This window comes from Pyxicephalus adspersus, chromosome 1 (genome assembly GCF_032062135.1).
Source record: "Pyxicephalus adspersus chromosome 1, UCB_Pads_2.0, whole genome shotgun sequence".
NCBI lineage: Eukaryota > Metazoa > Chordata > Amphibia > Anura > Pyxicephalidae > Pyxicephalus > Pyxicephalus adspersus.
Window position 1 is genome coordinate 34,283,980 of NC_092858.1, and position 52,900 is coordinate 34,336,879.

Below are 52,900 nucleotides of genomic sequence, written 5' to 3' on the forward strand. Positions count from 1 at the left end.
ATTGTGTGTCTTTTATCAAAATCCTAATGCAAACTAAATGTTTCAGTGTCATTTGTGCAGCAAACTGTACACTCAATCATCAACAAAAAATATTTATAAACATTATAGCTGACATGGAGGAGCAGCATCCTAATTGAAAAAAATCCCTGAAAAAGCATGGTGTTTGGGGGGGGATTTACAATACTGCAATCTTACCTTGACATGCAATCAAAAAAGTTAGGGAGGGCCGCATTAAACTCCACAGAAGAAGTGGCAAAATACTCGCCATTGCTCTGCTTGGTATAAAATATAGTTTGTTCGGTATAAATGCCCAATATTGGGATGATTTTCTAAAGGCATTTAGGCTGTTAATTAACCAAGATGAATTATCACCTTGCAAGGGATAATTCACTTAGCTAAGTGAATGTGGTCATAGTTTACTTTGCAATTAATTCCCAATTACATGCAAGGAAATCTAGAAAAAAATATCTCTTGCACATGATTGTTATCGGAGCTGAAATATCAAATTAGGGTGATAATTCACTTTGCTATGTGAACAACCTATATTCTTTTAATTAATCAACCCCATCATTAGCTGGATAGCATGGTAATCTTTGTATTAATTGAAATATAATGAATCACACTTTATTGATTGCTTCTGTGACTCTGAGCTGGCTGTAAAGTATTTTTTGCTTAGGTTGGTTGGTTTATGTTCTCAATGTCCCTTTGCCTATAGGCCCAGGATTTATTCTTACTATATGCAAAAGTAGCATCAGTGGCAAGGCAAGGGTTTTTCAAATGTAAACATTTATAATCCTAATTTACTAAAATCTGAAGTTACAATATCTAATCACATGAGGGGAATTTAAAACAGAGCTTCTGTTGTCCATATTTGAATATTTGAAGTGAATATTGCTATTTCACAGCACTTAACACCAGAACAAATCAGTAAACTGTAAAATACATCCTAAGGAAATTTGGGAAATGGTTGTGAAAAGGGAAGTGAATGTTAGGAACAGAACAGTTGTCATTGCTGCTGGTTAGGAAACAGGAAATATGTGAAGAAGATTTTTTTATGATATTTCCTCTAGTAATACTACTTATGATACTTGTGAATGTGGGTCAGCCAATGGTGATGATGTTGTGGTGGACGGCATGTGCAAGATTTAGGGTGATGAGGATAGGACATCTGTTAATGGAAATGATGATAGTCTGGCAAGCACCGGCAAACTGATTATTTCTATCTACATCTAGAGATCTACACTTCTGCAGCATTAATGAATCTCTGTGAGATTCTTTCTTTCCAGGGCTTGAAGTCTTATGATGAAGATGAAGGGGGGCCTTGCTTCTCCAATATAGCTCTACATAGAGTTCTTTAATACTGCGGGGATCCATTGTGAGAGGACTCACAACTACAGCCCTTTAATTGAACAATGAAGCCGGAGAAGCATGATAATGAGGTCATTTTAGTGCTATTTTTTATTATTTTTTCCTGTAAGCATGATTGCAGACTAGGATATGTACACATGTTACATTTTACCTGATCATTTCCAGCAACACTTGAAAGAACGAGCATGTACACACAGAACTGTTCTGTTCTATAGAGAATGGAGGAATGAGGACAAACAAATGGCACCCCACTACATCCTCCACCATGGAAAATGACATCGGTTGTCTCAGGCCATTTGTTCATTGATCCACAAGGACAGATTGTTGAAGGATATAGTAGGACCACTGTACACATTCTAGATTTTTGCCCAAACCGAACACAGTTGCTTGTCTTGAGTGAAAATCTTCTAGTCTTTGATAGACAGTATTGTACAAAGCAGGAGAAATCTAAACAATTGCCCATGCTGCCCTCCCTTATCATTGTTTGAAGGCTGCTAAACAGGAGACAAATATAAAGAAAGATTCTGATATTGCTGTAAATATTTCAGTTTTTTTTCTGTGGTTTAAATGTGAGATTTATTTTAACTAGTGGCTTTTTTTTACAAACATTTTTCATATTGTAAACAGGTAAGTGAGACAAGGCATATTTTTACCAGCATATGTACATGCGATAAATCTTTATTTGAAAATGTGAATACCTAACTTTTAATAATTGGAGGCTTTTACTAACATCTATTGAACTCTGTGTTGTCACTTATATTTCCTTAATGCATCTTTTTTGGCATTATAGGTGTACAAATTGATTCAGTATCCTGATACTTTTATTTGAAATTCGTGTTCACCCAACAGAAAATATCATGTGGCCCCTGACCTTATATTATGAACTAATATGGTTCTTATGGTGTTTGGATTTGAACACTAGCAGACTTATAATGCAAAGAGTAAAGATGATGTGTAAAGGGCAGTAAGCCATATCATCCATCCAGATTTCCACTGACTGTAGTATTAGCCAAGGATTGCTGCTTTTCAAAACTATAAGCAATTTTAATTTTTCACTTGACAAAAAAAATCTCTAAATATATGTTTTTACACTGAAAAATAAATGTTGTCTTGATAAAGAATTGAATTTCTATATCCCTCTATACCAACACAACCATGTGTTATGTCCTTTTCATATACAGATAACTAGACCTGAATTTGGCAGGCTTACACTGACAACAATCATGAAAGGTAGTCTTTTATCCTTTCTGGATTTATTTTTAATACAAAAATGTAATTTAATTGAGCAAAAAGGATTCGTAAATTAATTCCTTGGGACAAGCAGATTTTTTTGGCTGCTGTTTGGCTAAAATTTTCTTTTTATATCCTGGTCAGTTTACCAGATCCATTGTAGCCATTTTATTCTACTGTTCCTACATTACCAGTTGATTAAAAAATTTAAAACCCTGCTATTGTTGTCAGCACAGCATATTAGCATGTAAACCCCATTACCCATTCAGCAAAATAAGGGCACCAATTTGGCTTCTCCCATCAGTAGGCAGACAAATTCCATCCCAGGATTGTACACATCTAGAAACAGATCGATTCTGGATAATTCACTCATCTCTAGTATCGAAACATTCAAAAAAGCCTAAAATGTTATACTTTTGAACATTAATATTTTAAAATTAAAATTTAATTATTACATTCTAATTAGGGTGCAAATTTAGTAATAATGCATTATCTAGCCATTTACATTTTATGACTGCTTTGTGAGTCTGCAAAACTTTCCCCTACAAACTAAGCAAAGATTGATAGTCCAGAAATGAAACTTTTTCGAAAAGTAGATCCTACGTATCCCAACATTTCTTCAATTTTTACTGCATACCGAGAAAGTGGAACAGATAAATAGATAGTGCCCCTCCTCCAATTAATTTTTCTATATGATGACTATCACTGCTGTCTTTTGGTAGTTTTCTAGTTCACATTTTTAAAATAGAATTTGGTGTGTGAACTATTAAAGTGTTTTTGTAAACATAGTCTAATCAGCATCCATTTAATATGTGTTATCAATATTATAAAATGTATGGCATTTTCCCACTTCTGATCCTGTGTCGTTCTTTGTGGGCTTCTACACTATCTGTTGCAATAGTGCATAGGCATTACCATATTTTCTTGCATTGAGTCATGTTGCATTAAGTAAGACCACTTGTACCAAATGGACTGTCCATGTACCTTGGCACATATAAAAGCATTCCTGCACTATTTGGTTAATGCCTCTCACCACTATACACAGACAGTGCAAATGAATGGATTGTGGTGAAATTAAACACAAGTGTATGTAAGTAGAGTATGTGCATTGGGGTGCCATTCTAAGCATTCCTTCACTTCCAGGCCTAATGATTGAAAAGTGGAAAATAAGAGCAATATTAAAGGCATAATAAACATGTACTAACATCTCCTTACTGTACCCATAGCTAAAAAGTATCTATCTTCTTAACCCAGCCCTGTACTAGATATATAATCCACTCATGCAAACTGGCCTTCTAATCACGTGACACTGGAGGAATAACCTCATACATTTCCATCTGTTAATATTATTAACAATGTGATTTAACTAGAGCAGAGCTGGTTAATTGTCAGGATAGTTTCATAAAAAATTCCAAACCACACACTCTCAAGTAGGCTGTAAAGAATACACAGAACCTGGTGTAAATATGGGGAAGATATATGAACCTAGTGCAGTCTTTTTAAGTGGTAGTCTGCCTGTGTTCTGAGTTGTAACGTTGCAACCCTCCCTATATGTGTTCTATAGATTATACATTTTACACACAATTCCTTATTAGAAACCATAAGGTAATGCTATGTAGACACAGGCTTATGGAAAATACTTATCCGTTACTTCCAGTGCGAACCAGGAAAATTAAACAATAAATATTATTCTATCTGCTTCTGTAATGCACTTAGAAATCAATTTATAAAGAACTTCAGTCATATCAATGCTTCCTATCTACAGAAGCCTTTCTCAACCTTTATGTTCAGGTCTTGGGGAACCCCTGCTAAAACCAACTTTTTGGGGTTCAGTGGGAAAAAAGCCTCCTATATCAGTGGGAAGTGAAAAGAATGTCCCATTTACAGTATTGGCTGGAATACCACCTTCATAGACAACTTGAAAGACCAATTGGGTCATGGAGCTGGCCCTTCCTAATGGCTCACCCCCAGAACCATTCAGACATCATCAATAATTATTATCACACAGTATTTATATAGAGCGTCAACATATTACACAGCGCTTTACAAAATCCATAGTCATGTCACTAGCTGTCCCTCAAAGGGGCTCACAATCTAATGTCCGTACCATAGTCATTTGTCATTGATACAGTCCAAGGTCAGTTTTTTGTGGAAAGTACCCTGGGGAAACCTACACAGGCATGGAGAGATCCTGCAAACTCCATGCAGATAGTGTCCTGAGCCACCTTGCCGCCCAGACAGAATTCAAGGAACCCCTAAAAACCTTTAGAGGAATATTGAGGTTTCATGCAACCCTGGTTGAGAACAGAAACACCAGCAACACTAGTACATTTATTAGGCACTGCTGTCACCAGAAACAGATCATGTTACAGTATTCTCCCCTTATTCATTTTTCTATGCAGGATAGCAGGGGCTTTATAAAAGATTTCCAATATTGTGAAGGATAGACTATTATGGGAAAACCTGGGTAATACAGCAATCCTTTGATAGATTTATTTAAAATCACTTTGCAAATGTTTTCAATCCTGAACCAGATTCATTCTAGGTTTGCTGGATCACCCAGGTTCTCCCATGATAATCTATCTTTCCCAGTCTTGAAGAGCTTTGATAAATCAGACCCACCGTGTCCTGTTTTTTAAAAATAAATCATAAAATGCAGGCACAGTTTGGAGTTCTTGTAGTGATGTCCTGAACCCTTATTTTATGACTTTAAAATGCAGTCTGTGATTTGTGGTGTCCTTCAGCAAGAATTTAAGGAGAAGATTTGCCTTCTATGACCTTTAACAGGGTTGGATTTGGCCCCTTGCCACTTGTATGTATGTACAACTTTGGTTGCCAGATTGTGTAACAACACAAGGCTAGCTTGTATCGTGCTGGAACACAATGTAGTGTATGGTGTGGAAAATTCTAATATATGTGAACACTTTTATATTGTATTCATTATAATAGTATCAATGACTTTTTTGCAAGTCTTTATTTTATTCTCTGTGATATCAAAAGAACAATCAGCCGAACAGAGACACAGACAGCACGAACTCCACAACAGGGGTTCACACTCCTCAGTACTTTATCCAAATATTAAAAAAAGTTTTGAAAAAATAGACAAACAGAAAAAATAGTGCTTATAGGCATAAAAACAATATATTTTCTCAAACTACAGGTTCACAGAGTGAACTAAATGTTTACTTACATATAAAAGTAACAACAAGTATTACATGTGAAGCTTACAGCAGCCTAACAGATGCCTCCAGGCTTCTCTCGTTCTGATCGTTCTGCTTCAGCTCCAGCTCTTTCCTGGTTTGTCTTTACATAACTTTTGGCAATTTGAACTTCATACTTTTATCTCAGACTTTGGACCTTTTCTAACTCAATGGAGCCCCAGAAGCTACATTAATATACTAGGTCCGATTGACCAGACATCTATCAAATCACATGTCATATCTACCACAGAAGAAGCCTATTAAAGGCGAAACGTGTAAGTGACTGCGATTATTGCGTCTCATATTCTGTGACTGTCTGCTGCGAATGTAAGAATGATGATCTCACTGGTTAGCACTAACACTACCAGTTAACACTATTCTATTGTACAGGTAGTTCCCGTGGACATCTGACTTACGGATGACTCTTAGATACAAATGGGGCACCACCGCTGGTTTGTGTGCAGGATGGAGGCTTGAGGGGGGGAAAGGGCGGTTTGCATGACTTGCACAAGAAATCTTTTGCTGTTCTGCAAGCTGTTGTAACTCTTTAATGACCAAGACTAACTCTGCAGTTTTTTTTTCCATATCAAAGCACAGTTGCTCCAGTTAAGTTAATGTCTGGGAATCATAAAGTTTTTTTTTTTTTTTTTTGCTTTGTTTGTGATTAACTCACAGTGAGGATTTTATACAGTAACTGACACCACGCTGCCTAATAATATGTTGAGACAAACATCTCTGCTAATTGTTTTTATTAAAATAATGTACCTGTTCCGACATACATACAAGTTCAGCCTAAGAACAAACCTAACCCGGAAACTACCTGTAATGAGTGTATAGTATCTATTATCAGGCCAAAATTTTGGTTTACATGTAATACTTGTTTTACCTGTGTGAACCTATAGGGTGAACCTGTAGTACAGAGGTAGGCAAACTCCAGCCTTTAGGCCAGATATGGCCTAGCCAGTAGTCTGTTCTGGCCTAATGTCCCGCTGGTCGATCCGGCCTAATCCCGGCTGGCAGGGGTCAGCAACCTGCGGCTCCAGGGCTGCATGAGGCTTTTGAGCCTCCTTGTTATGCCTCCCTTCCCTTTTTACCGGGGTCAGCGTTAACACTTCCGCCACCAGGGTAACGGGACATTCCCTCTACTCTGTATGCATTGCGGAGGAGAGGGATTTACCTTCAGGGGTGTTCCTGGTGGTGGGCGGAGACATCAGCACGAGACTCGAGAGAGAGTCCGACCCAGTGTGCCTTCTTGACCTCCTAAAATGGCCAAGCTACCTAGATAGACCCCTGCTGTAGTATGACAAAATATATTGTTTGTATCACTATTGAAAGGGCTGACAGATTAACTTTACTTTGAACTACTATACTTATTAACCTTCATTATGAGAAGTAGGATAGAAGTTACCACCATTTGGTTTTTTTTAATATTTTACCTAAGCTAAGCATGGATAAGCATGGATTCCTATCCACAGACAGGAAATTAACATTAGGCTAAAGATTCTGGAAAGCACTTATGAAAAGGAATAGTTTATTGCCAATTCCTATACATAGGTCAACCTATGTATAGCAAGCAGTGACCACAAATTCGACAAGACACATTTCTTTATATATATTGTATATAGCGTCCACATATTATGTATCACTGTACATTAAACAGGGGTTGCAAATGACAAACAGATACAGAGAGTGACACAGGAGGAGGAGAGGACCCTGCCCCAAAGAGCTTACAATCTAAGAGGAGGGGGAAGTAGCATTCAATAGGAGGGGGGATATAGATTGGTGAGTGAGTAGAGAGGGTTTAAGACACAGAGGAAGATGGGTAGGCAAGTTTGAATTCTTTAAATTAACAGAAAGTAGGAGAAAGCCTAATAAGACGTGGAAGACTATTCCAGAGAGTTGGGGCAGCTCTAGAAAAGTCTTGGAACCCTGTGTGTGATGAGGTTATGAGTGAGGAAGTCATTAGTAAGTCATTGGAGGAGCGAAGAGAGCGGCTGGGGGTGTATTGTTTTACCAGGTCAAAATGGTAAGTGGGACAAGAACTGTGGATTTGAAGGCAAAGCACAGGAGCTTGGATTTGATTCTAAGGTGAAATGGAAGCCAATGAAGAGAACTACAGAGAGATGCAGCAGAAGAGGAGCCGTGGGAAGGATGGATGAGTCTTGCTGCAGAATTCACTGCACTGGGGTGAACGCATTTTTTGAGCTAGATCTTACACTTGTTTATTACTAAATTTGGGTGGTGAATCCAGAAATGACCCCAGTTTTTTGCTATCACATCCAGTTTGTACGATACAGGGTATCCTCCATTTTTGTCAAAAAACATACAAATTTTACATACAATGAAAAAATATTGACATAATAACTTGAATATACTGTTTATATAAATTTCCTTTGTTCATACAAAAGATTTATTGTTACTCTAAGACATTTGTTTTACAGTAAAACATTTGAAAATGAATCAGGTGCTAGGACAATCCCGCCGGATGCTCCAACAATAGTCAGCCATCATATGTACATCCATCTACGCTGTTACCGTCCTTCCATGACCTTCAGATCTTGGTGGAATCGTTCACCTTGCTCATCACTGACTGCACCAAGGTTTTCCGGGAAGTTAGAAAGATAGCTATGCAGAAAATGCACCTTGATGCTCATATTGCAACCAAGCATTTTGTAGCTCTCTAAGAGTTTCCAGACAATTTCTGTGTAATTATTTGCTTGTGTGTTTCCAAGAAAGTTCTTGACAATGGCTTTGAATGATAACCATGCATTCTTTTCGACTTCTGACATTGTCCTGATGAAATGTTCATCTTTGATGAGCTGCCGAATCTGTGGACCATCAAACACACTGGCCTTTATTTTTTCAAATGACAGACAAGGAAATGCCAAAATGAGGTACTTGAAACAGTCTCCTATAGTTGGCAAAGCTTTAATGAACTGCTTCATCAGACCCAGTTTCATGTGCAGAGGCGGGAATATAATATTCATTCTATCAACAAGTGGCTCATGTAGAATGTTTGGATCAGCTGGTTTTAGGGCAGACCATGGAGGCCAATTCCTTTCCACCCAATGCCTCTCACAAGCTCTGCTGTCCCACATGCACAGATAACAGGGATACTTGGTGTGTCCGCGTTGCTGACCAAGAAGGAAGCATACCATTTTAAGGTCAACACAGATGACCCAATTGTGTTGGTGATATTGCAACATATCAATGAATCTCTTTATGTCTGCATATTCTTCACAAAGAGAAACTGAATGGCCAATTGGGACTGACCCAAATATATTGCCATTGTGAAGGAGGACACAGTTTAAGCTCTGCTTTGAGCTATCAATGAATAGTCGCCATTCAGTTGAGTTATAGATTGGAATTCCCAATTCCTCCATTACACCAGGTATGGTATGGCAATACACAAGCCACTGTCAGTTCTAAAGTACTGCAGAAATGCAATTTCTCTGGTTCAAAAATATGATACCTTCATTCCTTTTTCATTTTTCAAGTAAGTTTTTCTCACACAGTCTTGATGCTGCGAGTTCTGAAGCCTTCTTGCTGATCAAATTCCTTACAAACAGAGTCAATTTCAAACTCTTCATCATTGTTGTCACCTAGTTCATCACCATAATCATGTTCTTCAAGAGAGGGTAGTGTAACCAAAACACACTATACACCTTATGAGGGACCCAAGACTTATCTTGATCACCAAGTTTAACTTTGAAATATGCCAAATAGGCTTGCTCTACAAATGTGCTGATGTTCACCCTTTGACTGGAAATGGTGAAACTGCCACAGATATAACAAAATGAATCAGGGTTGTTTAGGCACGTACGACGAAAAAACAGCAGAGCCAGACATGATCTGAAATAAAAGAAATACGTGTGTAAGTAGAAAAATAGATTTTCCTTTTCACTACGTAGGAGCAGTGCACAACCTCTGACCACACTGTCTTACGTGTAAATGAATATTCTATACAAATCCACACTACAGTAATCGAATTTATTATAATAAATAAGGAGAAAACCTGACGTGATAGAAGAAAATAGCATAACTATTTTAGTGTAAATAAGCTTGAAAATTTAAGTCAACAAAAAATTTGTTCAAAATTGTTCCCCAGTGTAATAGATTGTAGAGGAGAGAGTCGGGTTAGTGGAATACCAGAGAGGAGGAGGTTACAGTAGTCCAGATGAGAGATGATAAGAGCGTGTACATGGAGCTTGGTGGTCTCTGTGGACAGGTCGGGGACAAATAAGGACAACCTCTGTCATTTCCTATAGAAGAGAAAACAGCAGGGAGCCTCCCACCCATCCTTCTCCATGAAACTGAACAGCGCTGTCTTTATATTGCCACTGCAAATAAATGATCAGAGACCATTTCCAGCAACATTTTTTTAAATTTCTGTATTCTTTTTTCATTAAAGGATTCCAATCTGTGGATTATGTTAGTGTTATGCACACAGAATGCACTAAATGCAAATTACCACTGGAGGGAGCATGCATAAATATCTGATACATTAAATATGAAACAGCAAAAGAATTAAAATATCAAAGTCATGTTAAAATTACTTTTAGGTTAAACTCTGTACCTGTAGGATGCTAACTACAGTTTCCCTTTTAAAGACAGACATTTTTTGTTGTAGGATAGTAAAACTACGATTTGTTTTAGGTGATTAGGATGATGGCTAGCCCATAGTCATATCACTAACTGTCCCTCAAAGGAGCTCACAATCTAATGTCCCTACCATAGTTATATGTCGTTATCTCAGTCTGAGGCCAATCTAAGGCCGATCTGAGGAGGCGGGGGGTCTAATTATTCTACCAGTATGATTTTGGGAGGTGGGAGTACCCAGGGAAAACCCACCCACAGTAAATATTCTCCATGCATATTGTGTTTTATAACAGTCCAAATGTAACAATACAAAGCAAATTGTTTAACCCTATTCCCCAAATGCTAACCAGTGACCAGGAGATCGACCAGCATCTAATACCCACCTACAATGGAAAATGTGCAAAGGATGCTGAGAGCTAAGTGCAGGATCCAGGGACAAAGGCCTAGCAGAAACATTATTAGGAGTTACAAGAATATTTCAATGGCAGTAAATGATTCCCACCAGGGAATGTTTAAGGGAATGTCTGATAATAAACTTTTATAAACAGAGCTCACACATCACTAATTTCTTCTTATTTCTTTGTGGAATCAGGAAATCAGAAATCTTTGAAATGTATTTTTTCCTAAGTTGTCCATAGCTGTTCTATGTTCATTCCAAATATTTGATCTAATTCACTATTCTTCTTTAATAACAGAAATCTTACTTAAAACTCCCTGCCCCACCTTTTTTGTATATCTTATTCTGTTTTTTGACTACCCAGGTATTTACTTATATACATGAGATGTATACTATATATACAAGAGATGTGATAATAGAGAGAGCTAGATCTATAATAAGGTGCAACAGATTGATGTTTATTATTATTATTATTATTATTATTAATAATATTATTATTGTTAAACAGGTTTTTTATAGCACCAACATTACGTAGCACTGTACATTAAATAGGGGTTGCAAACCACAGACAGACACAGACAGTGATACAGGAGGAGGAGAGGACCCTGCCCAGAAGAGCTTACAATCTAGGAGGTGGGGGAAGTATCACACAATAGGAGGGGAGACTATAGACAGAAAAGGTAAATAAAGTAAGGGTTTCTCTCTACAGTTATTACATTTTTCTTTTATCATTAATAAAAACACAGTAATTTCAGCTTATTTATACAAAGTCACAATATTCCCAGCCAGGATAGTTTTCTGTGTGTAAAAGTTGATCCTAGCAGAGGGGCTCCAAAGCCTTAAATGTACAGGTTCTAATGATGGCATCCCAGCTCTGTAAATGTAAATCAGTTTGTAGTGAAAAGAACATTAATCTCATAGCAGTGTTTTACAAATAACATTTCCCCCCAGCAGCTGCTTTTGTTATTGCCTCTGAAATGTCATTGCCTTTGGATCTGGGGCTCACCTTTATATCAACTAATTTGTAAAATTAACCATTGTTTGTTTATTAGAGGTATTATGACTATCCACTGGTTTCATGTGAGTTTTGGGGTTAGGGTACTTTTATCTTTTTCTGTGGATGTCTGGTTGTGCTGCACTGTTAGCTCCTCTACATTATTAGTTAATTCAGTGATCCACTAGTTTTTTTCTGTTGGACTGGTGTATTATTATTATACGATATTTATATAGCACCAACATATTACCCAGTGCTGTACAAAGTCCATAGCCATGTGAGTAGCTGTCCCTCAAAGAAGCTCACAATCTAATGTCCTTACCATAGTCATATGTCTTTATTACAGTCTAAGGACAATTTTGAGGGGAATTAACCTAACTTCATGTTTTTGGGATGTGGGAGGAAATAGTAGCAAACCCACGCAAACATGGGGTCAACCTGCAAACACCATGAAGATAATGTCCTTGCTGAGATTCAAACCTGGGAAGTAGCGCTGCAAAGGCTAAATGCTAACCTCTGGGCCACCGGGCAGTGATCTGAGTGATATAGGGGAATTTTCTTTGTGGTGCCTCTCCTGCTGTTGGTCATGAGAAGCTTTAGGTAGCTTTACACTAAAACTTTTTGTCCATTCAGACATGTGTCAGATACTTCTCCCATTGTTTGGTCATGATTTAGCTTAGTTTCCAACACTAGCATCAGGAATCTGGAATGAGGTTGGTCCCAATGTTAGTTCTGGACACTAAAATCAATGGATATATGGGACAATTTTTTTTTTTTTACATTTTTCTATTTGTTTTTTTATTTCCATTGTCATAATCATTTATATAATCATAATCATCTCCCAAATTCTCAATATCATTAGCATAGCCTTTGCTTTATGTTTTCCTATTTATTATGATGCCTGTAGGGCAATCTTTTACCTTTCTCCAGAAGCAGGTTGAACAGAATGGAAGTAATATTATCTTCTTGTGTTTATCTCTCTACAGACAGTAAATTCTAATAGAATGCCCTGATATTTTCCCTGTAATGTCTTTGCAACTTATTTTAACCAATTTTACAAATATTATTAATAACATGTTCATATTTTATTTAAGATTTTGACAATATTTTCACTGTTAACATATTCATATGTCTTTGTATGGGGTTCTACCTGATATTCATAAATTGATCTGTAAAAAAATAAGATTAACTGGCCGCCACTTGATTTCACATTTAAAATCACCTACTTCTTCCTCTTTGTAAGGAATAAATCTCTTAGGTATTTGTTTTGTAAAAATCTTCTACAGCTGTGGTCAAATTTTTTGGTACATTTACAGTTCATTGAAAAATGGCTTCAAAACATAATTCAAGAAAAGCAATAGTCCAATGTAAGTAAGCTTTCATGCATTTGTAATGCCAAAGCAAGTGTGAAAAGAGATGAAGTATTACTAATTCTAAAAAGAATTTCTAAAATTCTCAAAACATTTATTGTAATTCCTTTAAAAATCATCAAAATTGTATTTAAGGGTTTTTTCATCAATTAGTATCACATATTTCCCAAATTATGCAATCATTCAACTTATTTTAATGGAAAAAAGTAATCACTCTGCTTTATCAGTATGTGTTCCACAGTGAACATGGACCAGAGACAGCAAATTAAAAAAAATGATCTGCGGAGAAGAGAAAGACGTAGACAGGCATGTTAAAAGCAAAGGCTATTGGACCATCTCCAAGCCATCAGATATTTGTGTGACAACAGTAACAAATAATATTTCGATGTCCAAGGTCTATGGGACTGTAGACAAGCTCACTAGACACAAGAAGTGCAAGAAGAAAAATGACCCCAGAATGGACAGAAACCATGAACCACTTCCAAAGAGATTGCTGATTGAGCTGTCATCAAACCCTTCTTCTTTATTCACCACCAAGTTTGTAGTAATGGTAATCTTAAATCGTTATTTATATTCTACTTCCTTATCCTTCCCACAGTATGGTTTCTACATTTAAAACTTCTGTTATACTTTTTATTTGCATTTCTGTTGCATCACTTAATTTTCTCTGACTATCTTTTAAGACTCAGTTTGAAATATGTTAAAGTTCAGTTTTGGTTAAATAGCCATCCCTAATTTTCTATATACACTACACTATACAATTTCTTTGCATGCTATTCCTCTGATACAGTCAATAGCTTTTTTTTTTTTCTTATCCTACCTTTTCGTTTCTTTTTTCATCCAGTTCAGTATCTAATGTAAAACTTTCGAATGTTTTATGAAATTTGGGATGTGGCACTATTACAAAATATGAGGTGTTTTGGGCAAAATTAATATAATCCGTTTAGTACTTGGTGAACCTTTATTAAAGGCGTAGCTTGTGTGTGGGGGAAAAAATAAAAAATAAAAAATAAAAAGTGTAGTAACTATCCCCTCACTGAATGGATCCCCATTATGTTAACCCTACCTGATGCTCCAATACATTAATCCCTCATTTTTCTCATTTTTTCAGGACTTGATGACAAGGGATGATAGACCTGTGGACTACAAATAACAGACTTAGGTATAAGATTTGTAAACTTTCTATAGGGATATGACTGATAAATTCTGTAGCAAATACATTTTCAGGGGCAGTTTGTTGTTTGGGGAACAACCTAACTGCATTGCAAGCTGTTATAATTGATCATTTGCAGAAAGAAAATAAAGACTTTAGTAATAGCTGGTCTTGGTAAGTATAGAGGGACATAAGTGCCATACAAACTTGATTCCATCATGCCTCCAATCTGTAAAAGAGGAGGAAAGTTCCATTTTGAAACCATCACTACTTCTCACCACTACATATCTCCCATCCTATTGTGTGTAAATTGCCCCACCTACTAGATTGTAAGCTCTTCAGGAGAGGGTCCTCTCCTCCTGTATCACTGTCTGTATTAGTCTGTCATTTGCAACCCCTGTTTAGGTACAGCGCTGCGTAATATGTTGTCTCTATATTAATCCTGTTTATTATTATTATTATTATTATTATTATTAATAATAATAATAATAATAATATAAATGTCAAAGACAGGTGTAGTAATGTACAGCCTATTAGATAATGTTACATTACCATGGTATAGATAAAATACTCAACTGGGCTACAACAATTGTAATCATCCGAACAAGGAAGACAGTATTTGTACCAACTATGAATTCATCATCAATAAAGCATTTTTAAGAGCACCCATATTAAATACCTCTTGTTGATCAAAATTTGGCAACATTAACTAAAGAAAAGTCTTTGTTAAGCTTGTTTTTTCAACATATATATTGGTAACTATCTGATGATAGATGATATTGCTGCAGATGCATATAAATTAATTATGCAAAGAAGATGCTTACTTGCAATTTGGTATCTGCATTGCACCAGGACTGTTCCAAAAATTCAAGGATGCTTATTTTCATGGATTTCAGGTGTATATTATATCATCAAGCAGACACCAGTCACACAGAAATAGCTGAAGTAAATGTTAAACAATTAAAATGTGTTTTGAGGTACCTAGTGTGAAAAGAATACTTGTGCTGTAGATGGAAATGTGAAAATAATTTATATAAATGAGTAAAGATTAATGGCAAAGGTTTAAAAGACAGTTCTTTTTCATCGGACAACATCTTAAATCATTGTGATTCAGAGCAGTGTTTCTAGTCCTTTTTATTACAAGGGAACCCTAGAAATAACTTTTAGGTCTTCAGGGAACTCCCTATTATAATTACTATATCCACAGCTCACAGTACATTAGTGTGGTGGTCAGTTGGTAGAATGTCTCATATTACTGGGCTGTCACCCTTACAGATGGCCAAAAAAAAATAATTGGAATCTCGTAAACTCCTTGAGAGATCTGCCTATTGCCTAAGGATCCCCTAGCCGCCTCTGGATGAAAACTAGGGTTCCACAGAACCCTAGTTGAAAACACTGATTTAGAGAAACCCCTCAATCTTACTTGTAAAGCTTCCTCTTTGTCAGATTGTAAGGGTGATCCCCCATGTATTACTATTCTCTTACTATGAGTAAAACAGAATCCCAAACAACATGCAAGCCTTGTATTTATACGTCACACATTTTGCTCATTTAACTAATCTTAAACCATTGTTAGGACTATTTTAAATTGAAGGTGATATGCACCAAGTAATCTTGACATGTATGCTCCCTTAGGTTTTGTAAATACTTATGATTTCAGGTACTCAATAATCCAGAAAAGGGGATCTTGAATGCCAGGACATTAAGTCATTTAAAATTCAAAGGAAACAGTGTTCTTAATTATTTAATATTTAACTGCAGGGGACAACATAGTCCAAACCAAGTCATTTAGGAAAAACATGATAGCAATAAACATATTATTAATTATAGTGGTGTTAATAATAAACATGTTAGTAATACCTCTAACTTAAAATATTTTTTACATTGGAATTTTTTTTCAGGTACAATAATATGTAGGAAACCATAGTCATTATTCATTGGAAAACAGCCTAGGGACTTAGTTAGTTTGCATTCCTAAAAATTATTAGGAGATCTGCGAATGGCCCAAAAGCACAGGCTTGATGTGCTTGCACCAAGTCCTTTTGGAGTCCTGAGTTTAAAGTCTCACCTTGACTAAAGTTCTCATGCTTGAACCACTAAGACCTTCACACACCTGTGACCTTTATCATGTGACTGCCATTGACCTTGTATCATCCAATGTTTCGAACTGGATGTGGACGGGTAACATTTGCTAAGTGTGTCTAGACAGAAAAGTGTAAACTGTAACCATTTGTTTAGCTTTGGATGGGTTGAGGAAGTGTTAGAACTTCTGTCAGGATTTTATTGCTGTCTGAAGCCTTGTGGGGTAGAATTCCCCATGTTTCTTGTCCAAGTAAGAATGTTGTCACCCAGACAACAAGTGAGGAATATCTCCAACAAGGACAAAGACAGTAATAAAACAATTTCAAGGGTTCTAGCTTCCCTCCTACAGAACTATAAAAAGGTTTTACAGATAAATGTGTCCCTTTAGAATATTTTTGCTGACTTGATGGCACACCAGGTTGATCTACTAGGAAGGGAGCGTTTGTGATGAGTATTGACTTGGCAAAGTTAATGCTCACTTAGTTAAGTTAGTTAACAAAACTCTGTTCCAATAAGTCATCCAGTTTTGTGCAAGCAAATATATATATTTTTCAATATCTTTTGCACATGATTGGGTATTGAAAGTGACCATAGCCTAACCTCATTTATTATCTAACAAGCACACATTGGATAAGTAAATATTCACTGAATTCAGTAAATTAACCCAAAAGTCACTGACATAGTGGGATTATACAACCAGCTCCTTCTGAAGAAGAGGAACTAAGAAGCTTACAGTAGAATCACCCTCCAATAACCCTCACAAGTCCATGTTTTTAAACGATCCTTGACCAAGGGGAAATTCTGCAGACCCAAACTCACTGGATTGTTGTCTTCAGACTTCTTTAATTGAATTAATACTTTTTAAGTTCCAAATTTTGGTGAAACAATATCTGTGAATGACTTACCATAAGCAATGAGGACCAGCTAAGTCATTAAAGTTAAGATCTTGGCATCCAAATACTGAAAATTAAGTTGTCCATTGACTATAATCATCAGCTCTGTGTCTCTCTGCAGACAGTGTTGTTTTACAAAAGTTATCTTACCTTTAAGGTATTCTCTTTTCTTTATGTACTTATTTATTCCCTTCACATCACCTAAGCTAGGTAAACACGTGCAATAATTGGCGTTAGAAAAAAAAATGGCTAACGACAGATTAACGATTATGCACGATTATTTTGAACGATCGTATTGTGCACAATTCTGTACATGCTGTAATAATACGACCGTTCAAATATATTCCACCAATAATGTACACACACTAGATACAATGGTTTGAACGATGAAGGAAGTGAAATGTAAAGGAGAAAGTGTACTGCAGAACCATCCACGATCACTGAACGACCATACACACAATAGATTGCCAACAATCATTGTCCAATCAGATCCGCCGGGACGGCTGTTCGTTTCCAGCGACAATCCTCGTTCATCGGCGTTGTTGTGCACTTTTTTTGATAACGATTATCGGACGAAAGGTCGTTAGTCGTTTGTTTCCAAAGATAATTATTGCATGTGTGTACGCAGCTTTAGTCTCATTGAAAGGCTTCTTCATACTTTTCTATAGATTATTTACTTATAATTGCATGTGAAACTAATGTAAAATTATATGTATTGATGTTTTTAAGCAAACTCTATGCCATAAAATGCTTGTAAATAAATATGCATATGAGGATAGCCATATTAATCATTACATATGCAGTATCTGCATCTTGATTTGTATAAAAATTTTGAAGATTAAAAAGTAAAAGCACTTTAAAAGGTAAGTAGGCCTTTGAACTATAGGTGAAGTGTGTTGGGCTAACTCACCTGCTGGCTCCTCCCAATTTTTGGGTGTTTTGAAATGCATGACCCTGGTATGTTTGCAAGTACAGTTCCCACCCAGAAGCATTTCAATCCCCAACAAGACCAATGGAGTCTTTTAAAATTGTTGAAGGTATACACACCCAAACCAGAACTCAAGCATAAAGATCCACAACAAGAAAAGCTGAGAAACAGATAGACAAAGCTCTAAGGTGTTCTAACTGCACCATTTACAAAAAATGATTTTTTATTACTCTTACAGTCACGCAATAATATATAATAATAGGAGTATTTATTTTCAAAAAGGGTTTATAATATTGTAGATTATTGTAAGATGGCAATAAACATCAAGATGCAGAGACTCTCTGATGGGTGCTTTAGGTTTATTTCAATATTCTTGACAAACAATGTTCATATATTAGAAAAGCTATAAACCAAATGTAAAAGGCCAAAAATAGTAGAAAATAAATCAGAATGCAACATACTTTTTAATAAACAACAATTTAAGCTTTAAATATCCTTTATACTTTGCTTCACTTATTAGGGCACAGAATCCCGATGATATAGTTTTGTGGACCAATGTACATAGATATTAGCCTGATCAACCTACAAACTGGATTATTAAGTACTAGGATGCAGTGTAAATAGGAAATAGTTTCTGTAGCTAATCATCTGTCATCTGGATAAAACCGATTCTTTTTAAATTATGGAAAGGGTCCAGCATTGCCTGTTTATAAGCATCAGTCCTAATAGAAATATGTTTATCTCAAGCCATTCACATTATTAGATGATTACTGTGAATATAGCATCACTTTATTTACAAAGTGATTATTCACTTTGTAACCTGAACATACATCCTCCAAAATGAACAAACAATTTACAAACAGTCTCTTAGTAAATCAACTCCAGTTTTAAAATCGCAGTATATAAGAATATAAACATGAGCAGAATATATGAGGCTAAATAGAACAAAGTGTAATGTTATCCACTTTAGACATCTGCTAAGAAAAAGAATGTCGACACAGATGAAAGCTTCAGTGAAGATATATAATAACTGGAACCCAACTGAGCCATTAACATCAAACCTTTGCTGATCTATGCAGATATAGTGCCATACAATTGTATTCAATACTTTATCAGTGTCATTGCAGAGCTTGAGAAATCATCCCTTGAAAAAAAAAGCATTTTAACTGTAAATTTATAACATTATGAATTGTATTATTTAATAATTCAGTTATATTGTTTTATTAGTTTTTTAGGAATATTCTCCCTGAATGCCAGGGTCACAAGGGTACAGTACAGTATGTAGGAAAGGTAGAAAAAAAGTAAAAAAAAAATAAAAAAGTTCAAGAAAACACGGCGTAAAAAGGAGGTAAGTCAGTAGAGTGGCAGCTTCCATGCAACAAGCTAGTTGTTGAGGAAGAAAACCTATGTAGGTCCATGTAAACATTGATAAGATGCCTCTGTCCACCTGATGCTATAACTTAAGAGCAGCTTTAGTGGCGGTGTGAGCTAGAGGTTCAGGAAGAAGATAATTTGGATGTATAATCAAATAAGAGATGACTTAAAGTAGACCTAAAGTATTTTGTAATTTTTGAAAAGGGACCCCCAATAAAGCTGTTAGAAAAGTACCACATGCCAAAATATTGTGTGTTACTTCCCCCACCTCCTGGATTGTAAGCTCTTCAGGGCAGGGTCTTCTCCTCCTCCTGTGTCACTGTCTGTATGGGTCTGTCATTTGCAACCCCTATTTATGGTACAGCGCTGCGTAATATGTTGGCGCTATATAAATCCTGTTTATTCATATAAATATTAATATTATATTATTATTATTATTATTAATAATGTCAAACTTTATTGCATGAGAAAAGGAGTTAGGAACCCTAGAAAGGCAGTGTTTCCCCCAAAAAAGGGAGATTTAAAGATTTTCTAGGTACCAACAAAATAGTTCTTTACTTAAAACTAACAAAGTTTATTGATACATCTTTTAAAGATAAGCCCATAACATCCTAAAGAACTGTAAAATCACCTTCCAGGGGTATGTTTAAACAGGGACTCAAATGGCCACTAGACAGAATAATACTACCAAACAATAATGTTGTAATTACTGTTCACTGGGTTTCAAAGGGAACAGAATCAGAATAATCACACAAAACGCGTTTCGCAGAGCTGGTCTGTTCCTTCAGGAGAGCTTTGATATAAAAGGTAGTTCAGGATCATGGATAAACATATGCAAACAAGGAGACTGAGAAGGAGACTATTTTGGTATGTTGGTAGCTTAAATCACTCTGGGCCAAGACCGAGTGTGCATGGGCCAAACATCACAGCAAGGGTCACTGGACTGTTACAAACAGGCATTCAGAATAATGAGTTATTGTTTGCCAATTCGGGCCAAGAGAGCCTGAATAAATAGTCCAAGGATGTTCCAGATAGGGTCACAAAGGAAGTTAATACAAGTATTAATGTGGGGGTAAATTATCCCTCATAATAAATCACAGTGGTAATATGGTCCAGAAACCCTCCAACTACTTTTCTCATGCATTAAAGGTAGCCCAAAAGTCAGGTTTGTTCTAAGGCAACATGCATTCTTTCTGAGTCTCTGATGTACTGAACTGTTGGTCAAGCAATCCTGTATGGATGTTTTCCACAAGAAACCTCAGAAGAGATCCCATACCCTAGATAAAGTCAAACCTCTGAGTAACATGTGGAGCATACGGTTAGAAGCATAGCATTTTGTTGTCTAGTATGGTCAGTGTAATAAAGCATACATGGAGGGGTGCACTTTAGAGTTTACTGCTCTTCCATGGTCTCCAGGGGAACAGAATCTAGGGGTTCTTAAAGGCAACTGTGATTTACAAAACCACAAAACTCTTTATTATGGTTAGCCAGTTCTCCACTGATATAGGGTAAGTTGCAGGGACATTAAGGAACCCAGGGAGATCCATATAACGGCACAAGGAGAAGAATATGTCCTAGTCTAATTGGCTGCATCCATATGGATTTTGTCAAGAGGTTTATTCTTACCTCTCCCCTGGACGGTCTCACTGGAAATATCTGGTATTTTGGCTTGTAACATGGCCTTTCTGTAGACAATTAGATCTTCCTGCTTGTACGTAGTACTGACTGTTGCAAAATACTCTCACTATGTTCTGTGTCTAGGAAAGATCATAGAAGTAGATCTGGCAATTATCTTTCAATGGAGCCTGGTAGACTCGGGAAAGTTACCTGTAAATCCATAGAGAATGGGACTGAAGGGGGGCTCTAGCTGCAACAAGGTCACCAGCCATAAGATTCTGTGATTACTGCAAGATCTAGTTGTAACCAGGTGTGCCCTTGGTACATTCATCTGTGCTAGATGATGGTGAGACATTCCATTGTGCAAGCTGTGAAGGATTCTTCCTAGACGTAGATGTAGTGGATTCAGGTTGTGCAGTAGGTAGGCAGGCACCATGTCATTACAGTCCATTCTGCCTGAATTAAATGGTGAAGAGAAGTCTCATTTGGAGAGGGCCATACCATGAAGGAGAAGGCACCATACTCTTGTAGCCCTAAGCAGCAGATAGTGTGTGTATCCCTTATGAGATTCTAGACCTAATCTAGCATATAATGTTTACTTGAATTAGCAAGGTAATTGTGTAAGGCTAGCCATGCATGCTGCCATTTCTTCATTCAACTAATATTTAGGTAGAATTTTGAAGCTTTATTGGACTGAGTATACTTTTGGCAAATAAAGTTTAATGGATTTTAATTGATTTTTAAACAAATGGATGGTACACATGCTTGTAGGCAATCACAAGTTATCCAAATATATGTCAAATGTCAAATGTAAAATGCCATCAAAAAGAAATTGCATAGTGTATGCTTAGCATAAAGCAAGGCTTATTTAATTGAAGTCCTATATTTTAGATATGGAACCCAATTTACTGATCAGCTAAGCTCCCCAAAAATAAATACAGCTTTCTCTGCAATAGTCATCTACAGTTCAGTCCCCCACAAATGGTATTCTCCATACTGCTGCTACCCCTGGATTTGTGGATAACTGACAGGCAACATCATCCATTGCCTTTGTGTGGCCACAAGTAAAGGTGGATCCATCCCCATTGGACATTTATTCTTGCAGTTAAACTTTGCTTCGTATGAATAGTTCTCACACATAGTTAAAAAGTAGATGGAAGATCTTCTGACCCTTAAGGTACAAACTGGAAGAATAAAGTCAATATAAAGAAAGATGAAATTCAGTTTTATGGCGAAATATTTCGTATCTGGAAATCATTAAACTGTTTAATGAACATGAGAGTTTGGAGATATAAAACTGTTTATAACAACAAATATGTGTACAAAGAAACAAAGCATGGTGCGAAACAGAATAACGCATCATCTCTTTAATCCACAATATATAATACCTATAAAATGTGAAACTAGCCAGCAGACTTGATGTCACTGTTACATGGTTTTCATCAAATACATCTGTTTGATTTTCAAGTATATTTCAAATGCATGATTCATAATATTTATAAATCTCTAGCGATGTGCCACACTGTTTACTGAAAATCATTAATTAAAGTGTGGCGTCTAGACAGAATCTGCAGGAAGAACTGCAATGGTTGCCATGGATTCGCTATTATGAAATGAAAGATGCTCCTCTGAGAGATACATATATGAGTGCTAAACTCAGCTGTGGGGTAGTATGGCGTGTCCTTAAAATCTGCTTTCTGTTCAATATTTTCAGCAGTTTCCTAAAAATGTTCTGACCTTTTTGCTTTGCCACCCAAGGCCGTGTACACACAGACATTGGATCTTCATTATGGTGCGGCCACTGCAGATTTACCATTTTTTTATGGTGGGGTCTAATTACCATAATAAATGCATTAGGTTAGAATGAGCACATGATGTACAGTATATACCCACCAAGGGATCTTTATTATACTAAAGCCATGATAGGGTTACCAGTATACTTACTATGATGTCTAATTTGTAAATAAGTAACTGGAGAATAAACAGATTTCAAAATTAACAGAATGGTTTTCCTGATAAGAAGAGTTGTGGATCACAAAAAAAGCACACAAAATCACAAGTCTTTGGTTAGAAAAATGGACATTTTATTTTCTATTTGCTGCACCACAAAGGGGATCATATCCATTCTTAAAAATTTGAGTGTATTATAATCTATATTTACAGTAAATATAAAATGTATTATACTAACCTAATTCATAAACCTATGACCACGTTAATCATTTTGCTAGCTAGAATGTTATGCCTTAGTTTTCATGAAGCACCACCCTTACTTCACATATTCTTCTTTGAGGAATCTGACTTGTTCATTCGGATTAGGAAAAGCCTGGCTTGGTTCATGGGTACCACAAGGGGTTTATCAGGTTGTTTGTCAAACATTCTCCTTGGCTTTAAGTCTACGCAAGAACCCATCTCCTCCTAAAAATGCCTAAAGCTACGTACACACGTCCAATGATTCTCACCCAATATTCAGCTCAGGGCCGAAATCGGTCGAGAATCTGGTGTGTGTACAGTGCCCGTCGTACATTGTCCGAATGACTGTCCTGGCGGATCCGTGGACAATGAACGATCGTAATGCAAAGGAAGGGGGAGAGCGCACAGCAGGGTGCCACTCCGTCTTTCTCCCCCTCCCCTCTCCTTGAAGCAGAATGGTGCTGTATATACAGAACTCATTCATGCATCTTTCAGTCTTTTGTCATTGGAAAGGATCGTGAAGGATCCTTTCCAACGACAATAATTGCAGGTGTGTATGCAGCTTTAGAATGAGGTGCTGTTATCCTCAGGGCACAATAATCCCTTGTACCATTGTACCTCATACAATAAAGTTGATCTAAACGCCATGGATGTTATCTGCATGGAGTTTGCAGGTTCTCCCCGTGTTTGTTCTCTGGGTGCTCCAGTTTCCTCAACACATCCCAAAAACAGGTAGGTCAGATCAGGTAGGTTAATTGGCTTCCCCCCAAAACTGACCTCAGACTGTATAAAAAAGAATACCAGACATTAAGACATTAACATATGACTGAGGTAGGGACATTAGATTGTGAGCTCCTTTGAGGTACAGCTAGTGACACGACTATGGACTTTGTACAGCGCTGTGTAATATGTCGGCGCTATATAAACACTGTTTATTAATAATATTATTAATAATAATAATAATAATAAACTCTGCACATGGTTTCTGCATTTATTAGGTGTACTTGCTTTACTGTGACAACATACCTATAAACTAGCTCTTTTTCACATATTTGCCATTATACTCTCATTAACTTTTACTTGCAAAATGTTCCTATGGTTCCTCAAAATATTGTTATTCGAGTTCAATGCAGTTACTTGACTCTAATGTAATAATGGACATATGTATAGATAGGAGAAATATCAGGTCTTTGTATAAATTGGGGCTGGGGGAAGCATTCACTATCCACTGTATGGATAAACATGTTATTTGTAATGTTGTTTCTAACAATTAGATATCCCATTCTTCTAATGATTAGGACATGTTGTGTTGGAATGCTCTCTTGTTGCAGAAGCCAGAATGGGTGAAATCAATTTCTTCTCAAACAACCAGCCACTCCTAAATGGGAATTGCAATAGGAAGTGCACAGGGCATTCGCCAGATCTATTCTTTCCATTTAGATCCTACACCTTGGGGCTGATTCATATATCTTAGCTGTCTGGGAGAATTATAGAATAGATGCCATTAAATGGCAGCAGCACAACAGGGTCTAATCCAATTTCTATGACCACAAACAGTCCCCACTAGACCTTGGTAGGATGAATATTGCAAGGTTCTTTCTTGAAATGCTGCATGCTCCAATCCAGGCAAATATATGGCACCAATCAGGCGGTCTGTCGGTATTTTGTAAGTGGTATTTTGTAAGTTTGTGAACCCAAACTCTCCTTTGTCTTCACAGACACATTAGTAGTATGATGGGTGCAGAAACACATTTTATTCCATTATGCCTAGGTGTGTGCATGAGTATATCAAAGCAATTGACCCCAAGGCTTTAGGAACACAAGTACCTTCTGTCATTTAGTAAGTGAGTGAGTTAAAAAAACAATAGTATCCCTCTGAGATAGTTCATCCTTCTTACAAAAACAGACAAGGACTTGGATCTACCAGTTGGATATAAAGGGGTTCAGCATTAAGGGCCTGCAATTTCTTCATGAAGTCACTTTAACACCAATGCAGAGCAAAACAAACTGCTTTTTATGGACATCGGTATTATTCTGCCTATTGGGAGTTGAGTTTTCTTTTTGCAGAATAATCATGTTTTTGTATCCCTCAAGGCTGTAAGAAGTTTGTAACATTTTTGTATTGATGATCCCCTTCTTTTCACTACCTCTTATTGATTGGTCATATTTGCTCCACCCACATTCATTTGACTTACCACTCCCACATCAGTTAAAGTGGGTGTGGTTACAGCTGCAGCTTCAATGTCAAAGTCAAATGGCCAAGTATGCAAAATACTTCCTTTCCACAGTACAGACCACCAAACATGAGATAAGAAAGAAGTTTCGATGTATCCTAAACTTTAATGAACCTTTACAAATGTAGCCGCAAAATACCCGAGGATAGATATAAAAGGGTACATTTTGCTGCCTAGCCCTCTACTTCTCTAGCCCTAAATACTGGATTATAAGTAAATGGAGATCGAAGTGTTTAGGAATAGTAACATTTGTTGCAGTAGAATCAATTAGAAGAGTAACATTAGTACTTCTAAAATACCTGCATATTCTTTACTGTAACAAAGAACATTTACATATCTTGTAACAAATTGCCCATGATACCTATTTTTCGTACAACCTGTTCACTAATCTCTATAAACTTTCCCAACTGCGTTGCGATTTCTGCCAAATACCAGTGCCATTATTCTCTCTTATCACAGCACCAATAAAGTATTGGCTTTAGCAAAGGTTACAGCTGTAGGGCCTTGGGGTGCGATTAGATGGCAAGTGAATGGAGTATATTGTAGAGTCAGCTGCAGTTTGTATTTTAGTTCTCTGTCTGTGCAGGTGCTTCTTTTTTGTGCAGCAATTTCATAATTTCTTTTAATTAGATTTAATTGTGATAAGAACCGAGATTGTTGGCATTTGATGCCAGCAGTTGTTGTTTGCATTCTTCGTATCATGCATGGATTATGCAATAATATATATTGGCCAAGAATTAACAATCCTAAATTGTTTGAACACATGCTTAGAGACTAGACCTGTTTGGCAGGTTTTTGGGGTAATGTTGTTTTCTTGGAAGGACAAACTGAAATCCAAGGTCAGGAAATTAGTGGCATGAGGATTATTGCGATAAATAGACAGGTAGTTAAATAGGTGATTGATAACTTGGTAGACATATAGTACATCCCCCAGATAACAAAAAATGCTTATACACTTCCATTAATATATAGACAGACTGAAAACCTATGACGTACCTTTACATCATCATCCCACATTTATACCAAGATTTGAATTACATTATACCCCCTATCCCTTTACAGCAAACTCCATCCTTTACATTGGAATCCTATATCCACATGAGAACCCTCACAGAATAAAAAAAATCCAGTTTTCTTTTGTAAAAGTGTTATTGGGGTTTTAGTTTATTTAAAAAGAAATTCTAAGCTTTCGAACTATGGAATGAACTGAAACACTCAGTTTTGAATGTGAAGGTGTTACGTAAAGCTTGTACACTTTAACAAAAGGGGAAAGAGAGAGTTGAATACTATCAGTAAATAAAGTAAAAGAAAATCTGGAAATATGGGGGTGGGAGGTCAGGTTGTAGGGAAGGAGTAACTTTTCTATTCATCTTCCAGATTTCCCTTTCTCTTTTTTGGAATTCTCAAGTTACATACATGCGCTATATAATTATCACCCGAGACAAATGTTTATGATCAAGTGAAAATAAAGCATATGTACAGTTGTATTTTAGCAATCCATCATGGTGGCTCACTAAACAGCTGACTGTTGATGACTGGTGGTATTTCCGAGGGTGCAATAGGATGCCTCCCTCTAGTGCTCCCATTTCTTCTATCTAAAGACCTGAACAGCACTGTGGGTACAGCACTCATTTATTCTAGTAAATAACAGGGCAAAAGTTTTCTGTGCTATCACCCTGATCACATAGCTAAACAATAAGTCAAAACACTTATATTTAGTCTTATAGCTGGAGCTCCTATCTATATATATAAAATTGGATGCATGTATGTATGTATGTGTGTATGTATGTTCCACTCAAAAACCGCATGGAGACATTCTACCTAAACTTGCAATACATATGACTGAGACTCATGTGAGTGCACCAGTCATCTTTGTACAGCGCTGTGCTATATGTAAGAGCTATATTTGGATGTGTGTATGTCATCACTAGGAAACGCATGGAGACATTCTACCCAAACTTGCAATACATATGACTGAGACTCATGTGAGTGCATCAGTCATCTTTGTACAGTGCTGTGTAATATGTCAGAGTTATATTTGGATGTGTGTATGGCATCACTAGGAAATGCATGGAGACATTTAAAGCAAACTTGCTAGACATATGACTCATGTGAGTGCACCGCTGATCTTTGTACAGCGCTGTGGTATATGTCAGTGGTATATTTGCATGTATGTATATATGTATGTATGTGTGTATGTATTTCTCAGTGACAGTGTGCCTATGGCTTATATTTTTACATACTTTTTTTTGGACTTTTTTACAAATTTCTGGCCTGTAATAATGTGAAAATGTAAGGCAATCGGTCGAGTGCAATCAAATGCAAACAAAATTAAACAACACCATATACAAGAAAATCACAACAGCTTATTTGATTCCTTTTCCTGTATATTATAGGATTGCAATAAAAAAAATACCTGGGCAACGCCAGGTTATTAGCTAGTCTAATATATAAATCCCTGTTATATGTTATCAACACACCTAGAAAAAAATCCTTCTTTAAACCTTTCCGATAGGCTGATAGCTATTCATGTTAACGTTACCATTTTATATCACTGTAATTAGAATACATTGTTTCATCTATTATATTGCATGGGAATAAATAATTCTCTGCCCATGCATGTGGCATCTCTTCTTCTTCCTCTACTGCTAACAACTTGACAGATCCTACTTCACAATCTTCTTTTTTTTTTCACCTGGAGTCCTAATTTAGAATTAGAACCACACAAATTGATTCCTTTGCCTCATACTTCAATTACATATAAAGAGTTTTTATTATTTCTCTTTTCAGTAGTTTCTTTGTGGTCCTTTATTTTCTCCTTCATTATGCAAAAAGAATAAACAATGTCAATACAAGTTTGTCTCTAAATGTAGCTATAATGGCATGTCATGCAAAAAATTCCTTAAAACTATTTTGCACATCTCTCCAAAACAATCACATTTCCCTGTGTTTTGTCTCCTAAAAAACACTGCAGAAACAAAATAAATACCTGTTGATCTCATAGAAACCTAACTTGTTACTTCCTGTACACTCTGCTTGGGCTGCATGTTTTGGAAATTGAGTAGATTGGGAAGGTGCTCTGTAGTCCTAGGACACCTCCTGTCTTAGGGTGACAATTATATACACAGTATAAAGCGTGAGCAATGTCATTCTAGGAAAGGATATGTGTTATGATGAGATATACAATTCAAGCCAATGGGTACAGAAATTTGTCAATTTAAGAAACTTGCTGTTTCTTGAGTGTGACTTTATATTACCTTTATATAAAACCTCAGCAAAATATGTTTTAGAGGGAAGGGTGGCTCATCTGGAGAGATTTCCCTTCAATTTGCTCTCTTGGTGACAACATTGCCACTAGCATCTAAAAGCAAGCCAATCTATACAACAGGAACACAACAGCAATGATAACACATTTTTGGTAGAGCGGGGAAGGGATAAACCTGTTGTAGGGTTTTTATTACTGTCTGTGTCCCTGTGTTAGATTTTCCCTTCCCCCTTGACTACATTGTCACTGGAACAGAAGGTGTGGGAAAATCTTCTCAATGGGACACAGACTGTAATAAAAACTCACTGAAGATCCCATTCTTTGTAAAGCTTACAAATTATTTTTCTTCCAGGTACACTGGAACACTTGTATATTTTAGTAATTTAATAATTAGTTATAATATTGTGCTTTACTGTTATTTTTTTATTTTAAATAGATGTCAATAAAACTGTGTGTATTGTGTGTGCCTTTACTCTCTCATTTCCAGGGTTTTTTGGTTACATGTGTTCATTTTCTGATCAAAGTACATTTATTTCATATATATATTAATATATATATAAATATATATATATATATATATATATGTAAAATAAACCCATAGTGATATATATCTGTTGCTTAACCACTTGATTTCCTAGGGATTTTAATTCAGATATCTTCTTAAGTGCCACAACATTTTTTTCACAAATGTGTAGGTTCTGCCCCTTATAAATAACAAAGTCTACCTAATGATGCATGAGCAAATTATTGAGTACATTGACACTGTTCTTTCATCCTATATATGGTATATTGTCTGCTAATATCTGAATAAAGGCTGTACACAGGGGATAACCACTTTTGGACCGAAATATGTCCATTCTAAAGTGCATGGAGAAAAGTCCATGTATTCTAAATGAAAGTCTCTCCAAACCTTTCTTTTTAAATTGGTAGAACATTGTTCATATATTGGTGCATATGTAGTCCACCAAGAGTATTGATTATCATCTATATTTAAAAAAAAAACACTTTTTGAAAACAGATAGGGAAAGAAATAATTATCAAAATAATAACAATAGATTAACAGTCATAACTAAGCAAAAATTGTATTGACCATGACACATATGCAAGAATAGTATTTCAAAACATTGTGACTGTCATGTAAATTGTAGCAGTAATAACAAAATATGATATCAATAACCAACAGTCTTGAGTGGACCATGTGTTTCCTGTCTGTTAATTTTACCATTTTTATGGGGTAAATGGGGGTTGTAAATACCCACAAACTATCTATATTTTATTGTTGATTGTACAGCATATTACTAAAATAATTAGAGGTAGGGTGTGGAAGCTTTGATTTAAAAATAATATATCACCAATGATTTCTAATGGTATTTAAACAATGATTTGTTTATGGTAATACATATTATAAAGAAACATATTCTAATTCCATTAATATTTTATTGATATACTTATATAGTTATTACAGTGGTGCAATCTGTTTTAGTCAAGTTGTCATGTCTGTGGTTTTGTGATTGGTTCTATTTGTACAGTGGTCTCCAGACCTTGATGAGACCTTGTTGATTTTGTTCAAATGACTTCATGGATTTTTACTATAAAGCTGATTTTGTTATTAGTCTTTACCCAATTCATGTATAAAGGTATTTGTTTTTTTTTTACATGATTAGATATTTGAAGTGAATGTTAACAAGTGAGCAAGTAGTATTTTTTCACATTCTCTTCTAGTGTATACTCATGAGTGGCACTGGTATTTTAGAACTCTAACAATGTATCTAGGTATAAGATAAATTGATGGATAAATAGATATGCATAAGTACATACCCCTTTGAATCAACAGGAAGACCTCAAGCTACACAAAAAATAGTTCATAATGTCAGAGAAAAGTCAAAATCTAGGTTGTTACATAAAATTTACCAAAATAATGGAAGTTCACTAATAAAAACTAATTACGAGACACAAATTAATTTGCTTATTTAGCAGTTATGCTATTGGGGAAAATTAAATATGTATTCAACTTTAAGTCAACTGAAGTGGCATATAACTTCAATAAAAATTTAAGTATTTCAGGAAGACCCCAAAGTTATAAACAGTATGATGAATAACAAATAAATTTTAAAACATGTCTAGGGAAATTTAGTACCAATATTGGTAAAAGAATATGGTAAAGTGGTGAATGGCTGTTAAGGCAGTCCAACCAAATTTAGTGACCCAATATAAAGAGGGTTAGTCTGAGTAGTAGTGGTAGTAGAAACCATCGGTAATAAGCAGTAAAGAGCAGCAGGAAGTCACATCTGAGCAGGGTGCAAACATTCATTGTACTTCTTTAATCCGGGGGATAGTGAATGCTAGCTGGTTTTCCTGAGTGAATACACTTCCCCATTAAGGTCCCAGTCAATCCGGGTCCCATCATCTGCAACAACTACCCACTACCTGTTAAACCTGCAATAACAACAACTGGTAGAATTAGGTCCCCCAGCACGGATTCCCTTTGCAACCCCGAGATGTCTCATGACTAAAAGCATGGAGCCCCCAAGAAAGTCAATCCTGGAAATAAGCAAAATTATGAAATGCGTTGTGCTCATTTGTTAACAAAAGGTTAATTAGAATTTTTGTGGTATTTATTATTTTATTTATGCAAGCACATTTTATTTTGTACAGAGCTGCAGTTATCATAATTAGCTCATAAAGTACATCCTCTTTTACAACAAATCCCCCCTTTCTTAGCATGTACATGTGAAAAGGTGTTACAATACACCATGTTCTTAGAGACAACACGCCATTTTCTGCAGTACCTGGAAACACTTTGTGTGGGGCATTTTTTGCCCACAGGAAACAGTCTCTACCATGAAAGGGCCAGTTGGTTGTGTTTTATCCAGACCGAAGCTTAGGGTCTGTCCGTGAACTAAATTGAAATGACACATACAAATCCTATTTGTCAAGTCTGGGAAACATGGCAAGGATGTGGGGAAAGATGCTTTGGTCTTAGGAGTCCAAAATGTAAATTGCCACTGAAAACACCATCCCCCACAGTACCCTTTTTATTAGGTATTGAAAACTACCCATGACTGGTCATCACACATCATAGCACAGGAAAATAAAAAACAGTTCTACGTCAAAGTCAGTGACAAGAAATGCTGTTCACCAGTTACCCTTATACAATATACTGGAGCAATAGTGATTTCACCAAGAAAATTCTTAATTTGATAGATCCATATGTGCAAAGCCAGAGGTGACTTACCCAAAGGATTTACAGCTGTTATCAAGGTCAGAGGTGGCTCTACCAAGTAATGACTCAGGGGATGAAACCTTGTGCAACCATCAACTGTCTGCTTTTTTATTCCAATTCCCCAATAAAAACATACTTTGCACCTTCTAAGTGTTAACTATATTGTGTGTGAATCAGAGTAAAAATTACTATTAAAGATAGATAGATAGATAGATAGATAGATAGATAGATAGATAGATAGATAGATTTCACTATCTCACTTACACAGGTATGCACAATGATCCACAATGATGTCAGGCACTGATATCCTATTTCACATAAAGACTTTTACTTTCCTTTTTAATTGTTTGACTTGATGAGTGAATTTTACTGCAAGCTCAGCACTGTTGACTTGCATTTTAATTTGAAATGTCCCCATTAAATATGACACTAAGGATTTAAATATATATTCCCTGTTTGCATCAATAAATAATATTGCAGATTACTTTGTGGGCATACTGTACAGTGTTAAATATATTGTACTTATTTTTTTTTTTGTTTAGTCCATAAAAATTTCCTATTTAATGTGAAAAAATACATTGTTTCTGTTGCAATTCATTTTTCATACATTGAATGAGAAAAAGGTTTTAAATCTTTCCAAAAAATGTATATGCATGAGGTTAAAAAAATGTGTATACCCTATACAGCATTCATTGTTTGTGTCCAAGGAAGAATGCTCCAAGCACCTCAGGCCTGCTAGTTTATTTGAACACCAAAACAGAACAATCATGTGAAGAGCCCTGCAATAGAAGCACATCCTGTTATAACATGTGCTGTAATTGCCTCCTATCATAACTCCTTCTGTTACTCCATGCAGACACTCCTATATTACTTCCTGTAGCAAATGGAGAAAATTAAAGCAAATTACCATGACACATTGAACACAGGCACACATACAATTAGTCATCTAAAAAATGGTTGTTTTAAGAAACATAGCTGTAAAGCAAATTCTCTGTTTCAATAAGGATCAATTCCTAAAAACAACAGTGTAAGCATTTCTGTTCTGAGTAAAGCATATTTGCATTTGAATTCAACACTTCAAACAATACATATTTGTGTTTTCTGCCTTCACATGTCAGCTCCCATAATAAAAAAATGTCAGACTTCTATTTCAAAATTAAATAATGGCTAGTGGGATAAAGCAGTATTTTCATCAGCCTTTATGTGCCTTTTAGGTTTTTTTAGTTTGCATAAAGCATAAAAACTGGAGATCACACAATTCTAGTGAAAATCACTGGTGTCATTTAGTACTGAAAAACATCAAGCATGAGGGAATTTACCATAAAATTAGTGCAGCATGAAACATCTCTGTAGATGAACAGGGATTTTATTAATTGAATTAATTTTTGATTGCTGTATAAAATGTAAAAGTCTAAAGGTCTGCAGTGAAAGCTCAGGAGACAGACGCAGAAAGTAAATTGAGAACAGCTACAGATATGTGGCCTACACGATTTCTTTATTTGTTAATTTGTAGCTTTAGTAACAGTTTTAGTTGTACCTAACACACAAGTCCACAATTCTTTCTTTTGGTTTACTAAGTTTATAATTTTTTTTTTTGTTTCGTTACTTTTTAGTTTTAACACTAGTTTAGATCATTCTGTTCTATAAATCAGCTGTGAATATATTGTGTGTCAGTGGTCAGATGGTCAGTGTTCATGCAGCTGTGTTGTTTACTGCGGAGTTAGCTAACATAAATCTAAATTTCTATAAAACATGAAATATTTGAAAATGTAATAAAGTATGCCTTTATATCAAGATCATAATAATAAATAATCAGGCGATAAGGTTTTTTTTTTCATTAAAGATATTTATATATATATAGGGATATATATATTAGGGATAATTTATTTGAAAGCTAGAAGCACAATTTAAAAGGTAGACATCAAACATTACAATATTATATTATTGCAATTTATTTATATAAAAACACTGGGCTGTACAATGCAGTTAACCAAATAAAAATATTTTTTTTTCACAAATATTACATTTGTTCCAAAAATGCAAAAATATTTGTACCATTTGTAACAATGCTTTCATATATATATATATATATATATATATATATATATATATATATATATATATATATATATATATATATATATATGGGAATATATAGGAATATATAGGAATATATATATATATACATAATATATATATTATGTTTTTTAGAAATGTATAAAAAATAAATCAGCCATAAGTGTACATATACTAAATACATTCACTATACATGTCTGGTTTGCATGTATGGTTTGTTCTTTTTTTTAAGTAATATCAAAAATAAACCTCTGTACCAGAAATGAATGTATGGCAGGAGAACTACAATATTCACCATTCCTTGACAGCCATAAGAAAACATAAAATATCTAATAATCTGTCCGAACACATAAAATATGTTTATATATGACCCAATCGTTCCTAATATTTTGAAGCTGATTAATGGCAGTCTTCTATAGATGTGATAGTTGTATATAGTACATGATGTTCTGAGCAGGGTCGGATCATGGTTGTACAGTTATCTATTGGTGGCTGTTTGGCTTTTTATCATCAAATATTAATAATACTTAAAATTTATATTAAGGTGGGAAAATTTGAGTTTTACATGTTAGGGATATCCTGCTATGTAGAGTTGCAGGAACATTTCTGGGCTAGCCTTGACCGTGACTATGTCCAGCCATAATGACCTTGACATGAAAATCTACTTAGAAAGTAATCGGGGGGACACAAGTTTGATCGTCAGAAGAGCCACAACTGGCCCTAGCAGTAGCTGGATGTGACAGAGCTGTGTTTATGGACAAACAAGGTGCCATTTGAAGTCTAGACAGACAGGCTAATGACTGTCCATAAACACATGGAAGGAAGTGGATGGACGTATGGCTTTTCTTCTCTTTGTGTTTAGCACTTTCAAAGAACTCTGCTGAGCGCAGTCTGCGTCTTTCTATGGGAGAAGTGTCAGTGTGAGTACAGGGAGGACTCTGCACAGATCACAGGGGACCCCGACATCTGCAAGAGCAGCACCCCCAGAAATGGTCTACACAAAGGTAGGATCCTGGCTGAGAGCTTTAATGTTATATGTCATTTGGTACATGCTTTAGACTGTGGTGCAATGTGTCCTTAGGGTGATTGAAGGATCTGTCTGGTAAATGAATATAAAAATGAAATATGTGCTTGCTTGGGGAATCCTGTCCTCGGGATAATTTAATGGAGAGACGATATCCTCTACTGGTCAGGGAGGGGAAGCTGCGGTGCTTGTGTTGGGAGCTGATGAGATTAGGCTGTTTGTGAACAGCTGTCTGCCTGATGTACAGTCTCTGCTCTTCTCTCTCCCCCACTCCCCACTATTCTATCTCCTTCTATTCCATTATATATCACCTTCCAGCTCTCTCCCATTTCAATTTCTCATCTTTCTCACTGTTTCTTTCTCTTTAACATATTTTTTTCTTTCTCCTTCTCTCTTTCCCTCTTTCCATCTCTCTCTAGCTCTTTCTCTCCTTCTCTTTGCCTCTCTCATTTCCCCTTCTTTCTTTCTCCTTTTCTCTCTCTTTCTATCTTCCCTACCTTCCATCTCTTTGTTTTCTCCCTGCCTCTCTTACTTTCTTCTTATTTCTCCTGCTCTCTCTCTCTCATTCTTTCCTACTTGCTATCTCTCTCTTATCTCTCTCCTACATTATCTCTCTCATCCTACTTTTTGTCTCTCCAGCTCCCCATTCTTTCTCTGTGTCCTCTCTCTCTCTCTCTCTCTCTCTCTCTCCCTCTTTGTCATTCTTCCCCCAGAGATATTTTCCTATCCCTCCAGTTGCCTATTTGGTTGTTTGTTACTTTGTCTCTGTCCTATATCTCCTACACTATATTCTTGATAATTTCCACTCTCAGTAATGGTAGTAATGCTTCAATTTGTAGCCATTCATATTTATATTGCACTATTAGTTTCGAGTCTCTGGGAATTTTCCTTGCCTTTTCCACATAATCCAGGTTTTGCTTCAGGGTCTGAAGCATTAAATCACCAAGTCTCTTTCTGTCTGCCCTGTCACTCTCTCTCCTTGTCACTCTCTCTCCCTCCCCACCTCTTCCTCCCCCCACCCTTATGCCTCTTCTTTCCTTTCTTATTATAAAGTCTCTTCCAGCCTTTCCTTCTCTCCTTCAGTCTTTCTGCTTTTTAATACCCCTCTCGGTATTTACCCTCCTGCTATCAGAATTGCAGCAGTCAGCATTTCTTCCACATCTGTTATAATTAGTGAGGCCAGAATATGTTTTATCCATGTCTTATATCAGAGGTAAATATGTGTGTACAGCTATGCATTGGACGGGCTCCAGAACAAAACATGCTGTTTAGGACATTTTTAGCTCATGTAGAGAGGAACTTGGCAAATCTCAGATCACGAAATATTTGGACAGCTATCCTAACAGGGAAAGAGCACAGCAATGTTTTCCCATTGATCTCAATGTACAGCAGAATTAACGAGTCTCTCCTAAAAAAAGTGATTTGTGGTCGTAAAAGAGGGGGAGAGGTATTGTTTGCTTATCTGCCTCACTCCACTGAAGTTTTAACACGACCATGACAAAATGAAATACGGGAATCCACATCAGTCTGCATTTAGTGGATGGCTTACTGTAATTAGTGTGTGTGTGTAATATATATTAATATATATATGTGTGTGTGTACATATATAGATACATAACTAGCTGCTATTGCATAATCACACACCCACATATATATTTCATTTATATTCTGAAAATATTTATATAGATACATACCTAGGTGCTTTTACACACACACACATATATATATATATATATATATGCACCTAGTTATGTATTTATATATATTTATTAGAATATAAAGGAAATTTATGTAAATGTGCGCTCTCTCTCTTTATATATATAAGTTGTGGTTTTTATTTGTAAGATATATATATATACATCTTTACACAAATTTTCAAAAAAATAATATACGGCAGTCGTAAATATAAAGATACATTTATCTAAAATATATATTATATATATATATATATATATATATATATATATATATATATATTATATATATAAATATACATATAGTTGGAAATGAACATTTTTGGTGAGATAAAATGTTTTGCGTTTAGGTTTGATGACAGTTATGCTTCTTAATTTGGTCAGTGCCATGGGCAGAATATATGCCCTTCTTCTTTGAAAAGAAGGAATTCGATGCAGGGGTAGAAAAGGAAAAAGAAGGGAATCACAAAAGATGGTAAATAAAACGGAGCCATGATCAATAAAGGTTTACAGCTTCAAGCTATTTCTCCCTTGCAGCCCCCTCCCCCTCCCCCTCTTCTGTCTCAAGGGCTCATGAAGAAATTCAGGACTCATACAAAGGGTTCCCTTTAACACCCTAGACAATGACCTTGAACTGGGGCTTCAGAATTTCATATCTTTGTTGTCATGTAATATGTGTCTGCAAGTCCTTCACTCATTTAGAGGTAGAATTGACTATTTTTGTCACTGTGCAGTGCTGGGTGCGCATTTTTCTGCAGTGGATGGAATGCTGAATACTAAGTGATGTGTGAAGATTTTATGCTAGAAATTGCCTTATAAGGACAAACCTGCTGGAAGTGATTTCTTTTCCTCCGTTAGAATTGTGAATAGGCAGGATACTTACATTTCTATCCTTTAGAATATACACTACACTACATTTCTTCTCAAATGAATTGGGAAACATTTAGGTCAGTTTGAACATTATCCTATACACCATCATCTGTACAGTGTAACTGGTACAAATAATCTATCATATGTGATAAGAAAAAAAAGCAAACTGATATATGACATAAATGAATAAAAAAAAATAAATAAAAAGTTCACTTTACTATTTATTCCGCACGTGATTAAGTATTCAAAGTGAACACAGCTACAAGTAAATAAGTGCAGATTCTCAACTCCTTTACTTCACCTCAATTAAAAAATGAATAGAAAAAAACATCATATAGTAACATAACATCATATAGTTGACTAATTACATTCAAAAGATTGTTGCATAAATATAAGCAAAAAAAGAGTTGACTTCACCTTTAGCAAGTATATATATATATATATATATATATATACTTGCTAAAGGTGAAATCAACTCTTTTATATATATTTATATATATATATATATAATATTTTTTTTTATTTGCAGATAACATATAGTATTTATTTGTTTGCAGATAGCATAAAGTAAACATTAATATTATAAAACGAGTTTTACATAATACTGATGCACATCCGTGTTGTGTTATTCATTTATTCACGTGTTTCCAAAATGATTAAATTGTATTCAATTATTTTAGCGTTTTATTGCATTGTACAACATAAGGCTGTGTGTGAGTTTCTACGTTTTTTTTTCCTTAATTGTAATTTTTTTAACTATATATTAATAGTAAACAATAAATGACTTTAATTAATACCGCAATCAATAACACTAGTAAAGGGCGGAATTTCGGTTGTGATTGGGAACAATGCTGGGAGGAATAAATCAGTTACCAGAAAAAAAACAGGTGAATGCCCCCCTACTATTTATCAATAGTGTAGAATATGCAGACATCAATGAGCACCATGTAGTAGTATATATGTACATGTGTTTTATAGATAAATATAAAACATTTATTATTACTGCATGGTGCTCATTCATATATATCTCCCCTCCTATTGTGTGATACTTCCCCCACCTCCTAGATTGTAAGCTCTTCTGGGCAGAATCCTCTCCTCCTGTGTCACTGGCTGTATCTGTCTGTCATTTGCAACCCCTATTTAATATACAGCGCTACGTAATATGTTGGGTCAATATAAATCATATTTATTATTACTACTACTACTACCAATAATTATAAAAATATATTGTGTATTGGTATCTGATCTGATTTGTATGTTTTGGTTAATGTTTACTATTTTTGCATAATGCTCCAATGTATTAATTTTTCATTATAGTAAGTTGAATTAAGACGAAAGAAAAGATGATTTAGCTTCAAATAGCTGGGTATTGTAAGAGGCGATAAGACTGCGGTTAAAGAACTGAAGAAGAGGGACATATGTAATTCTGCAGATAGATGACAAAGAGAGAAAAACAGAGAGAGAGATGGGTAAATGGATGGATGGATGAATAAGATGGTGGGGAATGGATGTGTAAGCAGATGCAATATATATATATATGTTTCTATATTTTATGTATATTCAATATATATATATATATATATATATATACATATATATTTAAACTAAATAAACATTATACTCAAGTTGTAGGAAATAAGAAGCTAGCATTTTGTGAGTAAAGGCTGATGATGATATGTGTGTATGTATAAATGTATGTAAATAAATATCTATCAATCTAGATAGATAGATAGATAGATAGAGATAGAGATCCAATGACATTCTCCCTAATTCCTATTAGTGATAGGTCCACTTAGTGAGTGTGAATAATGTAATTGCATGATAATTAATTAGGATGTATTAGAAGTCTAGACAATCTGGGTTTATGAAGGGGATGTGCAGGAGAAGGCTGGGAAGACACATGTGGGATGATCTGGGAGAAACTTCATGTTTTGTTTTGTGTTGAGTAGCCAATAAGGGGGCGTGGCTTGTGCGGGCGTCACAAGTGTCAGCCCACGTGAGTCGCAGCAGCCAATGGGGGCAGGCTGTAGCTTTGACTATGTTTAATGTCAGATGGCAATAAAGTAGAAGCTGCTGGTCAGGCCCGCGGAAATGGGCGAGCATAATCTTCTTAATCCTGGCTTTGTGGGACCTCTGGTCAATATTCACACCGGGGACACGTTTTATTTCCCCAATTTCAGGACATCTGGAGGCCAGTTACCTGGCTTGCCCTCTCTGTCTTATCCAAGGAGGGACAATGTGTGCTCTTTGCCCTGGCCATCCACAGAGCCGTGCAATGGATACCCCCAGCCTTATCTCAGCAGCCCCGTCTCCATTAACCCTTCGTTCAGCAGAGCTTGTGACCTGGCCCGGGTGGAGGAGAAGTGCTATTACCCGGAGAGCCTGAAGAGAGAGGATCGCCTGAGGGATAATGTCCTGATGCCTCTGGATAGCGGCATTCCCAATGGCATGAGCAGCAGCAGCTTCCACAAATACGACTACAATGCTGCAGAGCCGGTCCCCCACGACCCGCCGTCCTGCCAGTCCTTGGAGTCGGATTCCAGCTCATCTCTCATTAATGAAGGGGCCCCCAAGACTCAGAGAGGAGAAGCGGTGACAACAATGGCTTCCCCCACCAACCCAGCCAGCAGCAGCCTCCCTGCCACTGGTAAGAAGAGCTGTGCATGGCTGCAGGATGACTTTTATTGGGGTGCTGGAGGGGATCACCATTTATGTTGGACCAACACCACTAGGGGTAGCACTAAAATACCTAAATCTTTTATTAGCTGTTGCCTGCTTTTAAAAGGGAGAGACAGAGAAGGAGAGGAGGGTTATAGCAATAAACATGTAAATATGTCATAAAATTAGGAAGCCTTTCTATAGACACCATCAAATCACTCACACACAGTTGTCAGGTCATCAAATATGTCGGGTAGCATTCCAGGCAACCTTATTGTCTGTGCAGCCAATATCCTATCCACATTAATGACATGAGCTACAAGAATAAGGTTCCTTAATAAAAAAAAGAAGACTCGATGGGTTTTAAAAACTGCAGTGCTATAACTGAAAAAAAGCTCTCTACAGATTCGTTTATTAATTCTATATTAACATGTAATATTTATCACACGGAACTGATAAGTTACATAAATGTAAAATTGATGGGTTGTTTTTGTTTCTACAATTCTATTATAAATGAAAATATTGTTTAGCAAATATAGCACAGGGATCTTTATTTCCAATTGAGTCCAATGAAATTTGATAATTACAGTCACATGGCTGGAAATAGAATGCCTGAAGCTTTGTGAATTGATTCTATTAAATCTAGATGATCCACATTGTATGTCTATGACCAACCAACACGTGTAGCAGGATGGGTTTGGGTATATATTTATTTAATATTGGGTCATCTCTAATATTTGTACAGGAACCCCCTGGTACCCCATGCACACCAGATCTCGCAAGAAGAGGAAGCCATACTCCAAGCTGCAGCTAGCAGAACTGGAAGGAGAATTTATGGTCAATGAATTTATCACCAGACAGCGGAGGAGAGAACTATCTGACCGACTGAGCCTCAGTGACCAGCAAGTGAAAATTTGGTTCCAGAACCGAAGAATGAAGAAGAAGAGACTGCTTATGAGAGAGCAGGCCATGTCTTTCTTCTAGCCCCAATGTCCTGTGTGGACATGTATGTAGAAGAATCACAGTCTATGAGAGCTGGACACATGCTAACCCTCCAGTGTCATCAGCTTCATGTCTACACAGAGGGGATGTTGGAAAGCTATGGACTGCCTGATACATTCCTGCCTAGGCAGCTGCTATTCTGTCCTGGTCTTCTCCTGATTTCATAGTCCTCTAGTGTTCTGACATCATCTATGGCTTTGTACTTGATGCAGAATCAGCTGAGCTGCCAACAATACTGGTCAGTGTTCCCCCTTTTTTTATTAAGATGACTACCACTCTCACCCCAAATGAACTTTGTTCTGTTCTTGTTGGAGGGGGTGAGGGACAGTCTGCTCTCTGTGAGTCACAACATGCAAGCTGGAGATTTCAAGCATTTTAAGGACTTTTTTTCTGAACTGCTCTAAATCTGTCCTGCAAAATATTTCAAATGGGAAAACATTTATTTCTTCATTAATGTGAAGTTACACGGCTGCGTTGCCTTGCTCCTCTATTGACTGTCATGAGGGCTGGTTGTCATGCGTTGGTGCTATATCACATAGATGTGAATGACTATAGGGAAAATGAAGGACCCCTGTGGTGCGATGATCAGTCATAGACTGTAGAAGTAGCACATGCACATTCATACAAAACGTGTAAATAACATACCCAGGCAGTATTGTATTGTTCAGTCGCTGCCTTTACATTTCAGCATGTGCACATATGCTGGTATATCTGAAGGGCGAACTGTGAGCTGTTGTTATATCCCAGATCTACTTTAAAATGCCTTTCCATTAGATTTTTCTTTATATTCACATAAGTTTATCAATATATGTGTATATATTTATTTTATCGTATTGTATGTACTTTAAAAAATATACTGACCCTTAGGAATTGAGGAACAAAATATCAAATAAAATACAGAGAAAATGAATACCTGTTTTTGATAGCAATGCCAAAATAACAGCACACCCCCAAGATGTATTAATTACTTACAAGTTATATATAAAGTTAGGTCGTAGCTATAAAACTATTTTATGTTGTCCTAAACGACTTTTAATTGGTCGTTTGAGGAAGAATTGTTACAAGATCCTGTCGAGTTTAATTGACACTTTAACACTATTAAGACACCAAAGTAATCCTGTTTAAAGAGAAAAAATTTACAGTTTATGTGTGTGCCTGTGTGTATGTTTAATGTGCTTTAAAAAGGGAAGGGGATTGTTAGCGTATCTGTCATATGCGGTTTATGAAATTCTAAAGATAAGAAATATAAAATAAACATGCAACTTGGGTGAGTGGATATATTTAGGATTATATAGGCAGCATTAGATAGAATAGGATGACCTCCTATTGTCATATAATGACAAGGAAGGAAGGAAAGAAAGAAAGAAAGAAAGAAAGAAAGAAAGAAAGAAAGAAAGAAAGAAAGAAAGAAAGATGAAAGGAATATCTGGAAAGATAGCAGTGTGTGGGATTTTCTCCCCTGCAAGCTTTGCTCCATTCGTTTTATTTCAAAGGGGATTAATTTTATTGCAAACCAGCAATTTCTGGGATGTTTAAATCACCACCACGTGCTTCCCTTTACGTTCACGGTCATGGCCGGGCAGAACTGGCTAAAGGAGTCTTATTTACGATCTGTAAAGGATGGAGGCGATCCTGAGCAGGAAAAAATCCTGAATGGTACCTGCTTTTCATCAAGGTTTTTTTTCGTAGCTAGCCCACACAGTTGTATTGCTGGCCTTATTCTGGCAGAGATACAGTATGGAGGGGGAATAATGGATGCGTCGTTTGTAATGAACAAATGTCCTTCATTGCTAGCTCACTGACTTGCTGTGTTGCAATCCAATCCCGGAGGATCCTATTTTTATTTTGTGTTACTGGAAGTCAAATTACTTCTGGGGATGCAATTAGATCTGGAAGACTACTGCTGAGGCTGCAGTGCAATATCTCACCCACAATTATTTTTCTCTCCATATGGTCCAAGTGTCACTGACTGATCTTTAGGTGGCCACAAAAGAAGCAGGCGATCCTCATTCCTACAGCCAGCTATATTTTATTATTTTATTGAGACATTCGCAGAATAGTATTTTACATGTGCAATAGTGTCGTCAAGTGCTTTCTGAATCTTTTCTATGGCTCATCCATGTGAGAAGAAGGCAGCAGCAAGTAAATCTACAGTATGCTGGGATAGCTGTCTGTGCCTCTCCATGGAGTGTTGGCCTTCTTATACCATATGCATTCAATTTAGGATCTTATTAAGGGATAATGTTGACACGATTCCTACCTCACCCGATGCGGTAGGGACATAATGCTCCAGGCACGTTTGATCTTTATATAGCCACGTTTATTGTGCTTAATAAGTAACAACAATGATGTACTTTATGTGATTTCAGACAATAAATACATTTATCAAATACATGGATTGCTTTCTGTACTTCATCTGTCTCTTTTTAGCTTTTCCCCATGGCCGCCTGCCACTACTTTCATTCAGGGCAGTATTGTGAATGATCTCAAGCTTTCATTTATTTCAACTCAATTCTCTGGGAGGATGGATAGGAGTAAAGGTAGGGACAGCCTCAGAGCAGAGCTCTACATGGTGCCAGGTCCTAACAAAGGAGACTAGTGACAGGCCTATTGTCCCTGTGCCACTGCACAGAAAAATGGTAAAGCAGATAGATCTTTGTACATATTAAATAATATATTTTATTATTATTATTAATATTATTATTATTATTATATAGTATTATCTATAAAAGGGCTTAACCAAAAAAAACATTCCGAGGTAATACGAAAGGGGCTAGGGACTACCCTATTGTCCTGTGCCACTGTACAGAAAAGAAAACGCTACAGCAAAGTTTTGGCATAATAAATATTCGTTTTTGCCGTTATTAAAATGATTTCTATCCATAATACAATGGTGCCAAAGTCCTAACCACAAACATCTTGAGCTGAGGTTTTACAAAAGGGAGTTAGTGGCCGGCGTATTAAGCCTGTGCCTCTGTACAAAAAAAAATGTTACAGCAAAGCTTTTTACATTATTCTCAATTATATTATTATTAATTGAGGTTTTACAAAAGGTCCTAACCATAAACATTCTGCTTAGGATCTACTAAGCTTTGTACATAATGCTTAATAATAATAACAATTGTGCTAAAGTCCTAATCACAACCATTGTACTAGGTTTCTACCAAAAAAGACTGAAAGGATGACAACTTTATGATCTCTGTGCCATTGAACCTGGAAAAAAATATTACAGATGAGATATGTATATATTGATGAGTATAGATGTATAGATGAGTATATATAATATTGAGCAATAGTTATTATTATTATTATTATTATTATTAATATTATTATTAATAATATTAATATTATTTTAGGAAAATTAATGATAATAGTGGCGAGATCCCAACCATAAACATTGTGCTGAAGTTCCACCAGACTAGTAGACTAGTAACTAGCTTTTTGTGTCCCTGTGCTACTGTACTTGGATTAAAGGAAATGGTACAACGGAACTTTGCACACAATTATTAATAGTTAATACTAGCTAATGTATTATTAATTATAAAAATAATATTATTTCGGATGCTTTGTTCTTAAGCATTGAACCGAGGTTCTCTGTTGTCATTGTACTGGACATTAGTACATTATAAATCATCGTATATAACAAAATATACAAAGATAGTTAGAAAGATAGATAGATAGATAGATAGATAGATAGATAAATAAATGGATGATAGATAGATAGATAGATAGATAGATAGATAGATAGATAGATAGATAGATAGATAGAAGCGCATATTGCATCATTTTAAATATGTTATGTCTGACATAATGTATAATGTCTCATACGGTATGAAATATCAAATTAAGTGTAGATTATATATAAACACACACCTACTATGACAAACATTATATCAGACTTGTACCCGTTTTAGGGGACATGTTGGATTCATGTTATTACACATAAAACAAGAGTTTTTGTGCTCACCCTGACCACATCACTAATGTAGGGGACTTAGCACACATTAGTGAGTGAGTTTGCTGCCTGGAAATTGCAGATCTGGTCTGACAGTAAATGCAGCAGTCTGTCACAATGGTAAGCATTGGATGAGAGCTTTAGCGACTATCTGAGAATCACACTTGTCATTTAATGGGGCTTTTAAGAAAGGTGACTCATGCCCTATGCCTCCTGGTGGGAAGGTCACAGTAAGAATGAGATCACCTCCATCTAAAGTGTCTGAGAGGCCTCAGTAGTAGCTTCACCTTTCTATATTACTGTCTATGCCCACTCATACCAACCCCTAAGTAACAGGGTGCTGACTCCAAAGTAGGATCGATGGATTGTATTTAATAAAAAGAAAATATTTGACATTTTCAGGTGACAGAAGTCCATCTATAGAGTGATATGTGAAGTATACACAATGTTTATCTGATGGTCATAATTCTAGCAGCACTCTGATGAGACATTTGTCGCAGCAGGGGTCTAAGAGGTGCTGTAGCCCCCCCTAGCAGCCATGTACAAGTACTCTCAGCCCTGCTGATTATTGCAGTATAACGCATCGTCTGCTTGTAATGCTGCTTCATGTAAACAAGCTGACATTTTATAAATGATTCATGATTTTTTGGATTGATTGAAAACACAGTTATGGAGCATACAGTAAAAGTTTAATTAGCATTGTCGCAGCAAATAATGGAAATTATTATACAGAACAAATCTACTTATCATGTGACATCTAAATGGGAGATGCAAGTTTATTAAAGTGATGTTTTGCTTCAGAGTGTGTCTTTTGATTGTAGTATTTACAATGAGGCTCTGGTGAATAAAACTTTTTTCTGTCCTTGCAATGCTCAGACAAGAATGGATGATAGATATTTGCCAAGCAACAGGCGCCCCCAGCTGCTTCACCTTAAAAATACTAGCTGTGCAGAATATTCACAACTGAGCTTCCCTGTCAGACTGTTCATTGCGAATCTTGCTCAGTACAGACAAAAGTTTATCTTGCTTTATTTCTCTTAAAAATTTGTTATTAATCTGTTTTCTGGTGTCTATACTTATTTGTAGCACTGTAACAAAAAATAAAACAGTAGTAGCATTAGTTACATTTTATCTTGAGACAGATAAATAAAAGAAAACTAAGCAAATCTGATGAATTCATTGTCCTGTAATGGAAGAGAAACCCAAAATATGTCAAAAATATAATTACATACAACATTAGTCTAACTCCTTGCATAAAAACGGCGAAATATGGATAAAAAAAAAACAATGGGGAAAACAGAGGTGCCAACCTGTTATAGCTAAAAAAATATTTCCGGGGTATTAGCTGAAAAGATTTTATATATAAGATTAGTTTAATCCAGCCTCCAGATTTTATCCAGATATCTAACAAATAAATGTATGTCTGGTAATATGGCTGCACACTTTTTTTCTAAAAGGATTATCTGAAAATCTATCTATGTATCTATCTACACACGTATATATATATATATATATATATATATATATATATATATATAAAATTCAGTAGGTATAAGTAAATATGTATATATATATATATATAATTGTGATAACTGTGTGTAATAAATACACCGTGCTCACCTATCTATCTATCTATCTATATCTATCTATCTATTTATCAATTTATATTCATCTTTTTTTATTATTTAATATAATTTATATTTTAACAAGCCTTATACATATTTATTTGAAGTACCCAAAGATACACGTAAATAGGAATATCGAAATGTAATTCACATTGGCGTATATTCTGAGCGACTTTAGAACATAAACATTAATTCCAGCTAAGGTACATGAATTTGAATGTGACAGATTTACAAAAGAAGCCGAGAATGTTTCCTTAAAAAGAGTGAAGATTCACTTCTGTTATCCAATCCCTTGCAGATGAAATAAATTAACAGGAATTTTGGTGTACATGAATTTAAAATGCTTAGAATCCTCGGCGGGTTTTTAGAAAATATTTTTTTAATTTATTAAATTTTTTTAATTATTTTTTTGTATATATCAGGATTTTCTTCAGAAGTGTTGCTCCAGTGACAGAACATATTATACTTGGCGAGCTCTCATTGTACTGCACGGCGGTGTATAGCTCCTTTTGTCATTTTATGTAGCATCCTTCCCAGGCTTTCAGACAAAGAGCTTCTCCCATCCTAAAGACATGCATTTCAACTTGAAGGGGTTCTCCAGCCGCCACTCACTCTGTTGTAGTCCTCGGCCCTATATCAAATATATATAGACAGCAAGATGTATAGACAGACTGATAGAAGAACGCATATAGAATATAAATTAAATAAGTATTAATTTCCAAGCAAAGAAAATAAATAGTATTATTAGAAACATAATTTTAATCATGTCAAGAGACAGTGAGTTCTAAAAACAAAGACGAATGACAACTTAGGAAATATAAATTGCTTTTTTTGCATGCATTCTTGTCAGACAGTCGGTCATTTTTTATGTTATTATTGTTATTGTTAATATTATTATTATTAACTATTTACATATATTAAATATTTTCTTTTATTTCTTATTTCTCTCTTTCTTTCTTTCCTTTTTTTTCTCTCCTTTTCTTTCTTCCCTTCCTTTTTTCTTTTCATCCATCATCTACCCCTCCTACATATAGCAGTGTCCCCCTCCTGAGGATCTACCCTAGGACACATTAGGAGACACATTTTGTTAGAAAAATAGGACTCCTAGTGGGTGAAATGGGTCTGCACATTCCACACTCTCATCTATGGGACTGGCCTATCTCCCAGCAGCTCACATGAATAATGTGCTTCTATTTTAATATTTCTCCTCTGCATTATACATAGTTTATGCCAGCTCTGAACAATTAATAACAGCGCCTGTTATCTTGGATAACAGTTTGGCTATTTGGAGTGGGTGCTATTAAATACAACAATAAATAATTGGAAGATCATGTTTTAATGTATCTATTTTTGCTTCTAGGGAGACCTCGATGCTGCACATGTGTAATATTGTTGCACAAGGTACTGTGCTGGATTTTGCATTCATTTTGGCACATCATGTTGATGACACATATAATTTATATCGTATGATTATGCAGCAGTATTAATATCCCACGTCCTAAATATATACCTTATTACCCATGCAAGTTTCTTGGGTGACCTCGTCTCACAAATAGGTGTAGGCACACACAAATCTGCACACGTCCAAATATGTATGTTAATGTTTAGGTTAGGAAAATTCAGTTCAGAGACAAACTTTTGTATTTTGAATTCATAATTGAACACAGTCATGAATAAATTAATTATTTAAAAATTAGGTTCATATCATATTATCATAATTCTGATGATATATGTATATATATATATATATATATATATATATAAATATATATATATGTGTGTGTGTGTGTGTTACACAATAGAGAAAGATTAAAATCAGTGTTAAACTTTTGTCCAGTATGTTTCCGGTTTTGATTGATCTTATCAGTTTTCCTAGAGATTTCATTGTATCTTTGTGACCAAGTGCAATATTTTGTATACAAAGGCAAAAGGCTTATACTTCAGAAAAGAACTAAAACATATCCATTTATCTGATAGATTCATAAAGTGCCTGGAATCGCCTAAAAAATACTTTATTGTCAAAGCACAAGGAACGGGACTATGTCAAGATCAAACGTGCCTGGAGCATTATATCCCTACCGCAACGCCAGAACTAGGAATCGTGTCAACATTATCCTTTATTAAGACCCTAATTGAATGCACATGGTGCGGCAAGACCACCACACCATGGACAGGCACAACCATTTACCTAGCGCTCACCAGTAAAAAAGAGTAATAAAAATAAAAGAAAAATAAATATTAAAAAAGAAAAGGAAGACAGCATGGAATATATATATATATATATCATGCTATCTTCCCTTTCTTTATATATATATATATATATATATATATATATATATATATATATAGCATTTGGAGAATGTTCCAGTTCACAAATAGATAGTTGTAGTTTATGTTATTATCATTTTTGTTCCTTTGGTAATTATATTTTGTAAGTAGATAGATATTTCATATATGTATAATTATATGCTAGTTGATACAGCTTATTATAAAGTAAATGCTAATGAATATATTGATAATTACAGTTTTGCATATGACTTTAGAAACTGGGTGTAATAAATGGTGAGTTTAGATGTATATTATTTTGCCAATCATGTTCAGTTTAGTAATCTTCACCCAGACTTGCCATCTAAGCCCCCACCACGCCAGATCACATATACTATTAGGGGGTTTACATTGTATTTGATGCTTTTTTGCTCCATAGTTGCAATCTGATGCCGAGTCCATTTGAAGGACCCCCTAACAAAAAGGTACATTGTACAGGAGGAAGCTGTTTTCCTGGTGCAGACACGTGAAATGACTGGCTGGGAAAAAGGGATTATTGTTTTATTTTTCTTTATCCCTGACTACAAATTCCACTCCCATTCTCTCCTTTGCAAAAGTATTCCGGATGTGGCAGATCAGCCCACCCCTTGAGATCTGGCATACATTAGCTCTCCTAGCTTTCCATTTCTCCCTTGCACTCCCCCATCATAAAGGAGCAGCAATTTCCCTGTTCCTTCCCCAAAAAAAAGTTTGGCCATGTCAAGTCCTGATTGTAGCAAGCACAGAAATAAGCTCTAGATGCACTAATCTAACACCCCTCCAAATACTGTTTAGTGGTTTACAAGTCTGAGGATCTGCTAATCTTGTCAGCCTGCTGTCTACTTGTGTTTACAACTGTCTGTCTGGGTGGGAGGAGCACAGCTGCAAAGTGAAGGTCAAGTTAGCATCCTGCCTTATATGGCATGCCATGGTCCTCCATTTTCACCCCTTTGTCACAACAAGGCTAAAGGGGAAATGCTTCTTTAATTCTGATAAACACAGGCAGCCATAAGCTGCTATTGCCTAGCCCACTTTTTTGCACGAACTTCCTTGTAAGATGGACTGGGGCTGTGCAGAGGCAATGGGGAGATCTTGTTTGGTGGATAGTCTTCCTTCGAGAATTTCTTTTCAGCAAGCTGAAAACAGCCCGTCTGCTCTGGAGGAAAGGATGTTAACGTCACAAAAGAAAAAAAGCCCAATTAGGCAGTGTGTGAGCAGTGCAATATCCCTGCACAAAGCAATGCAGAGCAATCGGTAAGGCAAATGTATACACTAATAATGCTCTTCTCGTTTGTGTCTCCAATCTAGTGCAATATATTGAGATTGCATAGTGAGGGGCGATCACCCAATAGCGCTTTCTGCAGCACGCACTCCTTAGAATAGACATATTGATGAATACTAATATTTCCCCAGTCTCTAAGCTGTCAATGCTTCATGCTATTATCGATTTGATCACAGATCCAAAGACTGGTGATGATAATGTATAGGGCCTCTTTTTCAGATGGTAGAGAATGTTTAAATAGAAATCTATACTTTTGTATTCTATAGAGCACATTATTCTGGTAGCTGTTTAATAATATAGCTATTGGCCCCACACCTATGAGCTAATCTATAATATACCCTTTACTAATCTGATTACATATGGCATGAATCCTTCTTACTAAATAGCAGGCTGGCTAGAATGTATGAAATTTGATTTCATTTTAAACAGGAGAGGTAGGTTTAAAGTGGCCTGTTCTTCAAGGGAAGCATTGTTAGACGGGGTATGGCTTGTCTGTCTTGTACATGGTATTAATGAACAGATCTGGCCCGGACAGTCTCTAAAGCTGCACTTAATCTATACAATCTGTGCCGGAATATCCCGCTCTCTCCAGATGTGTAACTGAAGTTCTAGCATTACAGCCATTGCTCTATGGAATATGTGCATTGGTTCCCATCGAAGGTGCATTGGCCACAAAGGGCCAGCTCGATTTATCTATAGGAAGCTCTACTAGCACAAAGGGGCCTGGGGTAAGGCCTTTGATCTGCATAGATAATTCCTGCACCTATAGAAGGTCTAGGATAGCTATCTATCGATTTTGTTCTTTAGCCAGGATTGTTTTTGGATCTTTTAATGATGTAATTGCAATCTATATCAGAAATTTGGGAGCTGTGCCAGTATCTATTCATTTGTTAAATATTCAGCGGTATTATTTAAATACAATGTTCTAGAGAACTACAAAAAACAGCATGGCGACCCATCACCGGATCTTCTAATTCATTTAGAGTCACAGCTTTATTTGTGATTTAAACATGTGAACCTTTACTATATAATTATTATTATCAGTGAATGACATTATACCAACACAACAAATCAAGTTGCTCTGCATTGCTTTAGCGTATTTTTTGTTTTCGAAAAAAAGAATGGTAAAGATTTGTTTAAATTCACATTACAAAATACACAACTGCCTAACACATCCCTATCCCTGCTGACATTTTACCGCAATGGTCTAATTATTGCAATCTTTGTAATATTCAATAGACCAATTCAAATCACAGGAGTCGAAATGATAATTAGTTGTAGGTTATTATCACTGTCACATTTGCATAGGAAAATATGGTGTATTGGTGTATTTGTAGGCTTGGGGTGATTAGTTTGGCATTGGTTGATTTTGGGGTGATAGCACACATTAACAAAATGTATATGCGATTATTGTATCTATTTATTGATATTGGTTTGCATGTTACTGACAGTTTTACAAAGCCCACTTGAGGAGGATGGAAATAACTGTTGGGGAAACAGAGATAAGATATTCTTGGAAGAGTATATTAACTACAGAGAAAATCCTAGTCTAGCTGTGAGACAGTCTCTATGGTGCGATCCATTTGTTCTACTAGAAATGGTACTTTAATTGAAGCTCCTAATTCATTGGACAATTCATTGGAGCTATTTAAACGGTTTTATTAAATAGTTTTCAGCCACTGTCACAACATTTATTTTAAAACATACTTAGATAACTGTCATGAGGATTATCAGAAAAACTGCCACGTTTTTACTATGTGTTTATTTTTATCATTTAGTAATTAAAGAAGATTGAGGCACTTTGGCCCGCCTATCAGGCCAATGAATTAGAGTCACCTCCACCTCGAGGAAAGGGGTGTAACTTGTCTACTTTATCACAATAATTCTATGTGGTATTGAACTTGTGAGTCAAGTCACAATTATCATTCTTACCAATAATTCAGCAATCTTCTATCTACCGCTCCACTTTTTCTCCTCTCTCTCCCTCTCTCTCTCTCTCTCATCATCTCTATCATCTTTCCCTCACTCTCTTTCACTCTCACTCACCCTTCTACTACCACCAATACCACTCGGTTTTCTCCCAGTTTATTCACCAAGTTATTCTCTCTCTCTCTCTTCTCATTTCCCCTTTCTCTCCACCTTTTCTTCATTTCCTATCTCTCACCCCCCTCTCTCTCTCCCTCTTTCTCTCTCCCTCCCGCTCTTTTTATCTCTCCCTCTCTCTCTCTCTCCCCCCCTCTCTCCCTCCCTCTCTCCCTCTCTCTCTCTCTCTCCCCTCCCTCCCTCTCTCTTT

The 52,900-nt window shown here is 36.0% G+C and overlaps 1 protein-coding gene across 1 annotated transcript; it reads left to right on the plus strand.

Moving 5' to 3' along the window:
* The first annotated feature begins 39,872 nt into the window (after positions 1 to 39,872).
* On the plus strand, positions 39,873 to 41,423 carry HOXC12 (homeobox C12). The gene is made up of 2 exons (XM_072398105.1): positions 39,873 to 40,428; positions 41,185 to 41,423. Exons 1-2 carry the CDS (start codon positions 39,873 to 39,875, stop codon positions 41,421 to 41,423), a joined length of 795 nt encoding a protein of 264 aa, XP_072254206.1.
* The last annotated feature ends 11,477 nt before the right edge of the window (positions 41,424 to 52,900 follow it).

What these genes read in the sequence shown, in the direction of transcription:
- HOXC12 (XM_072398105.1), top strand. Translation starts at nt 39,873, where the DNA reads ATGGGCGAGCATAATCTTCTTAATCCTGGCTTTGTGGGACCTCTGGTC. An exon ending in CAGCAGCCTCCCTGCCACTG is followed by an intron (nt 40,429 to 41,184) that starts GTAAGAAGAGCT and finishes ATATTTGTACAG; the next exon opens with GAACCCCCTGGTACCCCATG.